This window comes from Juglans regia, chromosome 6 (assembly GCF_001411555.2).
Source record: "Juglans regia cultivar Chandler chromosome 6, Walnut 2.0, whole genome shotgun sequence".
NCBI lineage: Eukaryota > Viridiplantae > Streptophyta > Magnoliopsida > Fagales > Juglandaceae > Juglans > Juglans regia.
Window position 1 is genome coordinate 21,189,817 of NC_049906.1, and position 72,089 is coordinate 21,261,905.

At 37.2% G+C, this 72,089-nt stretch overlaps 1 protein-coding gene across 4 annotated transcripts; it reads left to right on the forward strand.

Moving 5' to 3' along the window:
- The first annotated feature begins 7,883 nt into the window (after positions 1–7,883).
- Positions 7,884–29,310, forward strand: LOC108995872. 4 transcript variants are annotated; one of them, XM_018971512.2, is made up of 14 exons: positions 7,923–8,121; positions 8,376–8,508; positions 8,937–8,976; positions 9,403–9,668; positions 9,754–9,828; positions 9,916–9,977; positions 10,097–10,232; positions 14,034–14,130; positions 14,232–14,298; positions 16,178–16,276; positions 18,356–18,445; positions 25,242–25,396; positions 28,651–28,752; positions 28,850–29,310. In XM_018971512.2, exons 4-14 carry the CDS (start codon positions 9,422–9,424, stop codon positions 28,998–29,000), a joined length of 1,281 nt encoding a protein of 426 aa, XP_018827057.1. In that variant the 5' UTR covers positions 7,923–8,121; positions 8,376–8,508; positions 8,937–8,976; positions 9,403–9,421; the 3' UTR covers positions 29,001–29,310. The 4 variants fall into 4 exon arrangements, with proteins under 4 accessions (XP_035547166.1, XP_018827057.1, XP_018827055.1 ...); XM_035691273.1 differs by lacking the exon at positions 8,937–8,976 and having other exon boundaries at positions 7,884–8,121; positions 9,916–9,974; XM_018971510.2 differs by lacking the exon at positions 8,937–8,976.
- The last annotated feature ends 42,779 nt before the right edge of the window (positions 29,311–72,089 follow it).

Here is a 72,089-nt window from a genome sequence, read left to right on the forward strand (position 1 = left end):
CTCAGTCGAACTATCAACATGAAGATTGAAATGATGAGAGTTTGAGATGGGTTACTCGATCTTTCCACTAGATCTGTCTTGTGGTAGGGGGAGTATTTACTTTTGGCTATCTTCTTCTTTCCCTCCAAGCTGTGATTTCTTCCTGCCTTTCTAATTGCTAATAGGGTTTGCTCAAAGCTGCTCCTACTTCTTGATTTGTGTGTGATGGTATCAGCTTCTGCATTGACTTAGTCCGAAAGGGCCAAAACCTTTTGTGAGATTCTCTTTTTGGGTGGGATGTCTCTCTCAAACTGGTCTAATAGTCTCTTCTTTGTAGTTATCAAGTTCGAGACAATGGGGGGAGGGGATGTTGGTGGAGGAGTTGATTTAGGGATGGAGCCTATAGAGATTGATGATGAGAGGACGACTCCTAGTGGGGGGGATTGGGGCTTTTTGTGAATGTGGAGAGACTAATCCAATCCGGGCTTCTCTAGTGTTGGGAAGGAGTTTGGGTCAATTGGTCTTAGGGTTAGGCATGATCTGCCCGTTGTGCTTACGAGGAGAGAGAGGGTGGGATTTGGGTTAGTTGGATTGGTTGACCCAGTTATAGGTTCAAATTGGGCTATTATTTGTTGGAAAATAGTTAGGTTGAGGAAATTTGTGGGTTGGCTAAGATAGATAGGAGAGGGTTCAATATTCTTTTGAGTTGTCATTGGTTCTTGCATTGAATACAGGCTTTGCTTTGGGGGGAACAGAAGTGAGGTTTCAGGGAGCAGGGGCAGAGTTGACATTGAGGAGCTTCTGTTGGTGGGCTCAAGACATGAGATAGAAGTGATGTAGGAAGGGTTTCGTTGTTTGCATTAAAATGCTCTGTCCTCTTTGTCCACATAGTAGGGATGCTGACACATGTCATCCTTGAGGAGATTTGGTGATTTGCTGACTTTGTTTGGCTCGAAGGAAAATGGAAGGAGGTGAGAGCTTGCATGGAAATTGAGGGGCTGGAAATATTGAGTATTGTTCCCCCTTCACCTTGAGGTTGGACTAGAGTTGCAGTCTTGGAGGACATTTTTGCTTTTCCTTTGTCTTTGTAATTATCGACTTGCATTTATCCATGAAGTGTGTTGCTTCCCAACCGATGAACATTGGTTGCTGGGGGCGGAAGAGGGTGTCGAGACTCGGTTTGGCTGCTCCTGCCTTGGATTATGGTGATGGACTTCAAACGGATTACCTCTTTGGTGTTGGTCTTTGTTACCCTTATCCATGGTTCGTATATAGGAGATTCAAGTGGAGCATTGAAATTTGGGCAAGCTTGTTGTATATGCCCTAGCCTTCCACACATGTAGCAGAATTCGGAAGCCTTTCATATTTAAAGAAGATCTTTGTTGGAGCTCGGCTTGGCCTTATCAAGTTGAAACCTCCTGTCAGAGGCTTGGTGATGTTTATCTCCACTTTAACTCGAAGATACATTTTTAGAGCTACTTCAAAGATGGATATATAATCAACTTCGATTAGATTTCCCAGGACCTAACCGATCTTTTCTGCATTTTTTCTTGTCAGCATCTCCAAAGGCAGACCATGTATTTAGATCCAGAAGATAGAATAGTTCAGAGGTACTTCATTTATACTCAGTCCTGGGGGCCATTGGCGAAGTACTAGATGGAACCCTTGAAGTTTCATGGTCTGTTATCAAGGAATCTTTCTCTCTCTTGAAGTGTTGGGAAGGTGAAGAGGAAGGTGTTAACATTTATGTCTTCAATTGAAAGACTTATGACAAAGCTCCAAACCGCTTTTATGGTTGCATGGAAAGTTTGTTTATTGAGAGGTTTGGATGATACAGCTTTCCCACTAGAGCAAGATTTGAGAAATGTTTTTCTTTCTCAATCTTTGGTTCAAGAACCAACTCATTCTAGGAGAGTGCTTTCGCTTGAGAAATGAGTTTGTCAAGGTCAGATTATCTTATTTATCATCGTACTTTCAACATTAAATAAATGATAGACAAATAAAATATAACAAATAATTTTTAATTTTTTAATATCACACAATTATAAGATTGTGAGATGATGATAATAAATTAAAATAGATGATGAGTAACCTCACTTGATAATATAAGTTGTAAACTTTACAAGTTAGCGTTATATACATAAAAGAAGGCTTAGAGACATAATTGGATTAGGATGTCGTTAAAGACATGAATGTTTGGAAACTTCCTATATATATATTCAACTCCAAAGCATATACCATCGAGAGAAAACAATTTTATACCTTCGAATTAACGTGCACGTTAATAGTAATAGACTATTATATAATAGTTTCAACCAATTTTGGCTGTTAAGATTAAATAGAATACGTTTTTAAAAAAATAGATGGCGTGACATAATTTTAAAGATTTAACATATTATATAAAATTATATCAGTTTGTAAATTTTGTATTTTTGTAAAATCTCTTTGTATATGTAGCACTTATACAAAAATACTAATTATTAACGCCTATGAGTTGAAGTTGTTTAGTCATATTTATATTCTCTATATTTTCAACTTTAATATTAGATACTTGTGAGGTTTAGATATTGTATCTATTTCATATCTAATTATAAAAGATATTTGGAAATTAATGATGCCTTGTCTTAAGCACAACATAATACTCTCGTTAGAGCACGATATAGTATTGATTAGTAGCTAGCTACATACTTACAAGCTAAATAGCTTGCCTCAAAATAATAAGAACCATGCACCATAAACCTGTTGCCACGCGTGATTTGTTTGAGTGCCATTGGGAGAATTGGCTAATTCAGTTAAAGGGATTTATTATGCATCAGTTATTATTTACTCTCACACCCTACACTTATAGTTTTTTCATAAGATGTAGAGGTGTTTTTCATAAGATATGATGGTATTTTTCATAGAATATGAGATGTAGGGTGGTGAATAATTACTGATAAAAAGAATTTTTCTTCAGCCAAAATATATAGGGTTAATAACAAATTTAGCACACCAATTTTCGTGAATTTGAAAAAAGTCACCTTAATCTTTCATCATATCCGCAATATTGACGAATATGTAGTGACATACAATAAATTTACTTTTAGGAGGGTACTGACTACTGATGTAACTTTTTGGCATAGTTGGAGCTTAATAATATAGTTATTTGAGAGTTAAATTTATTATGTTTGGTAATTTTACAATTTCTTATAGTTATTTGAGAGTTAAATTTATTATGTTTGATAATTTTATAATTTCTTACAGCCCCCCAGTAACTCTCAATATAATATAGAAAATATAATTAATGAGAGGATAAAGAGGATGTCTCATCCCTATAAAAATCTAGAGAGACGAGATCTGAAAAGTTTAGAAAAGTGTCCAGATTTTTGGAGATCGCCACCTTTTTTAAGGGTCTATTTTATTTTTGAACTTTGTTACACAACCTCCACCACACTCCACACTCTATACTTTTTTAAATTTTTTAAATTTTTAATATTTTTTTTAAATTTTTTTTTGAGTTTATTCTTTTTAAATTATTTTAAATTTTTTATTCATTATTCATATAATAAATATTTAATAAAAAAAAAATAATAAAAATTAAAAATAATGTGAAATGTGAAAGTTGTGTGAATAATAAGAGGTTGAATAAATTTTTTATTTATCTTTAGAGTAATTGGATTCTACTTGCTTTGTATTATTTTCATATTTTTATATGTCATTCAATCAGTTTTGACTTTTTATCACTTTATTTTCTTATCTCTTGCTTTTATTGCTGGTAATAGGCTGAACCTAATTCATTTTTTATCCAAAAGAGGGCATGAAATAATTAAAACTTTTACATATTTCCCATGATATACATGTTGGATTATTTCAAATATTTCATCCAGTTTAACATTGACTTCTTTTAAAGTTTCCATCCAATATAATTTTTTGTTAGTTCCACGTTGGAAAGATAAGTAAATTTTTAATAGTTTATAAGTGAATGAATTTCACAATATATAAATTAGAATATAAGGGTAGACACATAATGTTAGTATCATCCAGTGCAAAGCACTGACCACACATGCCCACGTCACGCATTTAGCACTTACGCATTGTCGCAAGTGATGGAATTATTTTAATTCAAATGAAATGACATGTTTTTTCATCCTTTTTTACAATTATTATTAACTGTCAATGAAAATTATTTCACACATTTTTTATAGAAACCGTTTTATTTAAATTCAAATGAAACAATACAATTGCTGCAATTACATCTGTTCGTTCTAAAATTAATATTAAGAATTTGCAATCTACATACTATATAAATAGTGTTGTATCCTGATGACAAACTTGTCATATTCTCTTTTGCATAACTCAATTTCGTGAGTGAGAGGCAATATTTAACTAAGAGACAGATTAACCATCGCCTCACTATTTTGCCGTTTTCATCTCAATTTGCTGTACATTTCCTAACATTAGGTATTAAAAATAGAGTAATGTTAGATATAATTATAGAGTGTTTAATTTCTGCACACTTTATTTGAAAAAGAATGAGATTCACTATTAAAAAAATAAATTTTTTTAAAGTGGGTCTCTATAACTGTATCTAGCATTTTTCTTAAAGATACTCGAGATACAAAATTTATTAAGATATTTATCGATTATAGGGATATATTACCCACATTTATAATAACAAAAAAAAAAAAAACGAGTTTTCCTTCTTTAACAAAAAAGCCATATGTCATATATTTATATAAAACTATGTTAAAAGAAATTTAAGAAAAAATGAGAAAAAACATGATATAAAAAATAAAATATAACAACAAAGAAAAATCTTGAAGAGGACTTGAGAATAATACAGAGAGATTACAAGCTATGAGTTTCAAAAATTTCTTGAACCAAAACTTTAGGATTTTGAAGAAAAATCAATTTTCTTTTGTTGCATTTGAGATTAGATTGATTTTAATTTTTTTTTGGAGAAAAGGATATTTTTGTAAGTTCTTAAAAAGAAAAATGCTAGTTTGTCTCTCTATTTGACTGCTAGTGCATTATTATTTTTTAAAACTATAAGCTATTATTAGTAAATACTTTTTAAAATATTTAAATATATTTAAAAAAAGAAAAAAAAAAGAAAAGAGGAATGAACTAGTGATCACGCCTAATGGTAATAGCTGAATGCCGATTAGCTTGATCATTTTAAAAATTAACGTAATTTCTTAAAAAATGCTAGTATGACTCTTAAATGTGTTCATTTATATATTTAAATTTTTTTTAGTGGCTAAGGAAGTGACTATTTATAAATTTTTATTTTTCTTTTATTTTTTCTTAATGGTTAAGGGTGCTTAAAAAATATTTAAAAGAAAAAGAAAAAAATCATTTGCACTATTGTGCATATTTGGGGTGCACATTTGGTGTGCATCCTAGCATTATCCTAATTTATTTTTTTAAAAGAAAAATTATACTCATTATCCCTACACCATATACCACACGCCACACGTGACTTTTTTTTCCTTAACAAATATGTGGTATAGGAATGATGAGTAAAAGAACTCAATTCGTTTAACGGGAATAAAACAAAAAAACTAAATAAAATAAAAACAAGTGTGGTGTACAGAATGAAGAGTAGCAATTAGCAACCTCGTTTAACGGGAATAAAACAAAAAAACTAAATAAAATAAAAACAAGTGTGGTGTACAGAATGAAGAGTAGCAATTAGCAACCTCTTTTAAGATTTTTTTTGAGGCGATTGCCTTTCCCCTGCCCCACTCTTGATGCATGGTTTGAATAGTAAATTGAGATGATATGAGATGAAAATTAAATAAAATATTATTAGAATATAATTTTTTAATATAATTTTTATTTTAGAATTTGAAAAAATTGAATTGTTTATTGTATTTTATTTGAAAGTGTGAAAAAATTATAATAATTATATGAAATGATATGAGATGGTTTCATCGCACAAATCAAGCCTTAAGGTGTACTGTCTACTCCTAGGCGCCACATGCAATATCTCCGGAGAATTTACCCACTTGAGAGCAGCACGATGCAGCCTGATCATATGATTTTTTTCTCTCTCTCGAATTGAAGTAAGATAGATAGAATTCTCTCTTTAATTACTAGTCTAATCTGACGCATAAAATTCAAAGGAAGATAATATGTGAGGCCATATAATATTTAATACTACTTATGTAGCGTTCTCATAAGTGTGAGCCCAACATGTTACACCCATAATTGAATGAACAAGTGTGTTTGTTTGACTATTACAGAGCCTGTAGTTGTAAATTCAACTAAGAATGAATGTGTGCTCCATAGAATATAATAGGCTCTATGGCTCGGTTTGGATAGAGAGGGGCTCTCAACTCATCTCGTCTCATCTCATTTCATCATTATAAATTTTATAAAATTCTATATAAAATATAATAAACAGTTCAATTTTTTTAAATTCTAAATAATAATGATATTAAAAAATAATATTCTAATAATATTTTATTCAATTTTTAATTTTCATCTCAATACATTTCATCTCAACCTAACCTAGAGATGAAATTCCATAAAACTGAGTCTAGAAACAGATATAGCCATCCTCATCATTTAATAGTTGAAAAAGAAAAACTCAAAGCATACGTCTCTCTCTCTCTCTCTCTCTCTCTCTCTCTCTCTCTCTCTCTCTCTCTCTCTCTCTATATATATATATATATATATATACACACACAAATTATTCTATTCCCAAATCAATATGTAGAGCTTGATTTGAATAATAAATTATGCTTATATGAGTTATAACATAATTTGATCTGAAAGATAAATTTTAAAATTTGAATATTATAGATTAAATCATACCATTGAAGTGATATGGATGGTGTTATTCACATCGACTTAAAAATAAAATTATGTATATAGAATAATTTTATTTAAAAACATTTACACTACACGCCAATTACTTGTTATGTGGATGATGTGTGGTGCAAATACCTTCAAATAACACTACTTGTATGTGTGTATTTATATATATATATATATATATATATTTGTGGTAAAGAAGTTTGACATCTTTAATGAGTAACAACTAAATAAACAGTGAGGCCTCGTGTAAGGAGATTTTTCCCATTGCTTAAGGCCCATTGGGCTTTGGCCCTGTTCCCGGCCTGAGGGCTTCCATATCTGCATAGGGGACAAAACGTCTATCAAGAATGAGCGTCGGATAGTCGACAAGATAGATCAGCCTGATATTTTGCGGCCGCCTTTAGAACCTAGGGGCCTACATAGAGCGTATTGGAAAATGCAGGGTCCTCGATTCATCAACATTAGATCATTTACGGCTTGTATATACTAGGCGCATAGTCCGGAAACCACGTTACATTAATAACATTGCTGCTAAATTACATGCTACATTTATGGAGCCAACGTAGTGCCACATCGCATTAAAAAATGTCTGACAGTAAATACAAAGAGGAAGGCACGAACGTTGTGGAGAAAAAAACTATTTGCACCCTCCCATAGACCATAGTATAAATAGCCAGCTCTAGGTTCTAAAAAGCTTTCTGATTTCCATACTCATTTACTTATTTACAAACTTTCAAAATTACTTACTAACTTTAGTATCGGAGGTTACCTGGCCCCTAAGCCGCCCTCTCTAAGTTGTATTTCTCTCAATCTTTTGCAAGTCCATTACCGAAGACCTGAGTTGTCAGAACTTGGCTCAAAGGCGTGCGAAAATATGACGTTAACACCTCGTTTAGTTATAGAGATGAAAGTTAAAAGTTGAATAAAATATTGTTAGAATATAATTTTTTAATAGAACTTTTGTTTTAGAATTTGAAAAAGTTGAATTGTTTATTATATTTTATGTAAAAATTTTTAAAAATTATAATAATTAAATAAGATGAGATGAAATTAAATGATATGGTCTGTAAAATGAGACATAGTGACGTAACAGTTATTTTATATAGAACCATTCGAAAAAAAAAAACTATACTCCAAAAACCGAATCATTTCAATTCGAACATTCCTAGACTCTCTCTCTCTCTCTCTCTCTATCTCTCTTCCTTGAATTGGAAGTTTTGAATTCGCGTGCGATGAAGATTTAACTTTTCTGCAAGGAGGCTGTGAAATTCTTCGACTTTTAGGGCTCTCTTATTGGCTCTGCTTCTTTCTATTGGTAACACAAGGGTCTTGTTGATGGTAAGGCTTCACCTCCATTTCGTTAGCTTCAATTCTGAATGATTCGAAACTGGTTCCGTTCCTCTGAAGAACAGTACGAACACTGTGGATTTTTTTTATATTTTTGTTTTTTCCACATTTTGTTTCGGTGTTCTCGAATTAAACAGTGAAGCTCAACAGTTTTATTTTGCTAAATTCCGGGAAGGATTGTGGTTCTCTCTCTTTTGTACTTTTCCCTCCGGCTTTTGCTGATTTTTTTTTTTTTTTGCTCTCAGATTAGCTAAAATCTGGAATTCGATATTCGCTTCTTTCCTTCTCACCAACCAAAGGGAGCATTCCGGTTTTCATTCCGGACTTCTTCTGTAATTTAAGTTGCGAGCCCGCAATTCCTCGAGATTATCCGTATATGTACGTATGTTTATTTTTATTGTGTGTTGCTCCACACTTTTTTTTTTTTTCCCCTTTGTAATCCGATAAGGGATTGCTCTTTACTTCAGTTATCACTTGTTTGAGCTTGTTTCGAAGTCCTTTATTCCCTTTTTTTTTTCGCTTGGAGGGGGTCGTAGGGATTTTCTAATTCCAGTTGTTATTGAATTCCATTTCTTTGAGATTTTGAACTCGAGTGATGGTTTAATGGGGATTCCTACCTTAAGTTTGAATCACCATGAAGCCTGGATTACACTTTTGAAGAGCTCGTGATGTCACAACAAAAGTTTGTCAAAAGTAACACTGTCATAGCTCATGCCATCCTCGTGATTCACTTTCTTTCCATGTATAATTCTTTCCCTTCTTCTAATCTCTAATTCTTTTTTTTTTTTTTTTGCGGAAATAATCAGAAGTTTTGACTAATCAGTCGACCGTCTGATAGGGGACAAGGTGGGTTGATCAAATTTAATTATTATTATCTTTAAATAGAAAAGACGTCATTGACATAGAACTATTCTATTTGTGGAATGGACCGCAAAGGCCCAAATTTATTACATCAATTACCAAAAAGCACTCATTGTCAAAAGAGGCACAGATAGTTCTAGTATCAGTCATTTCAATGCAGCTCGTGAGTAACCTACTACTTCTGCTTTGTTGCTGCTTTGTTGGTTGACATTTAATTAGTCATCTTTATGGCTTGCTTATTGTTAATCGTCTACTTCCTTGTGAGTGTTTCATACGTTTTTCAAACCTTACTTAAACACCCTTTATCACCAGTATTTTTTGTGAGGCACATTGCATGTTCAACTGTTTGTATGTATCTGTTAAAAGAAAATAGTGTTGAAGCTGATTTATTTCACATTATTGGATTGACAGATACAATAAGTTTCAGGATATGGGATGCCTGGTGTCAACACCAAAGGATGCTGGTGGAAATAGAAGGAGGCCAGCAAACATTGGAGAAGTTTCAGTATATGTTCCTGGTTTTCGGATTCCTAAACCTGTTGATTTCTCCCAGTCACTTGGCGACCACCTGACCAAGAATTTAGTGGAACGCCTATCTGCTCTAAGAACTCGTATTGTCGTAATGGCTGGTCAAGAAGCTCCTACAGTGACAAGAACGAGGAGAAAAACCCAGCATGGTTTGTTATGTAAAAACTTGATATGCTTTGATCACATAAATACCAGTTCAGTCATTGACGCATTGGATGATATTATTATTTGTAGGAGGTTCAACTTTAGCCGATCTTCAGCAGGCTCTGGAAGATTACTTGCCAGTTCTTTTAGGACTAGTTAGAGATGGTAAATCTTGTATTAGTGACATCCTCTGATTATAAAGCGTTAAATGTTGAATAAGTCCTAAAAGTGTTGTTTTCCTGTTATTTGCAGGAAGCCAGCTACAATACAAAGTACAATTTGTATGGGTAAATCAGGAGGATGAGGCAGAGGTGGTAGTGCAGGACTAATATATCAATCTACAAATTCATACAGTCTCTTTGATTTCTAGTTGCATTTCATCATCTAGTCATGAGGAAAAAAGAGGTTCTTATATGAGTGGGTACTTTTGCAGGAAACATCCATTTCTAATGCTTGGTACGAGGTGTTGTCAGTTTTGCATTTGATGGCAATAATATCATTATCACAGGCCAATTTATTGCTTCTTCCAAGAACGTCTACTGATGGTTATCAGCCAAAGGTATCAGAAGGTAGTTTTTACTGGAAAACTTTATGCTTGAGTTATTGTGATCTCTAATTCTGTTTGTTATTATTTTAAACTTTTTCTTTATTGCCTATCATAATAATTGAGAAACATGTGTAACGCCCTAATGGAAGGCCCAAACCATTTGACTTATACTCCAAAAGGGCTAGTCAATGATATAATTGGAGCTCTATTGGAACCATTATAAAGAGCTAGAGCTTCTCATTCCTAAGCAATGTGGAACCCCATACACCATATACTCTTACACATCATATGGGGTATCACAATCTCCCCCTATTTAAATTCCCGATTTCCTCCTCGAGCGAGTCCGTCATAGGTGGTACGGCTCAAGTCTCACATTTCTGGTTAAGATAAACCCTGATACCATTTGTAACGCACTAATTGAAGACCCAAGCCATTTGGCTTATACTCCAAAAGGATTAGTCAATGATACAATTGGAGTTCCATTAGAACCATTATAAAGAGCAAGAACTTTTCATTCCTAAGCAATGTGGGATCCCATACACCACCTACCCTTACACATCATATAGGGTATGGCATGTGATTCCAAATCTTTCATATAGTTATTTTGAGCCTTTTAGTGGAGATAAAGTTCTCTCTTTTTTGTCAATTTGCAAGACTAACAATACTGGTTCACTGCAGAAGACATATCAGCTGAATTTGTGTAATCTTTGTCTAGTAGATCTTGCTGCCAATCAAGTTGCATGTTTTGCTAATTAGTCTGCCTAGAAGGATATATGTGGCAATAGCTAGGAAACCCATTAAATAATGTAACCAAACCTAATAATTGTTGGCAGCGATTCAAAACATTGGAAATAGAAAAGCCTTCACTGGAATTTGGTTTTCATTTCCCTTACAAAGATATTATGTTATGTTCCCTTTATGTTTCTTAGCAGCATGGTTATAAGTCATCGTATTCTATATTGGACATGGTATTGATGACATGTAACACCCCAGTCTCATATGGAGAATATAAATAAATTACATAGAGTGGGTAGGTTATAAAGGTAGTCATGTTTACTAAGTCCCACATTAGCTACTTACTAGGTTTGAGCTTTATAAGTGATTATAGAAAGCTTCAAATTGACTAGTCTTTTGGAGTTATGGCGCAAATGTGGTTAGTGCTTTCCTTGGATCGTTACATTTGGTATCAGAGCCACCTATTAAGGCCAGTCATTTGATACTGGAGCATTGCATAATATGGCTTTTATGAGGACATTAAGAATTTAGAAAGGGGGCGGGGGTTTGAAACACCCAAGTCCCATATTGGTCCCATATTGGGAATATAAGTAACTCACATAGAGTTGGTAGGTTATAAAGGTAAACACGGGTACTAAGTCCCACATTGGCTACTTAGTAAAATTGGGTTTCATAAGTGATGATAGAGAAACTCCAAATTGACCAGTTGTAACACCTCTTCCCGTAGGTTAGGAGTGTTATATATGTACGTAAAAACTCTGGTAAAGTAAAATCTACTCTTGGCCCTCTTGCTACATGTCCACATCATCATCACCTGGTACATTAAAACATAAAAACAAACAAAAAAGTGAGTTGAAGACTTAGTAAATGTCACATCATACTGCAAACATAATTTAACTTAACCTTGGAAATGTTCATGCATAAATTATACTTATATATAGGATGTGGACCATTCAATGGTAACATATACGGAATTTAAGAAGTAATCATGGCAATTCATGTAACATTGATGAGTGAATGATCGAATCTATGTATCTAATATGTTCCATGCATGACTTGTTGATCTTACCTTTCACTTGTATAGTGGCCATCATGACATGTGTGCATCGGCCCAATTGTTCGTTGACTGCACAAAATCATAACATAACATATGGTGGAACACACTTAGTTTTGTGGCTTGCTTATCCACTAATAACACAAGGCCATGCATCAAAGTTTTCTTATCATGATGCATGCGAACATGTTGACTATTTGATGTTCATGGCGTGTCATATTCATATTCATGTGTATGCCATTCATATTCATATTCATGGAATAGCACTAAACATGGCATATTAACATAAACATGGTTATTGTGATATGACATCCATTTATGACAATCAATAAGCATAACATACATAAGAGTGATTTTCATGACATGACATCCATTCCAGAAAAACAACTAAATCAGCATGTCATAAATTTGCTTCCACAAACAACATTGTCATAATTCAACGATGGTTCATGAAAAGGGGTTGACAATGAACATGGCAGTACATAACATAGATAATCAACACTTTTTCATGCAAAACAGAATAATTATGGCACACATAAAGGTTATGATCATGCCACTTACCTTATCTCCTTAGATTTGAGAATCAACTAAGCACGTCAATCAAATGCCTATTAAGTTAGGTACATATTCCATGCCAATCTCTACTCAACCTCCTATCATTTGACTAAGGTATGAACCAATACTCCATGATGTTGTTTGCTGTCTACCTAGTGATGGTGAACAAAAGCTAACTTTGGGTCATATATTATATTCTTAAACTTCTCTATATGCTCTGTGTGTATGTGTAGACTTGCTCGAATGCATGTAGATCGCCAAACAGTGGCTGTTTGGCCCACTTGTGGTTGCTGACAGCAACCCCTTCTAATGTCTTGTGAGGAATTCATGAACTTCTGGAAAAACAAATGCTAACATGCTCAGATTTGACTTCTACTTCTAAAGTCATCTGAGGTTGTTAGCAGCATCTCTGCATCTTTATATTTCTAGGTCAACTATAAAAAATTAAATTGGGCACCAAGGTGGCACCACAAGCTGTCCAGTGGGCTGGACTGCATGCTTATCATAAACTACTCTCAACCATGTAAACTTAAAACGCATAAAAATTCACATAATCAAACAAGAACAATATACAAAATTTAAATCATAGAATTTTAATCCGATTAGGAAAATCTGGCTCACAGGCCCTGGTTAAAGTCTAATCCAAACTTAGGACTAGGGTGCAGCACCAATCTTTTTGGGGTTATTGAGCATGTGTCTAGCGCTTTACTTCGATTGTTACATGGCAACTGGCGGTGGTGTTATTATTTTTTCTCCAAGATTATTTCTATTGAATTATGCATACTGGTTATTACTTATAAATTAGTCATTTGGTGAAACAAAGCTCAATACTCCAAAATCAAGATGTTTTCACTGACAGATTTGAATCTATCGTGTCTTACCTGTTGGCTTGTATCAATAGTTTTATGAAATGATGTAAGAAAAGTAATATAAATATATATATATATATTTTTCTAGCAGCAGATTGGATGAGGTATAGGTCAGTTGAAGATTGAAGAAAAGGCCTCTTCTTAATTCATAGCTGTTACTATGTCAAATTGTCAATCTTGTTACATCTAGCAGGAGTTTTTTTTTTGAAACTTGAAAACACTAATTTGAGCCCAACTAAAAATTTTGCCTGGTTGGTAATCTTGTTTTAAATTTGTTTCCTAGTGTGAGGAATAATCTTCAATGCTTTAGGGAACATTTTTCTCTTTTAGTTTGGTGATGTATCTAGCAGTCCTTTTCTGGTTTGATGTCAATGTACCTAGTTATCTTCTGTTTGAAAATGATATAGGATGTTCCTGTCATATATGATTTCTATCACCTGGTGAGAAATCTCTGTGCTGGTTGAATTACTCGTTATGTGATGGTCTCTCTTAGCGACCTTAGATGCTGCTTTCATGCTTCCATATTCAATTTTTACCTTTGTGTTCACATTGCTTCTCTAATTTCTGCTCGTCCTAATATAGAAATGTCAACTTGGTTATTTGGTGGCAGAGAATAGACGTGCTTCCATTGATATTTTCTTGAAGGCAGCAGGATACCTAGATTGTGCTGTCCGGCATGTTCTCCCACAGTTTCCTGCTGAACTCAGGTTTATATGGGTGAAAGAATTGCACTAATAGCAACTTCCTATATGTTATTGTTGTTACTTCTAGGCTTATTCTTACTTATTTTTCCGTTGTTCCCTTGTAGGAGAAATCTTCCAGTAGACCTAGCAGAAGGAGTTCTTCGAGCACTTTGCCTGCAAGCATTAGGACAGGTGCAAACTTGTTCTTTGGATGGACTTAGATGATGAGTTGTTAGGGTGTTTATATTACTTTGTCAGGAGTAATAATAATTGCATTAAAATGCATGAATTGTTGGGGGTGTTTATATTACTTTGTCATGAGCAATAATAATTGCATTAAAAAGGGCATGCTCAGGCTTTCAAACTTATAACTTCATATATTTCTGATAGAGATGAGAAATATCTCTTTTCATAATATCTAAATAGTTGCTGTAAATAAGGTATAGGCTGTCCAGTAAATTTAATATATTTTTTTTTTCTCAAAAGCTGGAGTGGTTCATCTGGCTCTTGCCTGTGGGGTGCATGTCATGGGATCAAGCTACTGTTTGCTTTAATGTCATGCCAATGTGTGAGCTGGAATGTCATGCCAATATTTGCTTTATAATATCTCTCAATTCTCAAGAAGAACAAACTACTCGCAATGGGATAGGATCAAGTTGTACTTAGTTGGTATAGCACTTTGTTATATGTTACACCGACAGTTTGATAATTTGATTTCCATATGCTTGTGTTGCATTAAATCAAGTCACTTTTTTGTTTTCGTTTTTTTTTTAATAAAAAATAAAATGTAGGTTTGCACATATTTTATAGTTGGGAATCTTTTTTAATCTCTGATTGTCTTGATATTTAGCAAATGCGTTGAGAATGTAAGCTACTTGTTATATATGGTAAACTCTTGAATTCCCGCCCCCCAAAAAAAACTATTGAGTGATAAAACTAAGGGTGTAAATCGGTCCGGTCTAGGGGGTGATTTCTGTCCATCATTTTCCTCGGACTGGACAAGACTGAACATCCTTAGGGACTGGACCGGACTGCCCAATTATTTTTTATTTTTTTTCAAATAAATTAATAAATTTTTTTTTATTTAAATTACTAAATTAAAATTAAGTGAATTATTAATGTGGATTATGTAATTAACTCATTAAAAAAAATATTTTATATGGTCAATGATAATAAATTAGATAAAAATCACATTATTAACTTATATAATTACCATATAAAAATAATATATTAAATTATTAAAAATATTTTAAAAATATATATTGGAGTTTAGTCCGGTCCGGTCCGGTCCAAAATTTATAGACCCCGGGACTAGACCAAATTTTTTTGGTCCACAATTTATGGGACCGAGACCGACCGGTCTGGAGTTCGGTCCGGTCAGTTTTTCTGGTCTAGACCGAACTCCTTACACCCCTAGATAAAACACTAATAAAAAGAGTTACATAAGTTGTAATTAAGTTGGATATACAACAACATTAATATCTATCATTTCTAGTAAATAAAGTCCACTTGACATTTTCTCTTTTGCTGGTCTTGGACTCCACATGCTTGGCCGCTTGGATCTGTCTTTGGTTTGTTGAGCTGGTTGGGGCCGTGTGTCTCTATTGGGTTTCTACTAGTTCCATTGAACTGGCTGTAATGGCTTTCTCTATTGGATTTTTTTTGGCTTTATTGGGTCAGGACGTCAAATGGGGTTATACAGAGTATACTAGACCTTGATGGGAGTTGAAATATTGGTTAAGCCTTTGTCCATGCTAGCTTAAGTTTGTGGATTGCTTCGGATATTCGGCTACTTCTCTATAAATAGATGATTACCTTGTTTAAAATGATAATAAATTGATTCAATTTTTGAAGATATGTATTGTAAAGGCACTTTTCTTTTAATACTGGTGCTCGTCCTACCCAGGTGGCATTCTGGGAGGAGTGGTTAGATATAGTCGTAATCTTCAGCATTTTTTTTAATTGCAGTGACTGCTCTTGGTGCGCACTTAGGCTTGGCACTTTCCATTTTTCCTTTTCCTCCCCTCTTTTGTTTTTTGGCATTGATGGTATTTTTGATGGATTGTTGTAGGGTGGTGACACTCAACTTGGAATGGCAATTGATAGCACCAAAGCTACTCTTGCAGTAAAGCGAAGACTTGCGTGTGAGATGGTGAAGTACTGGCAACAGGTGTGAAAACATCAACTTTTCACTATTAATTATGGACCTAAAAATTTCATGCTCCTGTTGTTTCTTGTTTTTTGGTTGTACGTATGACTGTTAAATTTCTTTCTAGTGAATTATCAGCTTTTGCAGTTATAAAATCTATGATCTATCAGTTCTTAAATTTTGATCCATGGCAGGATGCCATCAGAGCCTCTTTTCTGCAACATTTGTTAGAAGGGTTTCTTCTTTTTCTTTTATTTTTTGGGTAGGAATTCTGATCTCTTTTACTTTCACACCCTCTTGATCAATTCAGCTCACAGTTCTGATCCCATCAGAATAATAAATGTGTGGAACATCCTTGTTTAATAAAGACATTTGAAAACTCATTAGTAACAAAGGCACCACTGGGGAATAGGAGTTTCTATTATTATATGTTACTTACGTGCAATAGGTGCCTGCATAAAGCTGGCAAAAATGTGTTCTGATTTGGAAAATCAAAGGCCAGGCTTGTATAGGCACATATTCTTTGGAACGTGATTATATATAAAATTAATTTAATTCCGTTTATTTGTTTCTTCTTTTTTGTTTTCTGGATCGACAAATGGATCTTAGATGGTCTTCTGTTGTTCAAGTGTAAGCATGCGGCTTTACCGACAAAAAAAAAAAATGTAAGCATGTGGATTTGAATTGCATAATCCAAAAAAGAACGGGAGTTCAAGATCATGTTATTTATTTTAGTCAAGCAGAGTGAGTTGAGATCTATGGCTCGTCTTGAGCTCAAAAATGAACTTTTGAACTTGTGTTGAACTCGGCTTGTTTGTAGTGCTAAAATTGATTACAGAAAGTGTTTTATGTCAGAGAAAGCGGAACTGAATTGGCCCCCATTTCTTTCTAGTCACCATTAAACATTCAGTGAAGTCCAGATTACATCCATTTTGGTTGTTTGACTTGTTCAGATAACACTTTATTCTTAATATTTGATACTGGTGGCTTACATATGGCCAGGTTCTGAGAATGCTAAAGTATACCTGCTTGTGATTTGGTTCCCCCTTTTCAGAGAGGGTGATACGAATGGGGTTGGAGTGATAGGTTTGTAGAAGTTTCAATAAACGAACCTACCATAGACACACACACACACACACACACACAGAATTGGTTTGTGAGTGTGTGCAATGAAGCTGGAAACTTAATTAAGTCGGTACTATCACGCTTCAGCTTTATAGCATGCCAAAGCACAAGTGTAAAGAGAACATTGGATGAGAAGGCTATATGTCAGGCAAAAGTGGTTCTGAATCCCTACCCCTGGGATAAAGCGTGGTGGTATTGTTAGATGCGTTTTTCTCAATTTAGGAGTTTGAGATCGAGCTGGTGTTGTATCTAGATTCTTTCCATAGGAAAGGATTGTTTAGAAGTTTTAAAAAATCTGACGTATTGAGCTGAAATTGGTTTGATTAATTGGTTTACAGTTTTCACAAATGAAGTTAACCCTTACAACAAGTTATGGTAACCAATGAAAAATACTTTTCCCTCTAGAATGATCATTTTAATTAGCATCTCTGATTCTTTTGGTATCTAATGCTTACTATTATATCTGAAAGCAGTAGCGAATGTGTGATTTTCTGCTGTCTAGTCACTTAGTTGTATTGCCTTCTTATTCATTTATTTCTCTTGGAAACTTGTCCAAAAACAATAGAACTTTTTGTTGAGTTGTAGGTGTGAATTTCTCGTGGCAACAATTTTTCCAACTCATTGTTTTCTTCATTTACCAATGAGATCGTATATGTAATGCTAATTTGATATGTAGTTATACATACTCCTTGTTTACTTGAATATTGGGTGATCGTAGTTGTTTTCTCTTCATTATGTGTGATAGTGATGATAAATTTAAAATTTTGTGGTTGCTAACTTAGGAACCTGTTATAGTTGAATTTTAGATATTTTGTTAGTTCTATAGCGATAACATATCTTTCCAAAATGATTCTTGATCACCCACGTTGTCCCTCATATTTATGTGAGTACTCATTAAAATATTGTTTTTGAAAGAAGGCACAATTGGTCACTTTGGAGTATATGTTGCTTTAATTCATGCTTTTCCCTTTGCAGGCTCAAGATAACATAATGAACCTTCCATTAGCAAATGGCTGGGGGGAAAAGCATCGACTCTTTGTGAAGTGGAAATATGTTGAAGCAAAGGTAGCTTATTATTTTGTTTGTCTAATTATAGTCTTTCGGTCTTGTTGTAATCCTCAGTTCTCTCTGGTGTTCAATATTTATCTCTTCTTCTTGTTTAGATTGTATGGTTTTAAACCTCCGTAGGGAAAATAAAATCTCACTTCTAAGTTATTGGATATGAATGGAAAAATACTTGAACTCTTGAGTCTCGAGGCATAGTTTGTTAGACATACATATAGAATTCAAGTGAATTAGAGGCTATTAAGCTCATTTGGAAAAGGTTCTCACTTGGATCTTGAAACTTTATGAGGCAAGAAACAGGCCTTTGAAATTGACCATCCAACTTACAAGTTCATGATAGGATTTAGACTCAAATGGCTCACAAGCTCAAATTCGAAGGAAAATTGGTTCATAATGAGCAAAATAATTTTTTTTTTTTTAAATTGAACTGTTTATATGATTAGAAAAGAGAAATGATTACCGTAAGGAATGGATAGTGAATGTTGTTGAAATGTATTACAAACCTCTAATATATCTTGGAATGGATGAAATTTGTGTAATAGATAATGAATTTTGATTTTAAAAGTTGGTCTACATCACAACATTGGAGAACCTATAGTATAAATCATATGGTTATATGAGTATACATTTTGACTGAATTATATCAGAGGTACTTGAATACCATGACTAAGGCCGATAGTAATTGCCAAGTGTTCATTTGATGAACTTAAGGATGCTCGAGCTTAAGGATGAAATGGTAGAAATATAGAATCTTGAAATGCACCTATATTTTTCCTACTATGTAATGCCCTGGATTACTTAAGAGGCCCAAATCCAGTGAACTGGATAAAGGAAAATAAAAAGACAACCCGACCCATGTCGATGTGGCGGGTTAAGAACGTTTCCGGGTCTATCTTGGGTTTGAATTCGATTGATATCAACCAACCATCGATGGTAGCTCCTCCGGCATTGGGGTTAACATAGAAGAGTTCACTAGTTGTTTATATCCCTGGGATTAGCATCTTGTCGTCGGTTTGTTCGCCGATGGCTGCTTTCGAGGTCTCGACGGTTGTTCTCCTAGTATTTTCTCGGCTGGAGGTGTCTCTTGGGATAGAGTGACGGTGAGGTTTGTCCCTCTCCTCACTCAAATCTTGGGAATCTTAAGGGATGCTATGAGAGTGTTTTTGGGTGTGATTTAGCTTTGCGTGAAGAGGAGGATTATCATCTTAACTCATTGGTGGAGGATGATTATTCGCTGATGGGGAACAATCAGAGGTTTGCTGAGATGACGATGGTTGTAAGGGATATGGAGAGTATGGACTGTATTCATAGTGAAAGGGAGAAGGTAGGTGATGATCCTATGCCTTTATGTACTCTGCTCCCAGGTGTGAGTATGGTTGGGTGCTTTTCAAAATGGGTGCTTAAGAAGGTCCAAGAAAGTCAAGAGTTCTTGGGATTTGACTAGTTTAGGGCCTTTTTGCCATTGAACAGGGTCATTATTCGTCCTCGAAATCAGTATTGAAAAAATATAGAATTGAATAGGCTTACTAGCACAATAAATTATGATGCAAAGGAGGGGAGTCTTAAGTCGAGTAAGGAATAAGGGGAGGGTTTCAAATTCAAATTAATGAAGCCCAAGATGCTATCTTGGAATGTTAGGGGGCTAAATAACCTTAATAAGCGCCTTGGTATAAAAAATTTACTTCGTCAATGGAAGGTTGATGTGATTTGTTTTTAGGAAACAAAGTTGCAATTTTTCGATTGGAAGATTATCAGAAGTTTATGGGGATGTCCTTAGGCGGATGGGTTTTCCTTACCTCTGGTGAAGTCATTGTGATGTGGGATAAGAGGATTGTGGAACTAATAGAGGAGTGTATTGGGGAATTCTCAGTGGCTTGTTTATTCAAGAAAGTGGAAGATGAATTTGAGTGGGCTTTTGCGGGCGTTTATGGGCCTAGTAGAAGGCTTATGTGGGATGAGATTGCTAGGGTTTATACTTGGTGGGATATGCCATGGTGTATTGGAGGGGATTTCAACGTGACTTGGTTTCCAAGTGAGAGGTTGGGGGAGACTTGGTTTGATCTTGCTATGGCTGATTTTTCTGATTTTATCTTAGATCTAGAGTTATTGGACTTGCCTCTGGTGAGGGGTGCTTTCACATGGTCTCACAACCGAGCTTGGCCAAGGTTGGATAGATTTCTTGTTTCTCTTTTTTTGGAAGGCTTCAGAAAAGAATGTCAAGGGTATGTTTGGACCATTTTCCTATCATATTGGATGTGGGGGTATTCATAGGGGTCACAAGTATTTTAAGTTTAAAATGTGGTTAAAGGCTGATGGTTTTGTGGATATGGTGAGACAATGGTGGTCTTCTTACCAGTTTATTGTACCCTGGTTTTATATTGGGAGTTTTATATTGGCAAGTAAGCTTAAAGCTTTAAAGAATGATTTGAAGAAATAGAATGTGGAGGTTTTTGGGAAAGTTGATTGTTGAAGGAAGTTCCTCTTTGAGGAGTTGCATAGGTTGGAGGAGAGGGCTGATATAGGGGGTTTATTGGAAGAGGAGTTGAGTAGGAAAACTTCAGTGACTGCTAATCTTGAAAAGCTGATTTTGATGGGGGAGATTTCGTGGAGGCAGACATCTCAGGCTCTTTGGTTAAAAGAAGATGATCATTGCACAAAGTTTTTTCATCGGGTTGCCAACTCTCATTGTAGAAACAACGCCATTGAGATGCTCCATTTGGAAGGTTGTGTGATTGACGATCATGCTAATATTAAGAATTATGTGGTTCATTATTACGAGACACTTTTATCAGAACAACAATCGTGTAGACCAAAACTTGATGGGCTGGTTTTTGAGACTTTTGACATCTTGAGTGCAAATTGGTTGGAGAGACCGTTTGGGGAGGGCGAGGTGGACCATGTGGTTAGAGGGATGGCTAGAGACAAAGCCCCTGGATCAGATGGCTTTTCCATGGAATTCTTCAGGAGTGTTGGGATATTGTGAAGGGAGATATTATGAGAGTTTTTCAGGAATTCTTTTCTTATAACAAATTTGAGAAATGCCTAAATATGACATTTTAGCACTCATTCCTAAAAGGGCGGGCGCGATGGATGTCAAGGATTTTTGTCCCATTAGCCTTGTAAATCAAAGGTACTTGCTAATCGTTTGAGTACAATTATGGAGAAGATAATCTCAAAACCTCAAAATGCTTTTGTTAAGGGGTGACATATTTTTGATTCGGTTCTTATTGCAAATGAATGTTTAAAGAGTAAATTGAGAACAAGAGTGCTAGGTATTTTATGCAAGTTGGATATGGAGACGGCCTATGACCATATGAATTGGGAATTTTTTTATTTTTAATTTTTTTAAACTTGAGATGTGTGGTTTTGGGGAGAGATGGTGTATGTGGATTGAACATTGTGTTACCATTGTTTGGTTTTCTGTTTTGGTTGATGGTACCCCTGCTGGTTTCTTCAACAACACACATGGATTGAGACAAGGGGGTCCAGTGTCCCCTTTTCTTTTTGTGATTGTTATGGATGCACTTAGTTGGATGTTGAAGGCGGCGGTTGATGCGGAATTTCTATCTTGCTTCTCAGTGGGAACCACTAATATTGGTTTTATTAATGTCTCCAATCTCTTCTTTGCTGATGACACATTATTGTTTTGTGATACAAATCCTAGTCATATGCCGGTGTTGAAGGCTCTCTTGATTTGCTTTGAAGCCGTTTCTAGTCTTAAGGTGAACCTCAGGAAGTCTAAGATGGTGTCAGTGGGCGAAGTTAGGAACATTAGAAGGTTGGCAAGTATTTTGGGCTGCAAGGTTGCTTATTTTCCAATGAAATACTTGGGTCTCCCACTTGGGGCTTCCTTCAAGGCCAAGGCTATTTGGGATGGGGTTGTGGAGAAAATTGAGAGGAGATTGACTGGCTGGAAAAGGCTGTATTTATTGATAGGGGGAAGAACTACTCTTATTAAGACTACACCCTAGGGGTTGGCTCAAGTGGTAAAAACCTTGGTCTTGGTGGTATGCTCCCTCTAGGTCTAAGGTCAAATCCTCTTCGGTGCAAACAATTTCTAGGGGCCATCAGATTGGGGGAACTCCCCTTGAATTACTCAAGGTGCACTTGAGGGAAATTCCTTGCCGAGGGCCTGTGCACCCCTTGAATTAGTAGGGACTTTGTTCTCAGACACCCGTTGCCAATAAAAAGAATAAAATAAGAATGCACTCTCTAATCTTCCCACTTATTTTTTTTTAACCCTTTTTCCTTTGCCGGCAAGTGTGGCTAATTGAATTGAGCAGATGTTTTGAGCTTTTTTGTGGGGAGGAATTGGAGAGGAGACTAAGTTCCATCTAGTTATGTGGAATAAGGTATGTACACCAATATCTAGTGGAGGGTTGGGAATTCAAAATCTGAAGATTTTTAATAAGGCACTCCTTGGGAAATGGTTGGGGGTGCCATTAGGAAGGGGAATCTTTATGGAAGTTTATTATTGAACTGAAGTATGGGAGTTTGCGAGGGGGTTGGTGTTCGAATGAAGTGAGAAGTGCGAATGGTGTAGGTTTGTGGAAGAATATTAGAAATGGATGGGAGGCCTTTGTTCGATTTATTAGTTCTGCAATTGGCAATGGATCCAGAATCAGATTTTGGCATGACTTTTGGTGTGGTGATTTAGCTCTTAAGACCATGTCTCCTTCTCTCTTTCGATTGGCTCTTGATCAAGAGGCTTCGGTGTTTGAGTTATTGGATTGTTCTAGTGTTCCCCACAGTGGAATGTTCGTTTTATTAGACCTGTAAATGATTGGGAATTTGAAGCTATTTCTGATTTTTTCAGTTTATTGTATACTGTACATATTGATAATAATGTGGACAGGATGCTTTGGATGTATACTTGGGGTAGGAAGTTTACTGTGTGATCTTTGTATAAGGCTTTGCATAGTCAAAATTATGCTTCATTCCCTTGGAAGTGTATTTGGAAAAGTAATGTGTGATCTTTGTATAAGGCTTTGCATAGTCAAAATTATGCTTCATTCCCTTGGAAGTGTATTTGGAAAAGTAAGGTGCCGCCTAAGACTGCTTTCTTTGTTTGGACTGCATCCCTAGGGAAATTCTTGACTATGGATAACAGAGGGGTCTCGTTGTAACAGATTGGTATTATATGTGTAAGAGGAGTGGGGAGTCGGTGGATCATCTTTTACTTCACTGGGAGGTGGTAAGGATGTTATGAGGGGAGATCTTTAATAGAATGGGTATTGCTTGGGTGATGCCCAAGAGGGTGGTTGATTTGTTTGCTTGTTGGCAACAATGTAAGGCTAACTCACTAAATGCGGATGTTTGGAAAATGATTCCTCTATATATCATGTGGTGCCTATTGATTGAAAGGAATGTATCATGTGGTGCCTATGGATTGAAAGGAATGGTTAGAGTTCTGAAGATAAGGAGCGTTCTTCGGATGAGCTTAGAAGCTTCTTATTCCATACTTTATTTCTTTGGGCTTCATCTCGTGTTTTTAATGGAGCTTGCTTTAATGATTTTCTTGTATCACTCTTCTGATTTTTGTAACTAGGTGTATGCTGGTTGTATACCTCCTGTGTACTTCGGCTATGCCTATTTACTCAATAAAATTTATATAAAAAAAGGGTGAGTTATGATAGAGTTATATGAGTGTCACATATGTTATTTTCCAGTTGAAACTAAGTTTTATAATGATTCCAAACTGCTCCATGGTATCAAAGCCAGTCTAGTAACACTGTGTGGTGTTGGGAATACAAATAGCACAAAGCAATAAAGTGAAGCCTAATCTTTTGATATTGGATGCCTAACATTTATTTCAGCCCAAGGAAAACAAAATTGGTGATTTATTTATGACAATCATATCCGTAGAAAGAAACCTCCCATTTAAAATATAAAATTTGACTTAGTAAGGGTTGATCCTGTCTAATATTCCTCTTTTTTGGTACTTTAGGACGTCTCAAGAATCTTCTTTTAAATAACTTGCTAAATATTTCAGTCATGAAATTCTCAGCTCAATCTCATTCATCTTCTATATTAGCTGGTGAATTGTTGATGCAGTCTATTTTCTCCTATACCACTAAGTATACATATGTAGATTTAGGCCAGGTGTCCCTGGGCACAGATCCTTGTTGCATTCCTTAAGGACATGGACTGTCGATTTGATGGTGCTCAATTGCGAATAGTTGTATGTGAAGTTAAGTGTTTGCGTTGCAGAATGGATGTTCCATATGGGGACAAAATTAATTTACCATCATTAGTTGCTCATCAGGATTATTATTGGCAACGAATTAACCAGGGTTGTGTATCTTTCTTCTCTTTCTCCCCTTTTAAAAGTGTAGAATTATTGGCATTTCACCAGGGCTAAAGTTAGGGGTTTGAACCTGCTTAATGATTTGCACAGTTCCAATAACTTACTGGTCTGTATGCACCTTGCAGCTTTATTACCCTGTTTAGCTCTAGTCTTTATTTCCTTGTCAGTCCAGGTTTCTTTCAGAATCATCCACTGGTTGGAAAGTGAAATGGTTGAGTTTTGAAGCTAATATTTAATGATATTTTCAATTGTTGCGGTGCAGTAAAATGTTTTTGAACAATATAAATCTGCGTGTTCAAGATTTACTGTGTTACCTGATTATTTCGGTCTATACAATTTGACATCTGCATAGGGCATACCACAAAATTTCAGCATTATTGGTTACAGCCTAAAATGATATTAAGTATATAATTTATTTTTTGAGTGCTGAATTTGTTACACAGTTGAAAGAAACATGCTTATTTTTTTTGTTTTTCCATAATTATCTAGGCTGCAGCATATTATTATCATGGTTTAATCCTTGATGAGGGAAATACTGAAAAATCCCATGGGATGGCTGTAGCTGCTTTGCAAGCGGCAGATGAATATTTCAAAGAAAGTAAGAAGGCGAGTGAGGCTTTTAGTACAGCTCCTCCTCTGTCCAGGTAATTAGAATTTCCTGTTTTCTTTCAGCAAAAAGGAATGAAAGGGGAAAAAACCAAGATTGATTCTCTGGAAATAAATTTATGAAGTAACAGTCAGTAAATCATTTACTACCTTTTGAATTGTTGTGGGAGTTTTTCTTCTCTAAGCCTAGAACGTATTTTCTTGTCATCTGTGGGAGTTTTTGAAATCATTAGTTGTAGGTTAATAATCATGTTGATTTTTCTACGATTCCATTTATCCTTAAAAATCTCGAACATACTTTCTTGTGATCTGTAAGGCTATTCAGGATTTCTTTTGTTTGATGTGAAATAAATCTAAGTATGTTGGGTTTTAGTTGAGTAGGAGTTTTGCTTGTGATTTTTTTCTGGTAGGTAAACAAGAAGTTTTATTTGTAATTCTGCTGGTGAATTTTTTTGTTTTTGATAAGTATTCTGCTGGTGAACTTTTAGATTTTGAAGGTTTAAAATGAGGTCTGGTTTTCCAAGACTCTTAAGAAGAAGGAAAGAAAAAGAAGAAATAAAACCTAGGCAATCACACCAAGGTTTCCTAGGCAATTACAGTGGAAAACAAGGCAATCACACCTTTGAAAAGCACTGGTAGCTGCTAAAAATCTTATTATAAGTAACATGTTACATAGCTTTAAATAAGCTGCTAGTGATCTTCCTTTCCTGACAAAGACTAGGATTCCTGAGTAAAAAGAAAAAAAAAAACATTCTTCAAAAAAGAAAAAAAAAAATCTTAGTCGGAATCAACTAAAAAAAAAAAACAAAATTATAAAAAGACTTTTGATCAGCCACTGATAGAGCCCGTGCCACAATCCTGGGAAATACTAACTCGATTGACTAATAGGATTTACGGATTATAAGATGATCAAACTATCCAAGTTATTCTTCAAAAGGAGAAAACATAAAATATCTAGACAGCTGACGCATGATATAATTTATCATGTAAGGTCCAAAGTAGGCTTAATGTCTGTCTTATTTAAATTTGCTATTCTTAGGTTTATTTTAGCTACATCCGTAGTATTTGAGCTCCAACTTATTTTAAAAAAACTGATATGGTTAAATGTGGTGCGGAGGGAGGGAGGCATAGACTTGCTGAAAATCGCATCACAAGTTGGAGATGATCCATATTGGAGCGTAGAACTATGGGACACAAGGGAAATTAGCTAAACATAGATGGTTTACTTTAGGTGCTGTTTGGATAGTAAGTTAAGATGAGATGAGTTGAGAATGAAAGTTGAAAGTTAAATAAAATATTGTTAGAATATTATTTTTTAATATTATTATTATTTTGGGATTTGAAAAAGTTGAATTTTTAATTATATTTTGTGTGAAAATTTGAAAAAGTTGTAATGATGAGATGAGATGAGATGAAATACTTCTTGTATCCAAACCGGGCTTTAGAGATATAGCTGTCCAATGTTTTTTTTTGATAAGTTGTAGCTGTCCAATGTTTTTTATTTTATTTTATTTTATTATAGCTGTCCAATGTTTTCTCATGCCATATCATATTTTTGCCTAATGGAAATGCAGAGGCTGCCATAACACTAATAAATCATTAATGATGTGGAAGTCTGTCCAAAACCTGGGCAAATCAGTCATCTGCCCTGAACTTTGAGTTTGTCAAACTATTGTTCTTAGGCAAATGCAGAGGCTGCCATAACACTAATGAATCATTAATGATGTGGAAGTATGTCCTGAACCTGGGCAAATCAGTCATCTGCCCTTTGGGTTTGTCAAACTATTGTTCATGGGGCGGCAAGTCTCAAGTAGATATATGTACAAAAAAATGTGTGAATTAAATAATGTTTTTATGAATATCTTAGCTACAGAATATAAAATTCTGTTTATGCCAATCTACCTGGTGGGTCAGCAGGATCCATCCATTCTAATATATAATTTTGCAAGCATAGATAGTCTTTTAGTTTCCTAACAATTTCTTTTTGGTTTTTTCAATTCATGGCTTTTTAGTTTTGTAATCGTTGGATCCATAAAGGTTATTGAATTTGAGGTTAAAAAGCCATTAAGCTATGACTCTTGATGGCCAGGGTTACTTTGGCACACTATGTAAAGAGATTTTGGTCATTCTCTCCACTCGAGCAAAGTTTGTGAGGTTTTTCATCAGTAAACTAGAAAAACAAATTAGGGTAAGGGGAGAGAAGATCAATGTAATCAACCAAATTTTGGAGATAAGGGCCATAAGGCTGTTAGTATTGATACTTTTATAAAAGTTTAAATTTTTTATATAATTACTCAAGGTATACTAACTCACTTACATATAGTACTTTTTGCATTACTATTCCTGCGCCACACAAATCTATGAGTAGTTACCATAATTTGACTTCTTGTGAAAGTAATTTTGCAGGCTTCTGTTTATTCTCATCATTGTTTACATGTTTTCTGGTCCTTTCTATTTTGTCTTTTTACAATAGTTCATCTCACTCTTTTCCCTGTCCTTGAGATTGCACGTTAGGTACTCTTTTTGAGACTTCTGTACACAGGTTGTACTTAGGATCATTGAACGTGCTTGGGTGCCTTTTTCTTTCAAGTTTGGGGAATGTGAGCAGTTTCATGTGGTTGTATCTTACGGTTAAGACTGTTGCAGAATATGGTGTTGATGCGTAGTGGTCTAGCCAGCATTTGCGTATTTAGGGTCCTTTTATTTATCAAAAACAGGATTTTAATTTGTCTAATAATCACTTGTCCCAAAATTGATGAGAAGAGGTAATTTAATTATTTATATTATATCTTTAACACTTCCCTTCATATGTAGACTAGACTCTCCCTTAATAAAGGGCCCAATACGGGGGATATTTAATGAATGTGGTGGAGTGTAGAGCTAAAGTTTGAACTCAGGATTTTTGCTCTAATACTAGTTAAATAACCCACTTGTGCCATACGCTTAAGCTGATGAGAAGATGTAGATTTAATTATTTATATTATATTTTTAACACAAGTTTGTACAAAATATTCTGACCTTGGGTTAATATAACATTTGGCATGCCCATTACAGTGAGATTATGGAACTATGGACATTCCACTTTCATCACCTTATTGCATTTTTACACAGCCCATAAATTGTGGAAGCTATGTTCATACTGGAATTAATATGTGGGGATCTTCTCGTAACGACAGCAAGTAGTTATTGTGTCCGGCATTTTTATTTTTATACTTATTTCTTTAAATGAGGGATTTATTTGGATTTGAAATAATGTTGTCTCTTGTGACCTCACTTGCCATCCTTGGTGCAGAAATCCGCCGCTTTGGGGAACCATGAAGTATCTTTCTGAGAAAATTCCAAAAGATACTTCAAGCAAGGTTCGGATAAACCGTGATTTATACTCTTATGAGAGGTAAGACTTGCTTGCAAAATAAGAACCTTGATGCTTTTTTTGTTTATCATTCTTGATTGATAAAAGGTTGATATTGATCAACCAATCTCGATTGCAGAATCATGGAGACGGCACCAACATTGCCTGACTTTGCTTTGGCATTGAAACCTGATGAATATCAACTTCCTCCAGTGGACCCCTCTTGGAACGAGGAGAACATGAATAGAGGACAAACTGGCTCCAACCAGCTCAAGGGTGAAAGAAGATAATTATGAAGTTTTTTCCGATCACAAGGGTACAGGGGCAACCTTAAACATGGAAAGCCCATCTTAAAACAGGTGGACTAACATTTATCAATTGCTGTCTTTCAAAGGTCCATTTTAGTTGTGTTTTCATTTTCTTTGTTTTTCCTTCTTTCTATTTTTTCTCTCTCTTTGTTTTAATAATCCCTCTCTTCCGAGAAGTCTGTGACCTACCCTGTGATAGAGCTTTGTACAAGTTGCTGGTATGTGTAAATCGCCAAAGAAAGGGAAGAAAAAAAAATGGTTTATTTGCCAAATTCCAAATAATTTGTATACAGTTTTGTCTAATTATGTGCAGCCACGGCGATTCATATGTTGGATACTTGATAGAAAAACTTTGTACGAGTATGCTACTGCAGGAAAGGAATTTTGTATGCCATTATAGCTATTTCTCTCATGTGAGCGATTCAATCTGTATGTTTGCGCTCGTACCGGTGTGTCCACTGTGCCCATGTCACATGAAATATCTTAGGTACTTGGAGAATTTGGATGACATGATATTTCCATTTTATCACAGGATGACATGTTATTAAAACTGCTTATATAAACACAAGCTTTTAAAGGCATACGATTTTATGAGTGTACATTTCGCTCGAGTACAATGAACATTATTAGGCGTTCTAGGAATATGGATGATGCAATTCTTTCATCTTATCACAAGATGGCATTTCATTAAATTTGTTTACGAAATACAATTTTTCTAATAGAGTTTTGCTATAGATTAATCACTATTCACCCTACACCTCACACCTGACGTAGATCTTTTTTTCTTCAAATACATTCTATCTCTCTCCTCTCTTCCTGATATACATCTCTTTCCAATGTCCCAGTTGCTGTCATCGCCGCTACCCACCGGCACTACCCTCTCGACGTCACTGACCTCCTCCACCTCCAATCCCCTTCCTCCCGCTTCTCACTAGCCCACACTCGAAACTTCTCTCCCTTTCCCTCGGTTTCACTCCATGAAACTGCCCAGCATTGCCAGCTGTGCCACTGCGAACGACTCCCCTTGCCATTGAGCAACCGTGGGTCTTTTCCCTCTTAGCCTCTCACCTTCTCGCCGACGCTCTCTCTCTCTTGGATCCCAACAGATCCGTGTACCTTAACCGTGCGCTGCCTTCCTCCACGGTGCAGCACCATCGCAAGGCCACCTCGAGCCATCACTCCACGCCATGACGCCATCCCTCACCCAACCCTCCTCCTTGAGTCTCACCCCCTTTTCCTCTCGGTCAACGCCATCCTTGACCACCCCCACAAACGCCACAACACCATCGCAAGGCCACCTCGAGCCACCACTCCATGCCATGACGCCATCCCTCATCCAGCCCTCCTCCCTGAGTCTCACCCCCCTTTCCTCTCGGTCAACGCCATCCTTGACCAACCCCATAGCCATAGACGCCACAGCACCACCGCAAGGCCACCCCGAGCCACCACTCCACGCCATGACGCCAGCCCTCCTCCCTGAGTCTCACCCCCTTTTCCTCTCGGTCAACGCCATCCTTGACCACCCCCATAGCCATCGCGAGCCACCACACGATAGCAGATCGTGAAGCCCAGTTAGCCACTGCCTCTGTTCCTTGCACCATCGAGAGCTACTGCTGCCCAGCTCAGCTCCTCCACCTAGGGTGTAATTTTTGAAGGGAGGGGGAAACCGTGCTTTCGTGCTTCTGGGGGCCGCCGGGGGGGATGGAATGAGAGAACTGGTTCATTAAAGTGAACCTAGTTTGACACGTAGGGTATGGGGTGTGGGGTTTGATAACCTGATGAGCAGATTTATTCTTTCTAATAACGTGTAATCTTTTGATAGGATAAAGTACTACGTGTTTGTACTTTATCCTATAATTATATAATTATTACAATTTTTTCAAATTATCATAAAATATAATAAACAATTCAATTTTTTAAATCTCAAAATAAAAATAATATTAAAAAATTAATATTCTAATAATATTTTATTCAATTTTCAATATTTATTTCATCCCATCTCATTTATGTAACCAAATGAGGCCATTTGTTCGGTTTTGGGTATTTTTTTTTTCCCACCCCAACCTGGACCAAACCCGACCTACATCTAAATATGGGGTTTTAAAGTATTTTTTATATAATATAATGTACATATTTAATATTATACGTATTAAAATTGAAATCTCGGACTAAACTGCCTAAAAGACTAGAAAGTGGCGAGTTCGGTGAGTTTGTTTAATCCACCAATATTTTTTTGAACAATCCTAATTATAACCCGACCACTAAACCATTTTCCTATAAACAAAGTAATAGACCCAAGCCATTTCCTAAATGTTCTTTTTTTTTTTTTAAAAAAAAAAAAAAAATGCATTCTGGAATTAAGCAAGGTTTTGGCTATCAACCAATACAAGGGATGAAATTCAAGGAGCAACGCAAGCAATATCTATAAATTTAGTGTCCCTTAGTACAACTTCTCTTGCTGTTTTAGCTAAAGTTAAAGTACATTTTTGATGAATGCAAGATGAATTTAACATTTAGCTATTACATTCACATAAATTTCTACATTGAAATAGCCATTTTTTCATTATATGATAATAAAATAATATAAGATAAATTTAACTTTGACTATTCACATCAAATCTCCAAATTAGATTATCCATTTATTCATTATATAGTAATGAGTAATTAATAATTTTGAAATTTTTTTAATTTTTTTAATTATGAATTTATTTTATTTTATCATATTTTACTATTCATAATATTATATATTAATTAGTAATTGTATTCTAATTATATTTTTTCAATTGTCATTTAAAATGAAGAGAGAAATAATTGATATTAAAAAGAGAGAGAAAGAAATAATATAAAAATGATTTGATGAATGAATAGTGTGTTCCAAATTTAGAAATTAGTTTGGATATTACTGTAGCTATATTCCAAATATTTAGAATATAGCTAATTCAATGTGAGTAATTTATTGACCTAATAGCTAAATTCTCATTAGATTTAACTTTTAGCTAATCCAATGAGAATGCTCTTAGTACAACTTCTCTTGCTAGCTGATGAACAACTCCATTGAGCACCCTTTTAACATGCTGGATTTTCCAAACGGAATCTGTAAGTAAATGTCAAAAACCTGTTAGTAGAGAACTAAGCTTCCCACATTGTTGTCCAATGATGAAACAACATGAACAAGGTTGAACATTCAGATGGGATGGTGGTGGTCTTTCTTGGATTTGAAACCTTAGTAACCCCCTTCAACCTTGTGTGTGTGCGTGAGTGACTTGTGAGTAGTGAGAGTTAGAATGGTACCATGCGACGTGTCCCTTGAGAACATGATTGTCACCTTCTTTCTTGCTCATGACTAGAAAGAGAGAGTGAGAAATGGTGCTTGTTTGGCAAGAAAATGGAGAGAATATGTGAGAAAGTGAAGAGGCAAAGCTCTCACTGGTTGGTCGTGTAAGAGAGAGTGGAGAGAAAGCACGTGTAGAGAAAAATTGTATGGCACCCAAAGGAAAGGGGTGACACATGGCAATCGTAAAAATTGATTGGCCTCTTCCCCTTTTTATATTTATAGCTCTCCAAGTCTCATCTCCCTATGTCATAAAGAAGCTCAAAGGGTGGTCTTTTACGATTGCCATGTGTCATCCCTTCTGGCTTTGGCAGTTTGGCCGAAATGTCTCTCCCTCTTACCCATCATTTCCTACACGTTGGGAACTTCAAAGGTTTCTTTGAAAATAGGACAAGTGCCATGGCTCCCACTAAAATTCCCAAGAAGCACTTGGACATGTCTCACGTATGGACTAGGTTCAGTGAACCTCCTGGGCGTGTATGTCTTTCTAGAGCATTGGTGATTGTGTGTGTGCGTTTTCCCTAGGCGTCTCTTAATTTTCCCCATGTCTCTCCTTAAAACTCTAAGTGTGTGAAAAGTGGAGAGAGAGAGAGAGAGAGAGAGAGAGAGAGAGTGTGTGTGTGTAGTGGCTGAGATGCTTAGGAACTAGGGTTTTTGCTTCAATCTAGACGCCTTTTTCTCTTTCCAATCAATGCTTCCTTCTAGAGAAACCCTATCCCAAGTGCATGCATGACATTTGGCAAAAAGGTTGGTTGGTCTTTCTTAGATGGGCGTGAAGCACCCCTTGACCGAACCCTATGATCCTCTTGGAAACATATGCCTAAGCCCTTCGGCATCCCCCATACGCCACTTCCCTATGCCATGTTCTTGAAATCCTCTTATCCCTCTACATGTGTGACAAGTATCAAATGGTGGGTGAGCTTGTCATAGGTGGCGTGTAACCCTCATGGCCGAAACCCTAAGGGTCTTCTTGAGGTTCCGTGCCTCTATTTGGTAGTGGCTCTATGTGTCTCCTCCCATTCCAAATCATTGCTCAAAGCTTTGGGAATTGCCAAATCTCATGGGAGGTGTGTGGGGCTTTTGGGTAACCAAAACCCTAAAGTCTCTCACCCCCTTTTCTCCAAATCATGTCTTGGTTCATGGTGTCTCGTGGGTGGAATGTACATGCGTGTCAAATGGCTTGAGCTTGGCGGATTGGGCATGGGCTCTAGTTCCACTAGGGTTCCAAACACTAATTCGAAGTGATGACCGAGTTCTAAGGGCCTTGTTGGGCCTCTTTTATGGGCTTAGATGCCAAATACACTAAGGCAAATAATTAACTAATAAAAGCTCAAGGTTCTTTAAGGACTCTAAACCTTATGCACGGCCCAACATGGTGACATAAGACAGGTGAAGACTTGTCTAAGTTTGGGTTAGCACATCCTCCCCCCTTAGGAAAAGATTTTGTCCTCGAAATCGTCACCGTAACCATCAACTAAGAACAACTGGCGACAAGTAATAACTGAATTATTACCTCTATTACTAGCTGCCATGAAATCTTCAGATGATGATGGGGGGTTGTACTTCATTTTCTTCTTCTATCACCGAATCTTATGATAAGTAGAATATCACGTCCAGATCATAATCATCATCCATATTTACCCGCATCTCATTTAGCTTATGCTCTATTTCGAGCTCAGTGTCTTCTATGGGTTGACCCTCCTCACGAAAATGAATATGGTCCGTAGAGGTATTCAAGGTCTCAAAAGGCATATATACCTACTCGCACGAGCTTCTGCAACGCGGCTAGTCTCTGCCTCTTGGTTGAGTCCGAGCAAACGTATTCTCTCGGCGTCCTTCCATACTAATGGGTCGTGTGGGGGCTGCCGCTTTTCATGTGGTAATGCCCGTCGTAGGAAAATATTTCCTAAAAAATCTGCATCCATCACATGGGTGTGATGATGCTCAAACTTCTCCATTTGTTTCTAGTGAGTAGCCATCATCCAGTCTCTTCTCTTACGCCGGTTTCTGCGACTACGTTCTCTTCTTTCTCTAATTTGAGCTACTGATGAACATACATACTTGGAGTTTTTCTAGGTCGTGCCATGCCCTGTTTCAAGGGTATGGTAGGCGCATACAAGATTACTAAAATTAAAGATATAAGATAAAATCAAACAAGAATTTATAACAAACAACCAAAATACAACTAGTCAGACACAAATTCTTATCAAACATCTAGATCTAAGATACAAACAAGTGAGGGTATTTGCTCCTCATTAAATCTTCTCTTTCCCAGGTTGCTTTTTGAAAATCTGGATTATTCTAAAACACTTTCACTAAGGATATCTTCTGATTCCTCAATTCTTGCTCCTCACTATCCACAATCTGCACTGGCCATTCCTCGTATGATAAGTTAGGCTAAAACTGAATATTGCCGGGCTCCATCACTACTGATCGTTTTTCCCCGAAACTCTTCTTTAAAGATGACACATGAAACACATCATGTACTCCTTGCATCTCAGTTGGTAAATCAGATCAAAATGCTACAGAACCAATTCTTTCTATGACTTCATATGGTCCTACATACCGGGGACTCAATTTTTCTCTCTTGCCAAACAGTACAACTCCCTTCATAGGTAAAATCTTAATATATACCCAATCTCCTGTGAAAAATTCCAGATTTCTTCGTCGGCTATCGACATAACTATTCTGTCGATTTTGGGCCGCTTTCATCCTTTCTTTGATCAATGCTACTTGCTTCCAAACTTCTTGCAAGTATTCGGGCCCTAGTATCTTCTTTTCTCGGATTTCGTCCCAATACAACGGGGACCTACACTTTCTCCCGTACTATGCCGCGTAAGGCGCCATCTGTATCGTGTCTTGAAAACTGTTGTTGTAAGCAAATTCTATCAAAGGCAAGTGACTTTCCCAATCTCCACTTAGTTCCAGCACGCATGCTCCAATGTTTGGATTGTATGTTCAGTCTGTCCGTCTGTCTGTGGATGATATGCGCCACTAAACCTCAAACTAGTACCTAGCATATTTTGTAAACTCTGCCAGAAACGTGAAGTGAATCACGTATCCCTGTTGAACATTATGGACTTAGGTACTCCATGCAATCAAACTATCTCTTTAACATAAATCCGAGAAAGCTTATCCATAGAGTTTGTATTAGCTATGGGCAAAAAATGTGCGCTCTTCGTCAGCCTGTTGACTACAACCCAAATCGAGTTCTTTTCTGATGATGTTCTGTGCAGACCTATCACAAAGTCAATGGATACATCTTCCCATTTCCACTCTGGGATCAACAACGGCTGCAATTCTCCAACTAGCCTTTGATGTTTAGCCTTCACCAATTGGCAAACGGAGCATTTTGCTACGAATTCTGCTATGTTCTTCTTGATTCATTTCCACCAAAATTGACCTTTTAGATCCCGATACATCTTAGTGCTACTAGGATGAACCGTTTAAGGGGTACAATGAGCTTCCCTCAAAATCTTTTCCTTCAATTCTAGGACTGCAGAAATTACATTCATTTCTTTATAATACAACATTATATTTCCTCTGATAGTAAAATACTACGGTCCTCCAGATCTCAAAATCCTTTGTCGAAACTTTTCCAGTTTATCATCCTTGTGCTACCCTTCTAAGATCTCTTCGTAAGTTAATGTATGATCTTTAGTACTGCTGCTAACATGGAATTTCTTGGCGAGTTCCCGATCAACAAATTCCTTTTTCCTGCCAATAGAGATGGAAAATTAGTTTGAGCCTTATGGCAAAGGGTATCTGCTACTACATTGGCCTTCCCGGGATGATACTTTACCTCGCATTGATAATCACTAATTGTTTCGACCCATCTTCTCTGCCACATATTCAAATTCTTCCGACTAAACAAATACTTGAGGCTCTTATGTCCATAAACACTTAGCATTTTCTCCATACAAATAATATCTCCAAATTTTCAATGCGAAGGCTACTACAGCTAATTCTAAGTATTGAGTAGGATAATCTGCTCGTGATCTTTAAGTTGTCGCAAAGCATAAGCGATGACTCATCCTTCCTGCATTAGCACACATCCTAATCCCATCTTAGAGGCATCACTCTAAACCACACAAGGCTTATGAGGTTCAGGTAAAGCCAGTACTGGTGTTGTGGTTAACTTTTTCTTCAGTTCTTCGAAACTCTTGTCACACTCCTCACTCTAAATATACTTGGCATTCTTCTTTTTCAATGCCGTTAAAGAACTAGAGAATTTAGAAAACCTTTCCACAAACTTTCGGTAGTATCATGCCAAACCAAGGAAACTATGTATTTCAGGGGCATTGGTTGGCCTTTGCCATTCCGTTACAACTTCTATCTTGGCATGATCTCTAGCCACTTCTTTACTAGAAACGACATGTCCTAAAAACTTTACCTCTCGAAGCTAAAACTCACATTTACTAAGTTTGACGTAAAGCTGATGCTTTTGCAAAGTCAACAATACTAACCTCAAATGTTCCCTATGTTCTTTGTCACTTTGGGAATATATCAGTATTTCATCTAGAATACCACCACAAAATTATCCAAATACTGCCTAAAGACCCGATTCATCAAATCCATAAATGCTACCGGGGCATTCATCAATCCGAAAGGCTTTACTAAGAACTCAGAATGTTCATAACGAGTCTGAAAGGTGATCTTAGGTATATCTTGATCTTTGATCTTGAGTTGGTGATATCCTGATCATAGATCTATCTTAGAAAATACTGAAGCTCCTTGTAGTTGGTCCAATAGATCATCAATCCATGGCAAGAGATATTTGTTTTTTACAGTTACTTTGTTCAATTCTTGATAATTGATGCACATTCTAAAAGTTTCATCCTTCTTTTTCACGAATAGGATTGGTGCTCCCTAAGGAGATGAAGTAGGGTGAATAAAACCCTTCTCCAGGAGTTCCTCAATTTGAACCTTTAATTCCTTCAGTTTTGCCGGGGCCATTCGGTAAGGTGCCTTGTGCACTGGGGCCATTGCTGGCTCTAGTTCAACTACGAACTCTGTTTCTCGTGTCCAAGGGAATCCAAGCAAATCATCGGCAAAAACTTTAGGAAAATCTTCTATCACCGAGATTCCTTGAAATCCTTTAGGCTCCTCCGTCGTGCTAGTCATAACTACAAGATAAGCGGTAGCTCCTCTCATCAAACTTTTCTTAACTTGTCCGACCGTTACCACTGATGGAGCTAACTTAATTGCTTTCCCCATGTAATAGATTCTTCTTTTGATGGAAAATCGAATACTACCTCCTTCCTTCGGCAGTCTATCTTGGCGTAATGCGTTGATAGCCAATCCATCCCTCCTAGGATTAAGTCGAATTCCATTAGATGGAAAACGATTAGGTCAGCGGTCATGGTTAAACCTGCGACCTACAATGGACAATCCTTAACTATACGCGGGCATCCAACTATCTTCCCATTCAAAATAGCTACTAGGACCTTCCAAGATAAAGGTTCTACACTCAACTCACACTTTTGCGCACAACCAAAAGACACAAAAGATCACGATGCTCTAGAGTCAAACAGAGCACAAGTTGTGTGTTGCATCAACTTAACCTTACCTAATAGGGTAACTAGGGTTATTTTAGGATTCTCAAACAAACACTAGCTACTAGTTAGGGTAAGGTTGGAAATATTACCAGTGATTACTCTGGCATCAGTTGCTTCGTCTGCTTCCAAATCTACCTCTCCTGGTGTGATGGCATAAACCTTAGCCTTCACGGGAGTCTTTACTCTCCCACCTGGTGTTGCTACTCCTCCGGGAGCATTATGTGGACAATCCTGGATCATGTGGCCAGTTTGACCACATTTAAAACATGCTCTAGTAGCTAATCGACATTCACCGCCATGTCTTTGTTCGCATCTTCGGCATGGTGGTGGTGTGATGGGTTTTACCCATGGTGGCGGGGACCTTTCTCTTCTTCATGTTCCTTCTAGGAGAGTAAGGCATTCCCCTCTTTTGGTTCGCGTGGACTTGGGAGACCAGACTCCGTTGCTTTGCCTCTGCTATCAAAGCAACATTGACCAATTCTTGAAAATTCTCAATCCACAGGCATGCAACTTGATTCTGAATTTGTGGTTGTAATCCATCTTGAAACTTCCTGGCCTGCATCTTCTTCGTACCAATCAAATGAGGGGCAAATCTCCCCAGTTCCATAAACCGGGCCGCATACTGTTCTATTGTCAGACTAGCTTGTGTCAGATTTGCGAATTCTAGTGCTTTTTGCTGCTTTGCTGTTTCTGGAAAGAAACGACTGTCAAATTCCTTCTAAATTGCTGCCAAGTGAGAGTAGCTAAGTCTCCCAACTCACGTGCCAACAATTGTCATTTTGTATCCCACCATATACCGGCTTCTCCTTGAAGCAAGTGTCCGGTGTACTGGACTTTTTGCTCCTCCGTACATCCACTGATATCAAAAGTTCTTTCCAAGTCGATAAGCCACTTATTGGCTCTTAAGGCTCCTTTTGTACCCATGAGGTTTGGGTATCTATATACTAAGAATCTCTCAAACGGACATCCTCGTTTTTCTCCTCTAGGCGGCTCTTGCCTAGTATTTTGTCCTTGTGCCATTTGGTTTCCTACCACTTCCGTATTTGGCGGATAGCTTCCACTATTGCTTGTCCTCCTTCTAATGGAGGGTTCCTAGCCTCCTGAACTCTTGATCTTGGAGAGGTCTCTTCACGTCGACCACGCGCCATAGATTCTTTTTCCTCTTGAAACGTACACAACCAATGCATGTCAGCTTTTTTCTCATAGGAAAACCACCTTGTCTTTAATTTACATTCATGGCCCATACTGCATACTTCGCTTCCACTCACACTTCCACTAAGATCCAAGCCTAGCTATAAGATTAAAGCCTATAACTATAAGATTTCAATTCTAGTATTTGGTACCATGTATCCCTAGGACAACTTGTGGGTTTACCCAGAAACGTAATTGCTCTGATACCACCGCTTTGTGACGCCCCCAGCCCTCGCTTGGAATTGGACGGTGACTGAAACGTCGGGACATGTAACTCAAGGCTACATACTCCCGTACATGACATTTAGGATGCAATACACCTATTATATTTTAGCAGTATGCAATAAATCGTAGCGGAAAAATTCGTGTATAACTAAGTAAGATTTATAGCAATTGTAAAATAGCATGGTACCATAAACTAATAAACCCAAAAGATTTCATTTTTTTATTCAATTTAGTCCCAAAATAGACACTGTTTCAAAATCTCCCAAAACAAAGGGATCTCCAAAATAAGCCATAAATCCTTTTTGTTTCATTCTCAACTACAATTTTTGAGATCCCTCTCCAAAAAGAACCCTACAAGGCCATCCTTATTTTGCCTTGTCCTTGTTAAATATCCTCCTTAGCTCTTCAAAGAGCTGCAACACTTCCGTAATAAACTGGTCGGTTCCAGCCTATCCACTAGGGATGGCTCCGACGAGCTATTAGGGCTCTTCGAGGCCTCCTTGACTTTCTGGGGTGCTGGCCTCTTGCGCTTCCCCATAATTGGTCTCTTCCTATCATGTAACAACTTCTACCATTTCGGGTGGAAATTGTAGAAGAAACTACCACGGTGATATTTCGAGAAATCTCAATAAGTAAACACACAACATACAACAAATAACATTGGCATATAAAGGGCAAACCATGAAATGAATGCATGGACATGTACTTGACGTAAAACTTGGCTTATGCAACTTTGACCTTTAAAATAAAACATCTTTTCCATCTTTTCATATTGATCAATAACATGTAACATATCTTTGAGCTCATTGCCTTGTTCATTTCTTATAACATATAGTTGGATACCAACGGCTCCCCTAGGCACTGTTGGTTCCCCGCTAGTTACCGCATCATCCAAAGGCCCACTTTTGACCGTGGTGAGTACGTCATAATCTTTAACTTATGTAGTAGTTCGCATATTTTGCCTTCACCGCATATACAATATGATACGACAGTTCGCATATTTTGCCTTCACCATATATTCACTATGATACGACAGTTCGCATATTTCGTCTTCACCGTATTTTTCAATATGTTGCATCCACTAGATTTAGCTACTATCGCCCTCCGGTATCCTTTCCACAAGGATCCATTCGAGGTCTGTTGACGGTTCTTTGTCGACCTAGGGGCTACTACTCCATTTTAAACACTTCAGAGTGGACAGAGGAGTTCCATAGGACATTTTCCTGCTCGAGCATTTGGGGTCATGATAAAACATGTATAGACTATTTTCTTTGAAAAACATTTGCAGGCCAAATGCATGTGACACGAGACTTGTAACACTTTTCTTTTCATGGACCATATGAACATGTGGATGCCATGAGTCGTGTAATCGTGTAATCAAACATTGAACATCTTAGGTTATGGCTTGAAAATATTAGAACATTCGAATACTCAGCTTGTGACATAGGCAAAGCACTCAACACATACCAAAATGTAAGAACCCGAGCACATACAAATAGACATGGCCGAAGCATTGAGACTTATAAAAACAAGTTATAACCAACAACTTGAACCAAGAAAATCCAAAAACATCATAAACAAGTAAGCATGGCAATATCATCATGTGAATCCGATTACAATCAAGATATTATCATCAAACGACGAGCATATATGATATTAACAAGAAATGCAACGTTCACCTAGGATATACAAATATTATCCAAAGTAGGTTGAGAGTCGACTTACAAATGTCCAAAGCAAAGCACTATAATCAAGCAAGCTGTAAAAATTACTCGTTTAATTAGAAACAAGAAAGATTAACCTAAATGCAACGTGGGTGGTCGTGCTAGAGCTTCTTTTGTTCATGGTGAAACTCCAAGCATTTGGCCTAAAGGCCCTTGATTAAAGGTGGTTGTGTTTTTTCCTTGAGTTTGGCAAGGTCTTAGGCATGTGTGCATGTGTGCGTGGTGAGGTGCTTGTCATGCATGGTGGCCGAAATTCCTTAGAAACGAGGTGGGAATCTCTTCTTCTAGTTTCGGCCTCCCCTTTTTGGGAAAACCCTAGTTCTCCCTTAAGGAATTCTCTCAAAAGAAAGGTTGAACATTCGAGCGGGATGGTGGTGGTCTTTCTTGGATCCAAAACCCTAGTGACCCCTTCACCCATGTGTGTGTGCCTAAGTGACTTGTGAGCAGTGAGAGTTAGAATGGTACCATGCGATGTGTTCCTTGAGAATGTGGTTGTCACCTTCTTCCTTGCTCGTGACTAAGAAGAGAAAGTGAGAAATGGTGCTTGTTTGGAGAGAAAATGGAGAGAATATGTGAGAAAGTGAAGAGGCAAAACTCTCTTTGGTTGGTCATGTAAGAGAGAGTGGAGAGAAAGCATGTGTAGAGAAAAATCTATATGGCACCCAAAGGAAAGGACCTTTTGACGTTGGCCTCTTCCCCTTTTTATAGCTCTCCAAGTCCCATCTCCCTATGTCATAGAGAAGCTCAAAGGGTGGTCTTTTGCGATTACCATGTGTCACCCTTTCTAGCTTTGGCCAAAATGTCTCTCCCTCTTCCCCATCATTTCCTACACTTGGGAACTTCAAAGGTTTCTCTGAAAATAGGACAAGTGCGATGGCTCCCACTAAAATTCTCGAGAAGCCCTTGGACAGGTCTCACGTATGGATTAGGTTCAATGAACCTCTTGGGCGTGTATGTCCTTTCCTCAACCCTAGATATTCCATGGATAGTGGGGTGTGTGCATGCTTGCCAAGTGGCATTGGCGTGTGAATGGTTCTAACCCTAGTCATCCGCTCCTTTCCCTTCTATGCACAAAGATCCTTCTAGAGTGTTGGTGATTGTGTGTGTGCGTTTTCCCTAGGCGTCTCTTCCTTTTCCCCATGTGTCTTTCCTTGAAACTCTGTGTGTGACAAGTGGCGTGAGAGAGAGAGAGAGAGAGAGAGAGAGAGAGAGAGAGAGAGAGAGAGAGAGAGAGAGAGAGAGAGAGAGTGAGTGTGTGTGTGTAGTGGCCAAGATGCTTAGGAACTAGGGTTTTTGCTTCAATCTAGGCGCCCTTTCCACTTTCCAATCATTGCTTCCTTCTAGAAAAATCCTATCCCAAGTGCATGCATGACACTTGGCAAAAAGGTTGGTTGGTCTTTCTTAGATGGGCGTGAAGCACCCTTTGACTCAACCCTAGGATCCTTTTGAAAACATTTGCCTAAGCCTTTTGGCATCCCCCATACGCCACTTCCCTATGCTATCTTCTTGAAATCCTTTCATCTCTCTACATGTGTGACAAGTGTCAAATGGTGGGTGAGCTAGTCATAGGTGGCGTGTAACCCTCATGGCCGAAACCCTAAGGATCTTCTTGGGGCTTGATGCCTCTTTTTGGTAGTGGCTCTAAGTGTCTCCTCCCATTCCAAATCATTGCTTAAATCTTTGGGAATTGCCAAATCTCATGGGAGGCATGTGGGGCGTTTGGGTTACCAAAACCCTAAAGTCTCTCTCCCCCTTTTCTCCAAATTACGTCTAAGTTCATGGTGTCTCTTGGGTGGAATGTGCATTCATGTCAAATGGCTAGAGGTTGGTGGATTGGGTGTGCACCCGAAGTTCCACTAGGGTTCCAAACTCTAATTCGAAGTGATGGCCGAGTTCTAAGGGCCTTGTTGGGCCTCTCTTATGGGCTTAGATGCCAAACACACTAAGGCAAGTAATTAACTAATAAAAGCCCAAGGTTCTTTAAGGACTCTAAACCTTATGCACGACCAAACATGGTGACATAAGATAGGTGAAGACTTGGGTAAGTTTAGGTTATGACACCTTGTTAATGAACTAATGTAACATCCCGGCTGTTTACCCTTATAGATTAACTCTTAGATCTACATTTGAATTTATAAGACTAGCTCATTAGAGTAGTCCACGACCTTAAGAGCTTTAGAAAGAATTAAAATAAGTTTAGAATCTTGGTTAAGAGCATTGATCGATCACCACACGATTAGTGATCTTGAAACCACGTTTTAAGCTTGATTTTTATTCTTATCATTTCTCATCCTTTTGTTCTAAAATTTCATTGTTTGGTTATCCATTTACATTACTCTTAGATTATATTAGAATTTTAGATAAACCTTTATACATGTGATTTAGGGTAATGGCATGTCAAACCCTAAAACCTCACCAATCGGCAACCATGTATAGTTTTGTGTGCACAGACTAATGTGCCCCTAGCTCGAATATTTATACCATTTTTATCAAGAAATTTTTTTTCATTGGCCCCTCATTTTTATTCATGAATTTCCTACCAAGCTTGATTTTTGAAAACACTAGCTAAAACTCCAAAATTTTGTCCAATTCGAAAATGCCATTGAATTTTCGGCAACCTCCCATGAAATTACCCATTTATTTGATTTTAATTGATCACCATTTTACTACCCAATCCCCATTGTCTACCACCTATGGAGGGTACTCAAGTGTGCCTTTAACTAGCCACATATTGCCAAGAAGGTAATCCAAATGAATAAGATAGAAAAGTTTTGCCTTGTGAAATTCTCCATACCCGGCGGCACCAATAGTCGTTAAGCCTTTGCATTAATTGCATCACCCTTTCACCACTACCACACGACAACCCCTCTCTCCTCATAGCCATTGCACCTTAAAGTAGCCATTGCGGCCTACTTTAAGGTGCAATGATCACCTAGTGAGCCAACCACCCAAGGAGGATCTAGGCTAGGCGGCATCATTACCACCACCCAAACCCCCCAATGGTAGGCCACCTTGGAGCCTATATAAACTCCACTCCACCCTCACTTCATTTCCTCAAACTCCCTCGAGTGTTCTTGAGAGTTCTCATCCTCTAGTTCTCTGAAGTTCTTAAGTGTTCTAAGTGAGTTCTTGTGTTTTGAGCTTTGAGTGGGAAGTTTCAAAGGCTACATAATCTTTGCAAGTTTTCTCTCTAGATCTTAGTTCATATGTTCAGTTGTGTTTTTGAGTGTTAGCATTAATTTTTGGTGATTATAGCATGAATTACCATGTTTAGCTAGAAGCCGAAATATTGGTGGATAGGTTTAGTGTTTAAATTATTTTTCGTGAAGATATTAGTTATGGCATGCCTTGATAATTCATTATATGATTCAAGTATGTCTTAGAATAATTTTTGAAGGTTTAGTTTGAGGTTAGAAACATGCCATAATATGTTTTAATCTCTATCTTGTGTTTATTATCAAAGCATGTATGGTTTGACTTTTAATCATGCTTCATTTGAGGAAATTCACTTATTTTACTTAGGATTGAAATATGTGCATTTAGAAAACTTTTTGATTGGGATAAGAAGAATGCACGATTTAATTCTAGCATGTTATTGAGAGAAAGGTCATATCATGCATCACTTGAGGTTTAGTTAGAATTTAAGGATTCTATTAAGCATGACTAAGTGTTGAGATGAATTTGCTCAATGTTAAGCTTTCATTTCGTCATTGAGGATTTGTAGTGATCATATTTTTATTGGAGGAATTTGTCATGCATATGCATTCATGGAATCAATAGTTAAAATTTCATATAGACATCAACTAGAGAGCACGCCATGAATTGAGGATGAATAGGCTAAGATCCCTTTGATTTTTAAGGCATAAACGGTATTAGAACATGTAATATATGATTACTATGAATGCTAGTTAAGTCTGGAGAGCATTTGCATTAGTAGTAGTAGTTCGAAGTTAGGGGTATTTTCATAATTTCTCCTTTATCTAGAAAATTTTATTTTTCCTTAAGATTGTATAGATTCTAACTTAGTACAATTTTTATCAAAGTCACTACCCCACTTCCAACTTCAACAGTATGTAAGCTGGCCTCTAACTTACAATTTGATGATTATTTATGATTTATTGATAAACACCGCATTCATTTTATAACTGTCATTTTGAGCATGAAATGTCATATCTTATGTTCCATTTTTGTAATTTTGCATACAACTATCATTTTTGAAATGTGCCACATACATGTATATCATGAAAATAATTTTTAAAAAGTACTGCATGGAGAATCATTTTATCACGACCCCAACGGCTAGGATGAGAAAGTATCCTGGTGGAACTCCTCTGTTCACTCTGGAGTGATTAAATATGGAGTGGTAACCCCTGAGTTAACGAAGAATAGTCAACAGGCTTCGAATGAGTTTATTTTAAAGAACGCTGAAACAAAGTCATATGTTACGACATCTAATGCTGGTGGGTGTACATGTTATGATTTTTATGATGTTATGTTATATTACCAATGCATTGAGAACGAGTCTATATACAACTTAGTTTCAATGTGAGTTGTACTACGATTATTGGAAGGTACTCACAATGCATATGGGGAACTGTGATGATACCATACGTTATGTTAATTCTATGATTTTATGAAAGACTAAGTTTTTAGCAATGAAAGTAAAATTATGTTCTTTGTAAGAAAATGTGCATCAAAATCTATCTTCTTGAGAAATCTACATGGGAGGCATAGTCTATCTTTGTGCATGTTGGTTGTCTAACTTAATGAAATTTCAAGTAAATCTCACCCTTTGTGGACCCACTATCAAGTAAATCTTTCTGAGATAGAAGTTATAGATGCAGATGGATCCAATGAACCAGCTGGTCAAGAGGATTGAAGAGGAACCATACATCGACATGAGACTTGATCTTATTTTGATATTTCTAGGCTCGACCCTCCATGCCATAGAGCGCATGAAGCAGCTGGTTTAGACTTTTTTTGGAAACTTCTTATTTTGTACTAAGATTAAGCTACCTAATGATTTGAACTTATGATTTAATCAATATTATTGGGATGAATTTAGTTAGGGGTGTAAACTCAAACCGGAAAACCGGTTCGAACCGGACCGGACTTGAACCGGTCCGGTCCGAAACCGGTTTTTAAAATGTAAAAACCGGCCGGTTCCGATTTTGGGATTTTTTGGACCGGACCGGTTGATTAAAAAAAATAAAAAATATAAATTTTATATATAAATTTTATACAAAATATTTTAAATATATATTAAATATTAATATAAATAAGTTTTATATATAATGTATAATTATAAATTTATACATTAAATGTTAATTTATAATTTCATATATATATATATATACATATATATGAAATAATTTCATATTATAATTTATAAATTATTACATTAAATGTTAATACTAATATATAAGTTTATAAATAATACTAATAGTCTAATATAGACTATAGATTATAGTTATACTTATAATTAATACTAAAAGTTTTTACTAAAAGATTATAACTTAATACTTATAATTAATACTAAAAGTTTTTTTTTTTAAACAAATTTTTAATGACAAATTGTGAAATTTACATTTTAAAAAAACCGGAAAATCGGACCGGACCGGACTGGAAACCGGTAAAACCGGAAGTATAGGTTTAGGAGGGTAACCGGTGCGTAATCGGTTTTGGAAAATACAAAACTGGTACATACCGGTTCGGTCTTAGATTTTATCCAAAACCGGACCGGACCGGACCGAAGGAGGCGACATGAGCCTAGAATTGAGAATGGGTATAAGAATTGAGAGTTTGGTGAGGATGATGAAGTTTATGAAATTTGATGAATTTATTCATTGTGAGTTGAGTTTTACTCCTATTGTTCTTAATTGAACTTTTGAACTTATCAAAGGTAAATCACAACCTTTGTGGCGTTCCTCCTTTGTAATTTGGGTTCTTGAGACGGGTTCTTCAATGGGTCTAGATTTTAATATAATCTAGTTGCCTTGTCTTGATTGAGTTCATTTAGTTCTGAAAGAACTTGAGTGGGAAAGCTCTCGAGGTAAAAGGCAAGAGAGTGTGAGACTATTATTGAGAAAAAGCCAACTAAGAGTGAAACACGAGTGAAGTGCCATTATTTGAGTGCAAACACGTAAGGGAGTGTGTGAGGTTTTCCACTAACTTTCTTTTTGTGCAGCACATTATAATGTTTCATCGGAGTAGCTCATCACTAAGGGGGAGAGAATATAACTCAATGATATGAACCCGCGGGAAAGGAATCCCTTGAACCCACAGTCAATTTGAAAACTTCCCAAGAAGCCAAAATCAAGTCTATGGATGGAGAATCTAGACCCGATGAGAACTCGTTTCAAGAACCTAGATTATATTAAAATCTAGACCCATTGAAGAACCCGTCTCAAGAACCCAAATTACAAAGGAGGAACGCCACAAAGGTTGTGATTTACCTTTGATAAGTTCAAAAGTTCAATTAAGAACAAGAGGAGTAAAACTCAACTCACAATGAATAAATTCATCAAATTTCATAAACTTCATAATCTAATTAGAATGAGGCTACATAGAGTATTTAAAGGAAAACCTAATGAAACCCTAGCCAAAATAAACCCCCATCTTCCAAAAGTGCCCCTGGATGAACAGTGCCGCGCTACAGTAACTCGGCTACAGTAACCCTAACCCTAGTTCAATAAAATAATAACTTTCCCAACATGCCCTTGCATAGGCCCCCTTAAGTGTTTCCCATAATAAACCCAATTATTCGAAACTAATAAAATAAGTGCTTTAAATGAATTAAATAAGTTGAAAGCCTTCAAGTGCCCAAAGCCTTTAAGTCTTGTTGTTGCCCTTTCCATAGTTCATCAAATGAATCAAAGCTGAATCTTCATCATTTAAGCTCTTGAACTTGTATTTGGCCAATCTAGAACATGCAACATATCTTTAAAACTAGGCCCACCTTCGTTCCCATCATTCCCCCTCTCCTCAAAAGGATTCGACCTCGAATCTCCACCTGGATCAAAGGGAAAAATGTTAGTAACATTATTATTAATTTCATAAGCATTATCATTAATTAGTTCAAGAATTTGGAATAGTCCATCCAAGCTACTCCTATCATCAACTGGTGAAGACTTTAAATCTAAAATAGGAAATGGATTAAGTCTATAAACAATTTCAATTGGTGAAAATTTAGTAGTAGCATGAACACTCCAATTATATGTAAACTCAATGAATGACAAACAATACTCCAACAAATGTTCATGAAACACATCTAAAGTCCCCCTCACCCCAAAATGACCACTCAAATTATATGCAAACTCAATGAAAGACAAATGATGCTCACGTAAACGTTTATGCAACAAGTCAATGAATGACAAATGATACTCCCACAAACGTTCATGCAACACATTTAAAATCTTATTTACACCAAAATGACTACTCCAATTATATGAAGACTCAATGAATGGCAAGCAATACTCCCACAAATGTTCACGCAACACATCAATGAATGAAAAATGATACTTCCACAAACGTCCATGCAACACGTCATGGAATGGCAATTGATATTCCCAAAAACGTTCATGCAACACAACAAAAGTCTTCCTTACTCCAAGGTTACCCAACAAACCACCATGTCCATCACACACAAGCAACTTAGGCATAAAACTAGTAGGCACACAAAATCTATTCTTTCTAAACAAGTACCAATCTAGTTTATAGAACTTACCAAATGATGCTTTCTCACATGTTCCATACACACTAGCAAAGTCATCATCATAAGCATGTAATTCCTTATCATATTCAAGTCTCAACAATTTTGCATCTAAAAAGAAGACAATGACATACCTGCTTGCAAAAGCATCAACCACAAAATTTTCCATACCTTGTGTGTATTTGAATACATGAGGAAAAGTTTCAATACAATCTTCCCGCTTAGCACGCATTCTAGTCGACAACTTACCTTGTCCCTTTAAGTGTGTCAAGAACTTATGTTCTTCCAAGAAAGGTTGGTTAGGAATTGTCGCACTTGGCACAAAATCAATGTAGTGCTCTATCTCCCTAATAGGTGGCAATCCACTAAACACACCGCTAGTAATCACGACCTCATATCCCTGCAAGAAAGAAACAACAACACTAGGCAAAGAGTCGTTAAATTCGTTATTATAAAAGTTTGCCTTAGCATAAAAACTCACTTTTGTCTTTCTGTTTCTCTCTGCAATCTTTCTTTCTTTTTCCTCTTGTGGCTCATCTCTTTTTTCTTGACTCTCAACCACCTCTCTATTTTCTTTTTCACTCTCTCTTTCTTTTGATGTTTTGGCCTCATTCTCTTTGTTTTTTTCATTCTCTCTTTTTCTTTCACTCTTCTCTTGTTTTGAACTCTCGGCCTCACAATTGTTTTTCAACTCATTCTCTTTTTTTCTTGAGGTTTCAGCCTCACCCAAATCTTTTCTCTTAGGTGGTTCGGTCTTTCCCATTGTAACAACTTGATCATTTTTGTCCCACTTTGGTTTCCAATGAGTACTAGAAACCGAAGTATACCTTGATGTACCCTTTCCTTTTAGCCGCCTCTCCACCTTCATAGCCATATGCACTATATCCTCTACCTCCACATAATGTTGCAACTTAACTCCATTGGCTATCTCCCTATTTAACCCACTCAAAAATCTTTTAATTGTGGCCTCCCGATCCTCCACTACATTAGCCCGAATCATAACCAACTCCATCTCCTTATGGTAATCCTCTACACTCCTAGACCCCTGTGAAAGATTTTGTAGTTTTTGGTTGAGGTCTCTATAGTAGTGGCTAGGTACAAATCTCCGCCTCATGATAGCTTTCAACTCTCTCCATGTTTCTACAGGCCTTTCAAGATTCCTCCTCCTATTGGATACTAATTGATCCCACCAAATAATCGCATAATCAGTGAACTCAATTACAGCCAACTTCACCTTCTTTTCCTCAGAGTAATTATGACAATCAAACACCAACTCTATTCTTTTCTCCCACTCTAAATAAAATTCAGGGTCAGTTCTACCTTGGAATGATGGTATTTTCATTTTGATGCTCTCAAGGTTCTTATCTACTCCATCTCGACCCCCAGAGTTTGCCTTAAGGCCTCTTCCATGCCTAACTCCTCTATGTCCACCTAATCTAACTTCAGATGTTAAGCCTTCTTCATCCTCACCAAACTCTCCATTCTTATACCCATTCTCAATTCTAGGCTCACGTCGCCTCCTATCTCTCTCACCTTGCAAATTTCTAATCACTGCTTCTTGATTATCCATACTATCCCTCACTTCACCCAACACCAAGTTCAACTGCTCAAACTGTTGTTGCATGGCTTGCAACACAATGGATGAGTTATATTCTCTCCCCCTTAGTGATGAGCTACTCCAATGAGACATTATAATGTGCTGCACAAAAAAAAAGTTAGTGGAAAACCTCACACACTCCTTTATGTGTTTGCACTCGAATACTGGCACTCCACTCGTGTTTCACTCTTAATTGGCATTTTCCCAATAATAGTCTCACACTCTCTTGCCTTTTACCTCAAGAGCTTTCCCACTCAAGTTCTTTCAGAACTAAATGAACTCAATCAAGACAAGGCAACCTTGTTTTATCCCAACTAGTAATTAGATCCAGGAAACAAGAACAAGAGAAACATGAAGGAATAAAAATGACACGAGAATCAATGAAGTTATACGAATGAAAGAGTAAGAATAAGACAGGATACCAACTTGAGTGATGTATGCAGCAACCCCTTTGATCATAAGGTTTAAATCAACAAATTTCTTTCTTTCTCTTTGTTGTAACTATGTAGCAACTTTGAATATGCTACCTTCTCTTTTCTTCATCTTCTTCTTTTTTTTTTTTTGGAATTTTCTTTTCTTTTCTTTTCTTTTCTTTTCCTTTCTTTTCTTTTCTTTTCTTTTCTCTAATTCATCCACAAACAACAATATTCAATTGTGAAAACCAACCAATTGAATTCAAACACACAAACATGGACAATGAAATAGAAGAGAATCAATGGAACGACACTCCAAGCAATTGACAAACTTAGAGATGCAGGAAACCCTAGAATTTTGAAACCCTAGGTGATGCAAATTTCAGCCAAACCCAAAAACCCTAAGAATTTTGGCAGCCTACTTTTTGTTTCAATTAAAGAATTAAATTTAAGGATGCTAAAATTAAAAGATAGAATCAGACCTGATTGGAAACCTTGCTCTGAATACCAAATGATATGAACCCGCGGGAAAGGAATCCCTTGAACCCACAGTCAATTTGAAAACTTCCCAAGAAAGCCAAAATCAAGTCTATGGATGGAGAATCTAGACCCGATGAGAACTCGTTTCAAGAACCTAGATTATATTAAAATCTAGACCCATTGAAGAACCCGTCTCAAGAACCCAAATTACAAAGGAGGAACGCCACAAAGGTTGTGATTTACCTTTGATAAGTTCAAAAGTTCAATTAAGAACAAGAGGAGTAAAACTCAACTCACAATGAATAAATTCATCAAATTTCATAAACTTCATAATCTATTAGAATGAGGCTACATAGAGTATTTAAAGGAAAACCTAATGAAACCCTAGCCAAAATAAACCCCCATCTTCCAAAAGTGCCCCTGGATGAACAGTGCCGCGCTACAGTAACTCGGCTACAGTAACCCTAACCCTAGTTCAATAAAATAATAACTTTCCCAACATGCCCTTGCATAGGCCCCCTTAAGTGTTTCCCATAATAAACCCAATTATTCGAAACTAATAAAATAAGTGCTTTAAATGAATTAAATAAGTTGAAAGCCTTCAAGTGCCCAAAGCCTTTAAGTCTTGTTGTTGCCCTTTCCATAGTTCATCAAATGAATCAAAGCTGAATAGTTCCCATCATTCCCCCTCTCCTCAAAGGGATCGACCTCGAATCTCCACCTTGGTTCCCATCAATCCCCCTCTCCTCAAAAGGATTCAACCTTGAATCTCCACCTGTATCAAAGGGAAAAACGTTAGTAATATTATCATTAATTTCATATGCAATATCATTAATTTGTTCAAGAATTTGAAAAGATCCATCCAAGCTACTCATGTCGTCAACTGGTAAAGGCATTAAATCAAAAGGAGTAAATGGATTTGGGCTATAAACAATTGCGAAAGGAAAATATAAAGTGGTAGTATGCATGGTCCTATTATATGCAAACTCTATAAATCTATCCACAACCATATAAATAGAATCTCTACTTCTTTCTTTCCTAGGCAGCCCCAAAACAGAGTCCATATATGCAAACTCATTGAAACGCAAATGATACTCCTGTAAACGTTCATGCAACAAGTCAATGTATGGCAAATGATACTCCCACAAACGTTCATGCAACATGTTAATGAATGACAAATGATACTTCCACAAACGTTCATGTAACACGTCAATGAAAGGCAAATGATACTCCCACAAACATTCATGTAACACATCGATGAATGACAATTGATACTTCCACAAACGTTCATGCAACACGCCATTGAAAGGCAAATGATATTCCCACAAATGTTCATGCAACACGTCATTGAAAGGCAAATGATATTCCCACAAATGTTCATGCAACACAACAAAAGTCTTCCTTACACCAAGGTTACCCAACAAACCAGCATGTCTATCACACACAAACAACTTATGCATAAAACTAGTAGATACACAAAATCTAATATTTCTAAACAAGTATCAATCTAGTTTATAGAACTTACCAAAAGATGCTTTCTCACATGCCCCATACACACTAGCAAAGTCATCATCATTAGCATGCAATCCCTTATCATATTCAAATCTCAACAATTTTGCATCTAAAATGAAGACAAGGACATACCTTCTTGCTAAAGTATCAACCACAAAATTTTTCATACCTTGTGTGTATTTGAATACATGAGGAAAAGTCTGAACACAATCCTCCCGCTTAGCATGCATTCTAGTCAACAGCTTACCTTGTCCCTTTAAATGTGTCAATGACTCATGTTTTTCCAAGAAAGGTCGGTTAGGAATTGTCGCACTTGGCACAAAATCAATGTAGTGCTCTATCTCCCTATTAGGTGGCAATCCACTAAATACACCACTTGGAAACACGACCTCATATCCCTGCAACAAAGAGACAACAATACTAGGCAAACATACGTCAAGTACGTTAGGATTAAGACTCGCCTTAGCATAAAAACTCGCTTTTCTCTTTGTTTTTCTCTCACTTTCTTCACACTCTCTTTTCTTTCCACTCTCTTTTTCTTTTTCACTCTCTTTTTCCCTTTCACACTCTTTTTTATTTTCACTCTCTTTTTTTCTGTCACTCTCTTTTTCTTCATCTTTTTTTGTACTCTCGACCTCATAATTATTTTTCAACTCATTCTCTCTTTTGCTTGAGGTCTTAGTCTCACCCTCTTCTTTTTTCTCTCTCATTTTTCTCTCTTTCTCCATTTCGGTCTCACTATTTCTTTTCTTCTCAATCTCACATTCACTCTTGCTTTTCAGCTCAATCTCACTTTCACTTTCACTCTCATCTTCACTCTTGCTTTTCAGCTCATTCTCACTTTCACTCTTCCTTGTTTGCTCAATCTCCTTTTCACTTTTTCTTTTTTGATCACTCTCACTTTTACTCTTTCTTTTTTTATCACTCTCATTTTCACTCTTTCTGTTTTGAGCAACCTCACATTTCAGCTTCAATTGATCCCCATGGACCTGTGTTGGAGTTAAAGGAGCAAGTTTGATTGTTTTTCTATCTTTTTCAAAACTGTACATGTTCCTTAACCCATCATGGATCACCTTCCTATCATACTGCCATGGCTTCCCCAACAAAATATGACTAGCATGCATAGGCACTACATCACAAAGCACCATATCCTGGTATTTCCCAATTGAAAAAGAAACTAGCACTTGCTTATTTACCCTAACCTCCCCACAATCACTCAACCAGTGCAACATGTATGGTCTAGGGTGTTTCAAGGTACGTAAATTCAATTTCTCAACTAAAGTAGTGCTAGCTAAATTAATACAACTCCTCAAATCAATGATCATACTACATACCTTGTTGTTGATGTGGCATCTAGTATGAAAAATATTCTCACTCTTCTGCTCTATATCATCCATCTTAATTTTTGTATTGAGTGCATGCCTAGTAACAAGAGAATCACCATACTCTTCATTCTCATACCCATTTTCAACACTAAACTCGGGACGCCTCCTATCTCTCCTGCCATGAAGATTTCTAATTACCACATCTTGATGATCCATCCTATCCCTCACTTCACCCAACACTAAGTTCAACTTCTCAAACTGTTGTTGCATGACTTGCAACACAAAGGATGTGTTATCTACCATCTCCTTTGGTGATGAGTCACTCCTATGAGACATCATAATGTGCTGCACAAAAAGAATGTTAGTGAAAAACCTCACACACTCCCTTACGTGTTTACACTCAAATAATGACACTCCACTCGTGTGTAACTCTGAATTGGCTTTTTACTCGATAATAATCTCACACTCTCTTGCCTTTTACCTCAAGAGTTTTCCCACTCAAGTTCATTAAGAACTAGTTGAACTAAATCAAGACAATACAACCTTGTATTATCCCAACTAGTAATTAGATCCAGGAAACAAGAACAAGAGAAACATGAAGGAATAAAAATGACACGAGAATCAATGAAGTTATACGAATGAAAGACTAACAATAAGACAATATACCAACTTGAGTGATGTATGCAGCAGCCCCTTTGATCATAAGGTTTAATCAACAAATTTCTTTCTTTCTCTTTGTTGTAACTATGTAGCAACTTTGAATATGCTACCTTCTCTTTTCTTCATCCCCTTCTTTTTTTTTTCGTTTTTTTTTTTTTCGAATTTTCTTTTCTTTTCTTTTCCTTTTTTCTTTTCTTTTCTTTCTTTTTTTCCTTTCTTTTCTTTTCTCTAATTCATCCACAAACAACAATAGTCAGTTGTGAAAACCAACCAATTGAATTCAAACACACAAGCATGGACAATGAAGTAGAAGAGAATCAATGGAACGACACTCCAAGCAATTGACAGACTTAGAGATATAGGAAACCCTAGAATATTGAGGAGAGGGGGAATGATGGGAACCATGATGGGCCTAGTCTTAAAGATCACGGAGACAATGCAAGGATTGATGCAATCCACTTGGGACGAGTTTAGCAAGAGCCCAACATTCAAGATGAGGCTTGAAGGATGAAGATCCAATTTTGATTCATTTGATCAGCTATGGAAGATGGCAACAACAAGACTTAAAGGCTTTGGGCTCTTGAAGGGTTACAACTTATTTAATTCATTTAAAAAACTTATTTTATTAGTTTAGAATAAATGAGTTTATTATGGGAAGCACTTAAGGGGGCCTATGCAAGGGTATGTTGGGAAAGTTATTATTTTATTGAACTAGGGTTAGGGTTACTGTAGCCGAGTTACTGTAGCACCGTACTGTAGCCGCGGCACTGTTCACTCAGGGGTATTTTTGGAAGATGGGGTTTTATTTTATCTAGGGTTTTAATTAGGTTTTGCTTTAAATACTCTATGTAGCCTCATTCTAATCAGATTATGAAGTTTATGAAATTTGATGAATTTATTCATTGTGAGTTGAGTTTTACTCCTCTTGTTCTTAATTGAACTTTTGAACTTATCAAAGGTAAATCACAACCTTTGTGGCGTTCCTCCTTTGTAATCTGGGTTCTTGAGACGGGTTCTTCAACGGGTCTAGATTTTAGTATAATCTAGGTTCTTGAAACGAGTTCTCATCGGGTCTAGATTCTCCATCCATAGACTTGATTTTGGCTTTCTTGGGAAGTTTTCAAATTGACTGTAGTTTCAAGGGATTCCTTTCCCGCGGGTTCATATCAGATTACACCCCTAAATTTAGTTATTTTGGAATAAGTTCATTTCCACCCTTACTTTCTGCTGCAATTATTGCATAATGCTAACTGCATTTCTAGGATACATTGCATATTAATTGTCATGTATGGAGGTATGTAGCCTTGTATTGCATGTCCTAACGCTCTAGTCTCTGTTACATCCCAAGCAGAGGTTGGGGGCGTCACACCTAACATAAAATAATAACTTCAAATCACATAGCAAGTACAATAATAGTAAATAATAATATTAAAAATTATTCTCTAGATTATAGCGAGGGTTACAACAGTAATCTCTGGAGTAGTCAACCCGCTTAACAACATGCCAGTTGGTTGGATTCGACTGTGGAACCACAATACACGGCAAAGATGGTAGGCCCAAGATTGTGGGGGTTTTGAGGGAGGTTTCTACTGGGTTTGGTACGTTTGGGGTCGGCTCTTTTGATGCGGCAGGCTGACTTGATAACATGTCAACTGGTTAGATTTGACAACAAGAAGGTTGTTGGGGTTTTCGAGGGATAGTTGTTGCTAAGTATCCTAGAGTGTGGTTAATGGGTTTTGTTTGAGTAGGGGTGTGCAAAATTCCTACTCCGTCCGACTTCCGCTCCGACGCCGACTCCGACGGAGTCGTAGTCGTCGAAATTCAGAGTCAGAATTCGGAGTAGCTCCGAATATCTATTCAGAGTCGGAGTCGGAGGAGCTCCGATTCCGACTCTGAATTTTTTTTTTTTTAAAACCCAGCTGTAAAACGACGTCGTTTTATTGCTAGGTTTTTTTAAAAAAATTTGAACGACACCGTTCCACTTAATATGGAACGGCGTCGTTTCATACTTAGAAGGGGGGTCCAAAACGCGTCACCCCCCTTCTTCCTTCTTCCTTCTCCCTTCTCTCTCACGTCTCACTGAACCAGTGAAGCCGTCTTGCGCCTCACGTCTCGGGTCTTTCTTGCCAGCGTGCCGCCGTTCGTCGTTACTCCTCCGTGCCGCCGTTCCTCGTTGCTCCTCTGTTCAGCTTCCACCTACGGTGAGAGTAATGTTATGAGCCCTAAATTTAATTCAAGCACGTCTCTTATGCTATTGAAGCCAGCAGTTGTGATTCTTGTGAATTGGTTGTATTGAATATAGTCCAAACAAATCACGACGCTCAAAACCCTGAATTTTACATTGTATTGAACACTTGCGCTCGAGCGAGGTGTCGAGCGCAAGTTGAGCACACGTTATATTGAACATTGGCTCGAGCGACATGTCGAGCGGAAGTCGAGTGATCCTCTCTGGAAGAGTTCTGCTTGAGTGCCACGTCGAGTGAACCTCTCTGGATGAGTTCTGCTCGAGTGCCACGTCGAGCGCACGTCGAACGAACCTCTCTGGATGAGTTCTGCTCGAGCGCTAGGTCGAGTGCACGTTGAGCGAACCTCTTTGGAAGAGTTCTGCTCGAGCGCTACGTCGAGCACACGTCGAGCAAACCTCTCTAGATGAGTTATGCTCGAGCGCACGTCGAGCGAACCTCTCTGGATGGGTTCCGCTGAGTCGAGCGCACATCAAGTGAATCTTGATGTAATAATACATCGATACAATAATACATGTCCTATACAATAATACAATAGCTTAGTTTATTTTTAAACTAATTTTTTGCTTCTAATTTAATTTTTTTAGCTTCATTGATTGTGATATGGATCCTAGACGTAGTGGAGATGATCGTCCATAAGGGGATGTGGCGGATGCCAATGCTACAACTCTTACACCGGTGGGTACTTCCACCCCTAGAGCCACATCTAGGGCAGCTACATCTAGAGCAGCTACATCTAAAGCAGCTACATCTTGTGCGAGTAGTCGACTCCCACTCCCAGTTGATATAGAGGATGAGGATATGTTCAACAAAGAGGATGCCCATTGAGCAAGATCAACCACCACGGCCTTCTAAAAAGAGGTTGTGGACATGGGAGCATTTCACCAAAATTCCTGGTGATATTGCGAACCTGATAGCAAGATGCCATTACTGTGGATCACTTTGTGGATGCCATTCGAAGAAGCAAGGTACTAGTTTATTAATAGAACATCTAAATGGTTGCCAACGATATAAGATAGCAAAGGGATTGCAAGCCACTGATCAGAGCAACCTCAGTTACCAAACTTCTACAGCCACTGATGGTACACATACTAAGAAATTGGTCATGCCTCAATACAGTGAGAAGATGTTGAGGGACATGCTTGTAGAGATGATAATTACTGATGAGATGCCATTTACCACAGTCGAGAAAAGAGGCTTTTGAAAGTTTCTAAATTTTGTTGAGCCACGATTTCCCATTCCATCACGGTATACGGTGATGCGAGATTGTATGAAGATGCATGCAAAAGACAAGGCGGAGATGAGGAAGATGTTTATTACCACTGGCCAGAGAGTGTCATTTACAACTGACACATGGACTTCTATACAGAACGTCTGTTACATGTGTATCACAACACACTACATTGACAATGAGTGGATTTTGCATAAAAAATTATTGGTTTTAAAGATGTTGTGGATCATAAAGGTGCATTCCATTGGGGCGAATATGGATGATTGTTTAAAGGACTGGGAAATTCGAAAAGTGTTGTGTATTACAGTTGACAATGCTAGTGCCAATGAAACAACAATTGATTGGTTTAAACGGAACACGACGGTGAGAGATGATGTCATTCGGGCCCACGAGTTTATTCACGTTCGATGCTGTACTCATATCATCAACCTCATAGTTGTTGAGGGGTTAAAAGAGGTTGATGATTCCATAACCCGAGTCCGCAACATTGTATGATATGTGAGGGGTTCCCCTCAAAGGCTTGCCAAGTTTAAGGCAATAGCAGAAGATCTTAAAATTGAATGTTCTAGTATGTTGTGCTTGGACGTTCTGAATCGATGGAACTCTACATACATGATGTTGGATGTGGCACAGAAGTACCAAAAAGCATTCGAGTGGATGGAGGTCGAGGATGGGGGCCTGAGGTATACTTTGTTGGAGCCAGCAGGACGGAGGTCAGTGCGCCGGACGCACATGATTGGACTAGAGTAAGTTACTTTGTTGAATTTTTAAGAATTTTTTATGACATAACCATGCGGCTATCTGGATCAAAATATATGACTGCGAACTCATTCTTCAGCGAGCTCTAGGAGCTTCACTTTCAGTTGAAAAATAGTTGTACTGACTCTAGTGGAATGTTATCTGCTATGGCTACGAGGATGAAGATCAAATATGATAAATATTGGGAGAATATTGAGAAGATAAATAGATTGCTATTTGTGGCTGTGATCCTTGACCCCCTAGTTAAGTTGGTCGTTTTAGAATTTTGGGTAAATTCTGTCCTCGGGGCAGTGAAGGCTGTAGAGTTTATTAGATTGCTAAAAAGTGATGTTGATGACTTATATAATCACTATAGTAATAGTTGTCAGCCTTCATCCGTAGCTGGTAGCTCCTCACATTCGAGGCCGACGGGATCATCAGTTTCCTCAGGTGATACTGACCCATTTGTACGGGTTAGAGGCAATCATATTATGCAGCAGTATCATCAACTCATGTCAACAAGAAATATTATGGATTGTACATTTGAGGTTGAACGATATTTTATGGTAGCTGTCGAGGCACCTAGTGATGTATTTCAGCTATTAACTTGGTGGAAAGTTAATTCCACCAAGTATCCAGTCCTTTCTCGTGTAGCCCGAGATGTGCTAGCCATTCCTGTCACTACATTTGCCTCAGAGTCGGCATTTAGCACTGGAGGTTGCGTGTTGGATGCTTATCGCAGTTCATTGTCACCGACAACCGTGGAGGCCCTCATTTGCACACAGAATTGGATAAGTGAAACGCCCATTGGACTAGATACCATTGGCGTTGATGTCGAGAGTTATAGGCTTGAATTGGGTAAGTTTATATGCTTTTATAGATCTAAATATTTATTTTTAATGTTTCTAACTTCTACTTTTTATGATTTTATAGATCTAATTATGAACCCTAACATAATTGCCGATGATTGAGAGTCTGGAACGAATGCCCCTTGAGAGTCTTGGTAAGAATCAGTTGGACTAGTTGCTGATTTTTTTTTAGTTCATTTTTTATACACTGTGATTGAGATCTAATTTGAGCCTTTTGTTATTTGAAGTTTGAATTGTTGGTACAGGTATAAACCACATAATGGCCGTGCATTATGTGTATGTATTTGTCAAATTAGATATGTGCGTGCGGAGGATTGATGCTTTCAACATACAGAAAGGAAGATTGGGCGCGCATTATGTGTATATGTGTTTGTGAAATCAATCAGTTATAAACCAAATATGTAATATGATATGTAAAGTGTAATATAATATTTTCTTAAAGGTGGTCTGTTTCTATATAGCCAACTCACATGCATCCATGGCCCCAAACAAATATTTGATATTGTAAAACTAAACAACTAATTGATGTTGTCACGCAGGGTTGAAATTGTGTTTGTGTAAAGAGGTTTGGATTGAAAATTTTAAAAAACCAACGCATTCAGAATTTAGACTTGTGGGTTTTATAACATGAGGAGTTGATCATTTTAAAAACATAGATGAATAATCCATCTAATTACAACATGCACCATAATTGCATTAAACACTAAGAGATAAAATTTGTTTGTAGTTTAAAAAACTAGATGAAGAGAGAACAATTACAATAGATAATTAGATACAATCCAATACAATCTACAGCAAATTTAAAACTAACATGTTACAACTTACAAGTTACAACTATAGATAGATACAATCAAAGCTATTGCAATAGATACAATCAAATACAATAGATACCAACCAAAACTCTGATAGAACGAAAGGGATACAAAACAATAGATGATCTTATTTCTATCCATCCCAAGTAACCAGACAATGCATCTACTTATGAACTTCGAATCCATATTTCTCTTCCACCAGGCTTTAAAGCTTCACGAAATTTGTAAAAAAGAGACAAAATTGAAATAAATTGAAATTATATTCCCCGCCATATAATTTTTCCATCCAAATACATTTCGATCTGTTAGAAATGCAGAGAAATAAAGGATCCAACTCCGAACGGAATTCGGAGTTCCGATCGGAAGTCGGAGCTCCGATCGGTAGGCGGAGTTCCTGTTGGAGTCCGACCTCCGATCGGAGTCGGACTCCGACTCCAGTTCGGAGTCAGAGTCGGAGGAACATTTTGGCTCTGACTCTTGTCGGAGTCGGAGTTTGGAAACGACAACTCCGATTCTGATACTCCGACTCCAACGGAGTCTGAGCCCAGCCCTATGTTTGAGGGGGTATCAGGACTAATAGGTCTGCTCTACCTGCGTGGTTCTTTCTTTGAAGTGGTAGGTTGAGATGACCTGCCATCTAAGTCGGTTGTATGAGGGTTGTAGGGCTATTATTTTCCTCAATTTAAATGGTTAAGATTTTAAAATCAGAATATATTTGTCGATGCAATTGGTCGTATGCCCTAAGTCAGATTGTTAATGATGTGTTTTGTACATTTAGGCCAGATTCCAGCAACCCGGGCCATGATCTTTCTACTTGCAATCAAAGAGATGAAGGTAGGCTCGGTGGTGGTTCGGGGAGCCTCCAATACCAAAGCCAGTACTTCTTCTTGGAGAATTATCTAAAAATTAGAGAGTTCAGAGAGCAATTTATTCGTACCTGGAAATAGGCTTTTATATGAGGTATTGAAGGAACATCCTATACCCTGTGTCAAAGGTCTATGTCATGCCCACAATTACCAGGCTACGGTCTTTAATGCGGCATGGCTTCTGAGGTGGCTCCATCAATGCGATGTGGGTCCCTCGAGTGGCATCTCGACGACAGGCAATCGATGTAGTCACTTCCTGTCCCCATCGTCAGAGAATGAGGGGTTGTCTGTGTTCTCCATTTACTTGCCGATGTAGAGTTTTAAATGTTAAGCATTACGAGAGGGTGTTAGGGTCGGTGTGTCCCATCTGTCCCCCTTGAATTGTTTCCCGCACGGTGTATCCCCTTTCTTCCAATACAACTGGTGGGTTGGGTTTTGTTGATGGTTCATGGCCCATAGGAGATGAGCGATCTGGGTTGGAATGGGCTTCAATGTCTTGCCTAGGCCCAACCCAATGGGTTGGATGGGAATATCCCCTCCAATTACCCCGCCAATTCTTACTAAATGTGTACGATGAGACTTCTTTTGTTTTCGAGGACGTTTCGGTGGCACGTCTTTGATAGATTGATGTGCACTTGAATGAGCCCATCTGGCTTCTATCGTCTTGGTAATGACTGACGATTCTTCTTCTGTGTTAGGAGGGGAGGATGTAATAGTCCGCTAGAAATTCATTGGTGGAATTTCAATTGACTTTAGGAATCTCGTGAAAACCCCCTAAGTTTTTACGAATCGACCAATTGCTCAGGTTTTAGTCTGTCATCATAATCAGTGTTATCACTCATTATGGTGCTAGATTTATGAGTTTAATTATTTGAGGTAGTTAGAAGTGTCAGAATGTGTTATGGTCTATGCCATTAGACTCAGTAGATTATTTAGGATTTTATGGTGCAATAGCCTATTTTCATAATTCCGGACGACACGTCTGTTGGAAATTGTGAAATTATTTTTAGGGGCACTTCGGGGTTGAATTCCGGCAAACAATTTTCACTATAAGTTAATATGAATATTTAGAATTTTTCAGTACTAAGTTTATTATGTATTTTTTTGGAGTGAATAGTAATCTCGATAAGCGCATCCAATGCAGTATTTTCAAAATCACAGTATGAAATATTAAAATTAGGTTGGAGGAGTTTTATTTGGACACTTGGAAAGATCTTAGCCACACATAGTGAATAGTATTAGACACTTGGCACCATGAGGAACCATTAGATGGATTTGTGAAGGAAGTCAAGGTGTGAGATCATGCCACCTAAGCAAAGTTTTGTTTCATCTGATCAACCAAATTGTGCCAGACCAAAGAAGGTTTCAATTCTAGTGAAACCCTAAATGGTGGGAATCCAATTAAAATCCCAAAAGCTTGATTGAAACCGAAACCCTAAACGGTTTCTCCAAACCCTAAAGTTGGCCTTCAAATCCTTTCTAACCCGATTTCTAGCATTGTGTTTAATCACTTGATTAAATCACTTCCACATACTATTAATTAATCAACTCCTTGTTATGACATTATTATTCAACCTTTTAAATCTTGAAAATTTGATTAGGCCAATAAAAATTGGTTTTGGGCTTGATAGCATCTCAAGCCCTAACCAAACCCCCTTTAAACCCCAAATTGAGGCCCACTTGGTTGGGGCCCACCAAGGCCCACGAAATTGGCCGCCTTGGCAAAGCTTCTTGGAGAAGTTTCTTCCCCCACATGGCAGACCATCCACTACCATTGGCTGCACCCAATAGTGCCTTGATGTGAAGGAGAACTCCACTCCATCAACCTCCATCTCTCACAGCTGCTGCAGGCAGTCCATTCCTCTCACTATTCTCCACTTTATTTCACATAGGCAACTCCAATCAAGAGTCATTCAAGCCCACAACTTCCCCCTCCAGGAGTCTAAAGTCGTGTAAGGCACATTTCATTCCATTTTATCACTTCTTCACCTCATTCTTAGAGAGAAAATCCAAAAGAGCTCTCTTAGGCAGATTTCTGTGTCTTTTTACGTGGCCATTTTTGACTCTTTCTATGTATTTTTGCATGATGATTCCTTCACATAAGTTTTTCTTCTTTGAGTTTAGTTTCCGTGGATATCTTATTAGTCTCATTCCATGCTCATTTGATAGGTAAAAATTATTTTTAACCATAGAAAGGTCATTCTGGGCGTGAAACTAGAGAGTATGATATGTTTTGGAATTTTTGACCAAGCTAATGGACATATCATGGCCTGAAAATTTTATGGAGTGTTGTTAGCATGTGTTTTTGAATATTCATTGAGGTTTTGTTGCGTGAATAAAGCTTTTGATGATAGATTTCCATAGATTTAGAAACTTGAAAACTGGAAGTTGATAAACAGTTTTTGTTTTGTGAAAGTTGGAATATTTCATGGTTTGATCTTATTCCAATGGCTTTGATATTTTTATATGATGATCCTAAGCCTCTTATATACATGTTTGGCTATTATTTTGAAGATATTTAGTATTATTTTTAAAGATATGATTTTTCTATGCAAGAGGATTTCGGTTAGGCCTAAGATTTGATGTGTTTGGGTTAGATCCATGTTTTATTGAGTTTTAGCCATGTGATTTTAAATTTGATGGTTGGATCTTCTTTAGGACACATTTGTAAATCATGATGTGTTTTAGTTTGAAGATCACATGTGTTTAAGCCATGGATCAAGAGATAGATCAAAGTTAGTGGAGAGAAAAGGTTTTGTTCTGGACTAAGTTTAAAACCAAAAACTCCAAGTGTTGTTTTGTGATTTTTGGTGGCTTTTGTTTGACTATTTAAAGCATGGTTGATCTTAGGATGAAGTTATGAATATGTTAAAAGTAAGATTTGATTTGTTTTTGGAATTCTTGAAGATTTTTTTATGAAGGTCAAAACTTGTGATTTAAGGGTTTACTTTTTGTTAAAAAGTTTGGGTCTTTTTACAAAAAGTTTGGTGTTGATGATTAGCTTTTCTTAATGGATATTTTAATGTATTTTAAACTTAAGATAGGAAGATCCTTGTTACAAATTTTTTGTTTAATCATGGGTTTTGAAGATGAAAGAAATTGCAACCAAAATCAAGAGAAATGGTCTATGAATGTTTCGGCCATTGTGTGTTTTCCATAGTTGTGATTAGTTTTAAATTCTTTTGAGTTGTTATGTGAGTCTAGGACAAAATTTCCTTGATGAATGTAAATTTTGATAATTTTTGGAGTTAGGATGTGAAATCCTTAGGTTAGAGGTAAAATGATCATTTTCCCACATGTAGAGGTTAAAATGGTATTTTCGCTCTAACTTGCCTCTTTTCACATTTCTCATTGTTAGTAATTAATTTCTAACTTTTAGAATACGCTCTTACAGTTCCTCGTGTTTTGCGCTTATTCTCATAGAACGTGACTATCGAGGTAAGTTAGCTCTTAACTTACTATAAAGTTACTGTGTATATGTGATGGGTAAGGGACTATAGTTTATGTTCGTATGTTGTTTTATATGCCTTGCCATGCTATGTCATCCCATGTTTATCTTTTACACGAAATATTCTGTCACAAAATATTTATCTATTATACAATATATTCTGTCTCATGTTACTATCTGTTGCAAGTATGTCAAATTACGTATGCCATATGTTACATGTATGTCATGTCACGTAATATTCAATGTCACATGTTTTGCCATGTTACGAAATATTGTCTGTTACATAAATATGTCTGTTAAATGTTATGTCATGTCACGAAATATTGTCTGTTATAGGTACACCATGTTATGAAGTATTTTCTGTTATATTTATGTCTCAAAGTATGTCATGTTTGTCATCTTACGTTCATGTCATGTTATGCTACGTTAGGACTTTTGTCTTTTATGTCACGTTCATGTCACGCCACATTGCGAAATATCATGTATGCCAGTTAAGTTACTCATGTCAATCACGACCCTAAGTGCTACGATGGGGTAATATCCTAGTGGAACTCCTTTGTTCATGCTGGGGTGTCTAAATAGGTGTGAAATTCTCTAGGTTGACGAAGTACAGTCAACATGTTGCGAATGGGGCCTAACTAGTTGGTCATCGGAGCGTGCCAGGCACTAACGCCGATAGAGCTACACATTATGTTACGTGTGTCCACAGCAAGTGTGGCACAAACAATTCATGAGGTCACAACAACTATTATGCACTACGTGAGACACAACATTTGTGACAAGTAGAATACGTGGGGCCACAACAACTGTGGAGTACGTATTAACGCACTCACAGCTAGTATAGACACCTGTGTTGTGATGCGGTAATCGGTAGGGACACACGACTCAAGGGGACCCATGTAGCACCCATATGGTCACTTTATGATTAAGTCTATTGAAAAAAATTTCAAGTTCATGTATTTCATGTTCAAGTCATGTTTCACGTTATGTTATGTTCAAGTTTACGTTCATGTCAAGTTTCAAGTTCATGTCAATCATGGTAACCCCATGAGATAAGATTAATCAATCATGGTGACCCTATGAGACAATAATTTATTTCAAGTTCATGTCTATATCATGTTATGTTTGAGTTCATGTTCATGTTATTTCATGTTCACGTTCACATTATGTTTCAAGTTCACATTTATGTTATGTCATGTCATGCTCAGGTTCATGTTATGTTCAAGTTCATGTTCAAATTATGTATGTTTACGTTCATGCTATATTTCAAGTCTATGTTATGTTTCAAGTTCACATTCATGCTATGTTGCTTGTCCATGTTATGTTTTAAGTTTACGTACATGCCATGTCACGTCAAGCTAAGTTTCAGTTTTAGTTCAAGTTATGTCATTTATGCCATGCTATAAGTCAAGTTTTGTTATGCTTACTTTTGACTTTTATTATGCATTCATACTTTAACTGCCATGCATGCATCATTAACCTGTGTGGAAGTTTCCTGTTAACTTGCTGAGATTTGTAATCAAATCTCATTGTGGTAGTCCCAACTACCATTCCCCCCAAATGGTAGATCTTGTTACAGGATTTGAAGGAGAACCATAAATCGACCAACTGGAAACGGTCGACTAAGCGACGGTGCGACTTAGATGTAGTTGCCTTAGGTTACTACTTGTATTTTGTGGAGTTCAATCTCCTGCACTCTTTTGTTCACAACCATTTTGGACTAGTGTTGTGATCTCAGTTGTTTAGTATGTCTTTATGTATAAAGTATGTTGTAAGTATTTGAGATATTATAAGTTTGGTGCATAGTATTGCTAAAAAAAAAAAAAAATTATCTGCTACGAATATTGCATAATGTTAGATGCATGTTAGGAACATTGCATCTTATATGTCATGAACGGGAGCAGGTAACCTTGTGTTGCATGTCCCGACGCTTCAGATGTCCGTCCGATCCCAAGCGAAATCTGTTGGCGTCACATATGACATGATATATCATGAAATAGACAAACAGTATGTAACATACAAACATTACGTGACATGGCATAAAGTGTAACAGACAAACCATTACGTGACATGGCATAATGTGTAACAGAAAAACCATTACGTGACATGGCATAACATATAACAGATAACCGTACATGATATGGCATAATGTGTAATAGATAAAATTACGTGACATGACATAACATATAATAGATAAGATTACGTGACAGTATATAATGTGTAGTAGTCGTACATGTAGTGACATGACATAGCATGGTATAGAGGATAACATAAGTACATAAATAGTGGTTCACTTACCCATCACACTTTTTTTTTTTTTAAAAGAGTCAGGACCCCATGTTCAAGAGGGTGTTATACAACCAAAGAGAAACATATGCTAAAATAAATACAATCAGACCAAGCCCTCCAGAAAAAATCTCAAAAACACCTCAAAAGAAATAAAGCTCATTTCTCTCTAATATAAGACATAACCAAACTATCCATACGAATCAAATCTTGCAAACGGCCTTGTAAAACTTCTGAACCATCAAACTCTGAGTTAACTCCATGAGAACATTCTTTCGCCAAAAAATCTGCTACCATATTTGCTTCGCGAAAAATGTGCCTAAAATTATCGTTGATTTCATGAGCAAGCTCGTTGATCTCCTCCCAAAAATTCCAAAGAAACCAAAGTCAACAAATTCCTGATGCAAGCTAATTCATGACAATCGATGAATCTAATTCCACTAAAACATCCCCCAATCTCAATCTTTTGCATAACCGAAGGCCATCAAGTAAGGCTCTACATTCTGCAATAGTATTAGTTTCATAGCCATAGGAGTGGGCAAAACCTGCTATAACACTACCATTGGAATCTCGAATAATACCTCCACCCCCTGACTCTCACGGATTATCACAAGCACCACCATCAACATTCAATTTCATCCTTCCTATATCCGGCAATTTCCATTTAATAAAAACCGATCTTTTCTTATGAATAGGAACAATTGGAATATTTAAACTTTCCATCACCAAACTATCATTATTACCCATATGCTAGAATTTTTTCAGATTGCAAGAAACATCTTTAAGTAAAAACTTCACATTTCGAGTAATATATTCTATCTTAACAGACATACATTCCATTCTAGCTGCACGTCAATATTTCCATAAAACCCAAGAAATAACAATAGGAAAAGCACCACGTATCCAACCTACTTGAGAGTGGAACATCGCTCGCTACCACAAAAAAGACACCATACCCTCCCAATTTCGGATAAGCTGCAACCTTATATGGCAAAGGTTTGCAAAAAACTTCCACACATTTTGAGCACTTGTCCGCTTACATAAAATATGATGCAAAGTTTCCACTTGAGGCATGGCACAACAATGGAATGCCCAGGAGTTTAATAATATCATTAGTCGGCATTGCTCATTTCTTAGCCCTCCAACAGAAAAAAGACATTTTCTTGGGAATAGCCGCATGCCAAAGCCACTTCCTCCATTCACATACTTGTCCAAGTTGCCTAGAAATATCCCAGGTAGATTTAGTGGTGAATTCTCCATCCAAAGAATGTTTCCACACAAAAAAGTATCTCACCCCTGCCGAAGCCGAACACTTGACTCACAAATTTGTTTTAGCAAATAAGGCATGACCAAGTCTGGAATAATTTCAACTTTCGGACCTCTTTCATCAATTACCTCAGTAACAGACAACTAATTACTTCCAACCACCGGAATGAAATCCTTCAAAGGACCACATCCCACCCAATTATCCATCCAAAAATTTAACTGACCATTTCGAACAATCCACTTAGAGTTCAAAATCACTCTAGGCATTAAAGATATTACACCCTTCCAAAACTGGGAGCCTTTGTTCACTTGCATCAGATCATAAATATGATGACGATCAAGATACTTCTTTCTGAAAAGATCCACCTACATAGATTCCCCCTTTATCAATTTCCAACCAAATTTCATAAGCAAAGATTCTTGCACCTCCGTCAAATCTCTAATGCCAAAACCACCCTCATCCATTGGTTGACAAATAATCTTCCATGAAATCCACTTGTGCTTTCTAATCTGCATTGAAGAACCCCAAAGGAAATCAGAAAAAATCCTTCTAAGTGCTGCAAACACTGTTTTTGGCATTTTCAAAACTGATAACATATGGATTGGCATACTGTTCAACACATATTTAATGAGAATGATCATCCCCCCAAAGGTTAAAATCTTGCTCTTCCACCCTGTTAATTTTTTTTGAATTCTTGGTAGAAAAAAATCAAATATGCTAGCCTTCAACCGCCCCACATATAGAGGAATTCCCAAATACATACAAGGCCATATACCTTCTTCAAAACTAGATATCAATTTGAGACTACTTTTTCTTTCCATAAAAATGGAAGAAGAGAAAAAAATAGTAGACTTACTCAGACTAATCAACTGACCAGACATATCTTCATACCGGTGCAATGTTGTCATGAGATTCGTAATGGACGCCTTGCCACCATTTGCAAAAATCAGAATATCATCCGCATACAGGAAATGAGAAATAAGGGTACCCCCACTAGGATGAAAAAGTTTTTATATGACCCAAACTAAATTGTTGATGCAGCATAAGAGATAGAATTTCCTGAGATAAAATAAATAGGTAAGGCGATAATGGATCACCTTGCCGAAATCCATGTGATGCCTGAAACAAACCCTCAGTGCAGCCATTCAACATCACCGAGTAATAAGGGGAAGAAATAGCATTGTAAACTAGATTTCTCCAATCATAAGAGAAACCCAATCTACGTAAAACTTCCAAAAGGAACCTCCAATTAACACGGTTGTATGCATTTGCCATATCAATTTTCAATATCACATTACCACCTTGCACCTTTCGATTAATGCCTTGAGACAATTCTTGAGCCAAAGACATACCCATCACACATACACAGTAATTTGATAGTAAGTTAAGAGCTAACTAACAACCGGAGTTACTAATAATTGCAAAAACCGGCTAGAGAGAAGTCAGAGCTTCTCGCTCTAGGAGGTGGTCTCACATTACTGCACTTATTGTTGCTCCTTTACATGCAAACAATTTACAGTCAAGAGAAGTTTTCCAACTACAATCAGAATACATCTTCTACATCTTCTTTAGCAACTACCAGAAGATTTGTTGCTGCTCCCTCTTATTAACCAAATGGATATTGACTCACTGATCCTCCAGACCAAAGCTTTATCATGGCATGATCTCAAGCTACAACCTGCTCCAGAAACAGCACAAGCAACATCAGACAAAATCCTGATAGGAAGGTTAGTAGCCGACAGACCTTTGAATAAATATGCAATCTCATCTGGTATTAAAGCCTCTTGGAATTTCATCCAACATTTCCTAATAGAAGAGATGGATATAAACAAGTTTATATTCACATTTCGAACTTCCCATGATAAGTTAAGAGTGCTTAATCAAGCCCCATGGAATATTAAAGGGCATTTGTTAATTCTTAAACCATGGTCTCTGAGTGCTACACTCAATGAAATCAGTCTAAACCATGCCACTTTCAATGTGCAAATACATGGTTTACCACTTGATCATATCACATTCAACAATGCCATGGCAATAGGAAAAGCTCTCGGAAATCTTATTAAAGTGGAGGAAGATCCTCTATATGGTCTAGCCTTCAGAAAGTTTATCAGGATTAAAGTTGAACTAGATATTACAAAGCCACTTCAGCAAGGATTCACGATGCCGAGGACTGAAAATGGGGAAATATGGATTGCCATCAAATATGAGAAACTGTCTGACTTTTGTTATGCATGTGGGAGGCTCGGTCACTCACAAATCTTTTGTGGATTCATAAGTTCACCCCCAACAAAACTTCCGTATGGTCCATGGATAAGAGCAGAATTTCAAACTACTCTTGACAACACACAAACATTTCGTCAAACGGGTGATGGGCAACTTGAAGAAACAGAGGATTTACACAAAATTGATACTTCGGTCAAGCTTAACAAAGGAAAGAAAACACTCAATGCAAGCCAACAAAAGGGGATTATTTTCAAAGAACCAATTGGCCTTACCAGAGATCAAATTCACGAAGATCCTTCCAATATTTTGAGTTTGCAAACTCTGTTTGGTCCATCGCAATTTCTTCAGCCAGGCGGAACATCCATGAGGAATACTACAGTTCATCCTTACAGCTACAGTGATCAACACTCATTAATTTCCTCACCAAGAACCATTAACTTCTTCACTGTTCAGCCATCTGCCGAATCTAGCAACCTCACCGCAAATCCAAGTAAAATATCCCTTTTGTCTTCAAGTTTGAAGGAGCAGGTGGCAGAGGAAATTAATTCTTGGGTACCAAAATCAAGCTCGGCAGCTTCGGCTCCATCCATCACAGCCATAGGATCATCTCATCCCCAATCGACATGGAGAGCTCACTGGTAGCAGACATACTCGACACTGCAGCCCTATATTAAACCGCAAGATTATATGGGTATTGGCATTGGGCTCGGGCTCGGTCTGGGTAAAGGGCTCGAAATTATATCTGACCCACTAATTGAGTCAAGGCCTTTGTTCATGGGCCCTCAGGATCTTATCTTCAATCGGCCTCAGCAACTTTCCAACGCCAGCAACTTCAATCGGCCTCAGAATGATGTTCCTCTGCTCAATACTTCCATTCCAACAGCTCCTTATAATTTCTCTGCTAAGCTTCCTTCTGACACTGAGTCTGAAAAGGCTATGGATTTTCCAAAACAAGAGAAATCTCAACTGATACAAGACTTAAGTATTCAATGTGGACTAAGTGAGAAATCAGCAGCGTGTACCACTAATACTCATCGTCATTCTCAAGTCAATATTTCTTCCAAAAGACAGCATCCAGTTGAATTTTCTGAAGCTCCAAAAAGAAAATCACAGCGTCTTCTCAAAGTGGAACAAACAGATCTAAAGACACACTCTGATGATAATTCAATGGCTCTTGCTCTTCTGGAGTTACAGTCTGGTTCTCTAGGCAAAGAAAAAAAAATCTAAAGGAAAAGCAAAATTGAATCCTTATAGTAGACCACCAACCCATCCGAAAGGAAAATCCAAAACAGCTAGCGAGGCAAGCTTAAAAATGACTCCACAGACCAAGTGAGGACAATGGCATGGAATTGCAGGGGTTT

Bases quoted from the DNA above. Each gene is read 5' to 3' on its own strand.
- LOC108995872 (XM_018971512.2), top strand. From the start codon at position 9,422: ATGGGATGCCTGGTGTCAACACCAAAGGATGCTGGTGGAAATAGAAGG. The intron at 9,669-9,753 runs GTTTGTTATGTA...TATTATTTGTAG, and splicing joins GAGGAGAAAAACCCAGCATG to GAGGTTCAACTTTAGCCGAT. The intron at 9,829-9,915 runs GTAAATCTTGTA...TGTTATTTGCAG, and splicing joins TTTAGGACTAGTTAGAGATG to GAAGCCAGCTACAATACAAA.